At 41.4% G+C, this 72,089-nt stretch overlaps 1 pseudogene; it reads right to left on the minus strand.

Moving 5' to 3' along the window:
- Positions 1-41,977: 41,977 nt before the first annotated feature.
- Positions 41,978-45,391, minus strand: LOC118530394 (splicing factor 3B subunit 4 pseudogene; annotated as a pseudogene).
- Between the last annotated feature and the right edge of the window lie 26,698 nt (positions 45,392-72,089).

Genomic DNA, 72,089 nt, shown 5'->3' on the forward strand with positions numbered 1-72,089 from the left:
GCCCACCGCCCTGCAGTGCTCGAAGCCCTGCTGACTCCAGCAGGACCCGCCTTACTAGGATGCCCTTCGCCGGAAAGCCCCGGTCTCTCAGAGAGAGGACGTGGAGCCTACCCTACAAGACCAGAAATACGATGTTTTGTTCCCTGGTATATTATGCTGTTGTTTGATATTGATTTTTAACCTCTTTCATTATTTTAGTAGACGCTTTCAAAGAACAATTCCTTTGTTTGGTTCAAAAAATCAAACTGTATATAGTGGACTATGCAGTGACGCCTCTTCCTCCCACCTCCTACTCCTGGCAACCCAGCCCCTTTCTCACAGAAAACCAGTGTTACCTGTATCATTCAGATCTTTAGAGAGATGTAATGTGCTGCAAAAAGTAAGTGTAAGTTATTTCTGTCCCATGCAATATTTGAGATATACTTTTAACTCAAATCTTTTTCCCCTTTATCTAATTTTGCATTTAGCTGGGATTTTGTATTTTATCTGGCATCTCTACCAAAAAAGTGTAACATATTCAGTTCCTATTAGTCACTTACATGTGAGAAAGAGAACTTGGATATGGAGACTCAAGGGTGCTATCTTGGCTTCACCACAAAACTCATCTGTGTGCACACACACACACACACAGACACACACAGTGTCTGCAGGCCCTCTGAATGATTTGGAATTTGGAAGAGCTGTCACATATCACTGAGTGTCTAGGCTCAGTGGGAGTAAGGACAGAAAGAAGGGACAGGAAATCTTCCCCTTTCTTACATTAAAGCGGCATAGAAAGACCCTACAGCCATGGTTTTTCGAGGTGCTAAAATCACTACTCATGGGTCGCCTGGGTGGCTCAGATGGTTAAACGTCTGCCTTCGGCTCAGGTCATGATCCCAGAGTCCTGGGATCGAGCCCCACATCGCGCTCCTGGCTCAGCGGGGAGTCTGCTTCTCCCTCTCCCTCTGCCTCTCCCCGTGCTCATGCTCTCTCTCTATATATAGCTCCGTCTCAAATGAATAAATAAAATCTTAAAAAAAAAAATCACTACTCATGAAATGGATGTGCCCCTTGAGACAAAGCCAGGAATGTATCCATCGCTATCCATTCCTCACTCACAACCAGCTTCCTCTAAGTGCTAGCTGGCCAGTCTGAGCCTGGAAGCCCTGCTCATGGTTTGGTCTTATGACAGACCTTGGTTCTTTGGAATCCAGTCTCACACTGCATGTGGTCCCATGTGCATGGGAATCATGGTAGCACCCCTTTAAAAATCTCCTTGATTCTTACTTTCATGTTGCGCATCAGTGTCAGTTTATCAGGAACACAATGATATGAAGGAGCGTTGGTGTTTTGTGAGAAGGCAGGACTGTTAGGATGTGGGGCAAGGGTGATGAGCGGTGAGAACTTCAGGTTGCCACCAAATGTCTTGGGAGACAAGCCTCATTCCCGCGGTCGTGACAGCAGAGTTCCTGTGACAGCAGGGTGTTGGGGAAGGAAAGGGAGGTTCAGAAGGATGGCTCCACACTGAACATACACTGAACAAGACTCCTGTTTAGGCGCTGAAACGGTTCCTTGCCGCCTGCAAAGGAAAGTTGACTCCAAAGGCCACTGTTGTGTGAAAACGTATCAAGGGCCATATGGAAGGGGAAGGGCATGGACTTCTCCCCCTCCCCCCATGCTACAGTTGTGTAAGAAAGTCACTTCTCGATTTCCAATTTCCTCATGATTTTGTGTTCTCACAACTCACACCATGACACAGTCCAGGGAATACTTACATGGAATACTTCTGGAGCGTCCCATTGGCCACCTGAAGGGAGTGCGGCCCTTTGGGACACTTCCCAGGCCCTTCACTCTGTGCAGCCCACACGTGGCCCTCCACACGTACCCCTCTGTCTAGTCTCTCTGGCAGCTCCTCTACGCAGGCTTCCTTGACCTTACCTGGGGACATGAGCTGAGAGCAATTCAAGCAAATCACAGTGAACTTTATTTCAAAATCCCTGTTGGGAATTGAAAAAACAAACAACTTGGAGACATTTCTCAGGCCTTGAGCTTTTATCATGAGAAGCCTGAAATGATTTTCACCCCACAGCTTCCCACTAGAGAGATGCTGAGGCACACTGTTGGACTCAGGCACTCGAGAAAGCAGGTTCCTTCTTGCTTCCTCCCCTTGTTCCATCATTCCATCAAGTATTCACAAGATTCTCACTCATGGCTCAGATGTAGGATCTGAATGAGCCTTCCTGGGGCCACTGATATAAAAACGGCACTGTGGGAAAATTATCTGGTCTCAATTCTGCCATCATTTCTGTACTACTTCAAAATCCTAGAGCCCAGAAGCAGATGGAATCCCAAAGTAGCCCAAATGCAATTTGGGAAGACCGGTCATAGAAGGCAGTACTAGAAATCCTTTGCACCCTGATCTCTGAGCATTCCTGCAGTGACTGCTGAGATAGAACCATCTCTGGACAGGGCTCACAGGTCTGAGAAAGCGATGACCTTCCACCCAATCACAGAACATCGGCAGAAGGGGAGGAGGCAGACGTGCGTGCTGTGGAGTCTTCTTTCCGTGCGCCTGGAGGTGTGCCGTGGGAGGTTTCCGAGGTACGCCGTGCCGAGAAACAGCACTAATCTGGCAAAGGACCGGAAAGAGATGGGATGATTGAAGCTTCTCCCAAAAATAGTACAAAGTCAGGGCAATCAGTTGAATCCCTTTTTCATGCCCACTGCAATCCTTAGATATTCCAAAAGAGGAGGCAGGGGAGAGCAAAACTGTTGCCATATCGCCTGCTGGGGCACCTGAAATTGGCGCGTGCGGACCCAAGGTGTAAGACAAGCCTTGCAAGGAAAGCTCTGTGGACGCGCATTCATCGAAGGGCTCCAGCAAGAAGGCTACTGTGCAGAGGCCGTGCCTCGGGAGAAGTCTGGGGATGGAGTCGGGGAGGATCCCTTCGAGTGTTCCCCGGGTCTGAATTCTCCACCAGAACTGTGCTGCCATGGAACCTTCGGGCTCAGGGGCTCAGGCGGGCGCAGCGGCTGCGAAAAGGCGCGAATGAGCAGCAGGACTCGCGGTCCGGGCGGAGGGCGGCACTGGCCGCACGCGAGGCCCTCGGGCTTCGGGTGCACCTGTCCCAGACCGTTAGGAAGGTCGCCTCTGAGGCCAGGGAGTGCACGTCTGCGATGGCAGGACCGCGAGTGCCCACTCCACACGCGCTGGCTTGAAGGCGGGGCGGCCACAAAGAGTGCGGGCAGGTAGGTGTCCCCGGTGCAACCCTCGGCTCCCAGGCCCACCGCTTCCCGCCTGTCCTGCAGGGACCTCCGGGCCCGTTCCCAGCGTGCCCCGCGCGCGCACGCACGCGCACACCCGCAGGGGGCGGGGCTGAAAGTCGCCCGAACCCACCCCCCCTAACGGCTCCCAGCGTCCGTTGTGGCGGCCCGTGGGAGGGGGCGCGCATGCGCGAGCGCGCGGGCGGGGTCCCCAACGGTCCTCCGGCTGGGGGCGGGGCCGTGCGTGGCGGCCTCGTGCTTGGGTGTCGTCGGCTCGAGGTGAAGGGCGCGCGTTCCCTGGCTACCGGGTGTGGCCGCCGTCTGTGGCGTTCTCACTTCCGGATGTGTGCGCGCTTCAGGTGTGGCCTGAGGGGACTGGAGGTGTGGACGGCCGGTGCCTCGTCTCTGGCTGTAGGCTATGGGTGGTTCGCGTGCCCGCCTGGACCCCGGGGCGGTGAGGCCGGTTCTGGCGAGTTTGCTGCGAGGTCCCAGTGAGGCCGCGGGTCTGGGGTGTGGGCGGTCTGCCGGTCTGGGGCCCGCGCCTGGGGGTCTGGGGTACTGGGGGCCCGTGGGTCTGGCGTCCGCGTTCGGGGGTCTGGCGTCCGCGTTCGGGGATCTGGGGTCCGGGCAGTCCGTGGGTCTGGCGTCCGCGCTTGGGTCTCTGGGGTATGGGGTCCCGCGGGTCTGCAGTCCGCGCTCGGGGTTCTGGGGTACGGGGGGCCTGCGGGTCTGGGGTCCACGCTAGGGCGTTTGGGGTTTGCGCTTGGTGGTCTGGGTATCGGTGGCCCGCTGGTTTGGGGTCCGCGCTCAGGGGCCTGGGGTCTGGGATCCGCGCTCGCGGGTCTAGGGTCCTGGGGGCCCACAGGTCTGGGGTCCTGTTCGGGGGTCAGGGGTCCAGGTGTCCCTCCGGTCCCCTCCGTGTCCCGGTGCCTGGTGCGTGGGGCGGGCCGGCGGCGAGGAGCGGTCGTGGTTCCCGGTGTGACGGTGTGGATATGCGAGGGGAGTGGAGCGCCGGGGGGGCTGCTGCCCGAGCGAAGCAAAATCGAAGGACGGCAGTAGGTACCCGTTAGGTATATGGAATTTACAACGCAGTGTTGTAGTTGTGTAATCGTTGGTAAGTTATGTGCTGCACTTTGACAAGTGTGTGCGTTTGCGTCGTTAAACTTGTCTTGGGAGAGCTGGCTCTGATTGTTGAGCCTTTGCCAGCACACTACTGCGTGTTCACCTGGGACTTAGGGTTGTATTCTTTGGGAGTGAAAGGACCGTGTGGGTGTGTTTGTAGAGCCAGGTGTCTATCTGTGTGTTCGTGGGTTGTTGAGATTCAGTGTTTAAGGATGTTCAGGTTTGCGCCTGTTTTTGGAGATGGGGGGCTCGTGGGTAGTGGTATGTATCAGGAAATGTGTGGTTTATGCGTCTTTGCGGTCTCCCGTGGATTGTAGGACTTCACGGCAGTGGGTGGTTTTGTGCGCGTCGTATTTGAGAGTCTGCTCGGAATGTGTTTACGTGAATTCCTAGTTTGAGGTTTATTTGTGTTTTGTGTGTGTGTTTTTTTAAGATTTTTATTTATTTAATTGACAGACACAGAGGGAGAGGGGAACACAGCAGGGGGAGCGGGAGAGGGAGAAGCAGGCTCCCCGCGGAGCAGGGAGTCCGATGCGGGGCTCGATCCCAGGACCCCGGGACCATGACCTGAGCCGAAGGCAGATGCTTAACGACGGAGCCACCCAGGCGCCGTTTATTTGTACTTCTATAGAGTTGGTGGGAATCTGACTAGGATATCCTCATGTGTGAGTTGGTGAGGTCTTTGTGGATATTTGGGGCTAAGGGGACGTCCTGAGTGTGTTTCTGAGAGTAGGTGGGGTTAAGTTTACTTAGAGGGTTTGAGTTGTAATTCAGGCATACTCAAGGTGTTTGGGTAACGCGTTTGTGATTTAGGACTTTGGGAATGTTTATGCATAGATGTTATCCCCCTAAATGTTAGCAATTTGTGTGTAATGTCGGGTTTGGGAGGGGTAGCTGCTTGTTCATATTGGCAATGTTGGGGAGAGTGTGTGTATTATTTTTGGTGTAGGGTCTGTTTAAATATTTTCTATGAAAATGAATAAAGGAAACTCTATTTAATAGGGACCTGGTGAGCTCTCAGGCACTACCACTCACTCCCATTAGCAGACCCAGTAGGAAAAAGCATTCTTGACTAATCCAGCAGTAGATTTTCTCCTTGCGCACAGCAGCCCAGCGGATGAAAATCTGCCACCACCCTGAACTTTTGATTTTCTCCAGTGGAATTTGATTCAAAACCACTCCTCCCCGCTTACTCCTTTCCTCTATAAAAACAAGCCCCTCTCTTTTGTTCTCTGGACTTGCCTACAGTTTGCCATAGTTCGAATGTTCCAAATTGCACTTCCTCTGCTGTTCCTGAATAAAGTCATTCTGCTGGTAAAATGACTGGCTGTTTTATTTTTAAGGTTGACATTTTGAAATGTGGATGGATCCTCTGTGCATTCAGGGCACGCTGTCTAGTTACATGCATTTCTTTTGGTGATTTTCAGGAGTTGTGAGCACATATCTGGGGGTGTAAGGGCAGGTCTGTGACTATAGGATTGGTGGTATGTCACATATGTGCAGATGAATGGGTTGTATGGTGTGGGGGGGCTTAATCTGTATTCTGAAAGACTGGAGTTATTTCATTGAGTCTTTGAGAGTGATTATGTGTATCTGAGTAATGTGAAGCTTCATGTGTATTTGGGGGTATAAGGTGGTATGTTTTCATATTTGAAGCATGCTGGGTAATTTGGGGAATATTGGGGCTTGTGAGAAACGTGTTTATGTCTGTATTTGTGGAGCATGGCAGATTGGATGAATATTTTTATGGTATGTGCGTTTTTCAATAGGGTGTTACTAGTACATATCTGGGAGTACTTTTATATTGATACAGTAATGGGATTATTCAGGGGAGTTGGAGAATTGTATTTGCATTTACTGGGGGTGTGTAAAGATGGTTTTGTGATCATTTAGGAATGTGGAAGTTTGAGACCTTTTTAAATTGGGACTTGAAAGGTTTTACATGTATTTATATATGATGTGCTAGAGATGTTTCCTTGTGTTGGAGTGTATACTGGTTTATGTTTACATTTATCAGCACATGGGTGAACTATATAAGTTTATTCATAGGGTTTGGTGTTGTCAGGAATAGTCAAAGTGATTTCCTTTGGAGAATGCTAGGGATTTTGTACATTTTTGGGAATGTCTGGGGACTGTGGTGGTAATGTTGTAGTCTAGAAATGGGAGGATGATGTGTAGTGTTTTGGTATAGATGTATAATGTCTGTTTAGAGATTGGGAGTGTGTGTGTGTTCATGGGTGTGTGGGGGTCATGAGTGTAGGGTACAAGGATTGTTGGTGTTTTGTGTGTATCTGAGTTAGTTTGTGAGTGTGTATGTTAGTGAGTTCAGGGATCCACTTCTGTAACTTCTGGAATGTTTTGGTTGAAGAACTTGGTGGGGTTTCTTATATGCATGCTTTCAGTGTTTGTGGGGGTATTCTTCTATGAATTTGGTAAGTTAGGGTTTTTGTGGCTGTGTATGTATTTGGGTTCATCGGTGGCTTATGGGATGTGTATTCTACCAAGATGTGGATGGTTCAGTGTGTGTTTTTGGAAACAGTCTGTGTAGTTTGGGTATGTGTTCAGGAATTGTAGAGTATGTGCATTTTAGAGCTGTGAGATTGTGGGAATATTTTTGGGTGGTTCATGAAACACCTGTATATGTGGTATTTTTTGAGAGCCTGTCCTTTTAGGGTATTTATTGTAAACTTGTGGGTAGCATGTTAGTTATTTATGTTTGTATTTGGGCATGTGTGTATATAGTTGTAGGCGCAGCATGTGAGTATCTGAGGTATGTAGGATTTTGTCTGTAAAAATCTAGTTAGTAAGAGGAGGTTTATATGTGTATTCAGGGTGCAGGTAGCCACTGTATGTATGTGTTTAGGTTTATGAAAGATTGTACATTCTGAGATGTATTCTGGAGATATGTAGTGTGGTTCTGTTTGTATATGCAGGGTGAAAGTTCAGGGTATTACTTGGGGTACAAGTGGATTGTGTGCACATGTTCATATGAAAGGGGATAGAGTGCACTGGAACTGGCTTGTAGTAGCTTGGGCTAGTTAATTGTGCATATTTCTTCCCAGTTCTGTGACTTATGGTGGAATTAGTCATGCTGAGAATATTAACACCAGGTAAATTGTTAAATGCCACAAATTAATGCTTTACCACCTACCCCTAAAGAGCATTTTATGAAGCATTTACCAGGATTTACCACTGGTGTGTATGGGTGTGGTGTGTGTGAAGCAAGGATATTCAGGCATCAGTGGGTATGTGTATGGAGTCTACATGAATTGTGAGCAGGGCATCTGTGGCTGTAGGCCCTTGTGTGTGTGCCTGGTCATTCTGAATCATGGCATTGCTCCTAATTGGTTGGTCCATTCTTTAGGGCCAAAGAATATCCCCCATTAATGTTAGTGATTTTTGGCTTCTTATGCAGATGGCTTCAAGGGTGTGTGTGCGCTGTGCAGGTGGACACTCCTTCAACATTCATGTCACCCTGTAGCCCCAACTACCCCCTTTACCTGATTCTCACACACTAACCAGTACTCCTCCTGGCCTAAATCATCCCAGGGCTAGGCACCAGGCAATGAGAGACAACCCCTAGAGCCTAAAACCCACCAGAACTATTCAAACCAGGCAATCCTAAACTGTTTATTCTGCCCTGCCTTGCCTTTCCTATGGACACTCCAGTAAAGAATCTGGCATCGGCTTCCTCCTTACTCCTGTTTCTGCCTGCTGCCCAAACCTGGTGCTTCCCCAGGGCCACGCATGGTGTGCTGCGCCCTCCTGTTTGGGGAGATGCAAGTAATGAAGGCTGCTTTCAATGGCATTGGTGCTCCATAAATTATGGCACCTCCATAAATTAAATCCTGGGCATGATTTTAGAACAATTTGCACAACCAACAGCATGACTCAGTGTTCAGTGGAGGGGGCTTACCTCTGCATTGCTCTCAGCTTCCCAACGGATAATTACTACACAGCAGGTTCTGCCTGAGTTGTACTTGGGCTGCTACCACTTTGTGCTGTGTCCTCTGTATACTGCCCTGGCATTCCAACTAAAATTATTACAGCATCTTAAAGGTGGTATGGTGTAGGTCTGCAAGGGCTGTAATTCCCTACTTCATGCCTTCCTCAGGAGGGTTGATCTCATCTGTCTTTTTCCTGAGATCTACATGCCTAGCTTCTGGGCTGGGGACCCCAGGAGTTACTAGAATAACAGGCTAACATACAAGGCAGAGGTTTCCTCCACTAGACTGTGCTGGGAATGAATCTGATCATCTAAGGCGACAGTGCTGATTCAGAAGTAGGCTGCTGGTTTTTTCCATCTCTATTGAAGTATAATTGACATAACATTGTTTAAGATGTACAGTGTGATGATTCGGTACACTTATATATTGTAAAATGATTGTCACAAGAAGATTCATTAACACCTCCATCACTTCACATCATTTTTTAATAATTAAACTGTTTAAGATCTACTTCTTAGCCACATAATATCATTAATGATAGGCACTGTGCTGTAAATTAGATCCCCAGAACTTACTTGTCTTATAAATGAAAGGTTACATCTTTGGCCAACATTGTCCTGTTTTCCCCACTCTCTGGCTTCTGGCAACCACCACCATTCTGTCCTGTTTCCATGAGTTTAGCTTTTTTACATTCCATGTATAAGTGACGTCATATAGTATTTGTCTTTCTCTGACTTCACTTAGTATAGTGCCCTCAAAGTCTATCCATATTGTAAATGGCACGATTTCTTTCTCTTTCATGGCTGAATAATATTCGTGTGTGTGTGTGTGTGTATTTATTTTTCCATGTATCTGTTGATGGGCACTTAGGTTGTTTCCATATCTTGGCTATTGAGAATAATGCTGCAGTGAATATGAGAGTGGAGATATCTTTTTGATGAAGTGATTTCATTTTCTTTGGATATATATCCAGAAGTGGGATTGCTAGATCATATGTTAGTGCTATTTTAAAAAAATTTTGAGGAATATTCATATTATTCCCCATAGTGGCTGTACCAATGTACATTCCCACCAATAGTGCACAAGGGTTCCCTATTCTCCATTTGTTATCTTTTGTCTTTTTGATGATAGCCATTCTAACAGGTATGAGGTGATATCTCAGTGTGGTTTTTTTCTTCTTCAAATTTTTATTTAAATTCTAGTTAGCTAACATATAATGCAGTATTGGTTTCAGGAGTAGAATTTAGTGATTCATTATGTACATATAACACCCAGTGCTTATTATAACAAGTGCCCTCCTTAATACTCATCACTTTTCAGTATGTTTTTGATTTTCATTTCACTGATGATTATTGATGTTGAGCATCTTTTCATATACCCGTGAGTCATTCACATGTCGTTTTTTAAAAAACTGTGATGGGTATTAAGGAGGGCACATACTGCATGGAGCACTGGGTGTTATACGAAAACATTGGATCGTGGATCACTACATCAAAAACTAATGATGTATGGTGACTAACATAACATAATAAAATTAAAAAAATAAATAAAAACTATGTATTTGGGTCCTTTGATCATTTTTAATTTGATTGTTTGGGGGGGTTGTTACTTAGTTGTATGAATTTCTTATATATTTTGGGTACTAACTCATCACTGTAGGTTCTCTTTTCATTTAGTTGAATGTTTCTTTGCTAATGCAGAAACATTTAGTTTGATGTCCATTTTTTAACTTATGATTTTGTTGCTGGTTTTGGTGTCATATTCAAAAACTTGTTGCCAAAACTAATGTCAAGATTATTTTTCCCTGTGGTTTCTGCTAGGAACTTTACAGTTTCAGATCTTACGTTTATTTTTTTTTTTTTTAAAGATTTTGTTTATTTATTTGACAGAGAGAGATACACAGCGAGAGAGAGAACACAAGCAGGGGGAGTGGGAGAGGGAGAAGCAGGCTTCCCGCAGAGCAGGGAGCCCGATGCGGGGCTCGATCCCAGGACTCCGGGATCATGACCTGAGCCAAAGGCAGACGCTTAACGACTGAGCCACCCAGGCGCCACCAGATCTTACGTTTAAATCTTTAATCTATTTCTAGTTAATTTTTGTGATTGGTGTAAAGTAGGGATCCCCACTTGATTCTTCTGCATGTGATTATCCAGTTTTTCCAACACTATTTATTGAAGAGACTATCCTTCCCCCATTGAGTAATCTTGGCTCCCTTATCAAATATTAGTTGACTGTATATTCATGGATTTATTTCTGGGATGTCTACTCTGTTCTGTTAGTCTGTGTGTCTTTTTTATGCCAGTACCATACTGTTTTGATTATTGTAGCTTTGTAATAAAGCTGGAAATGAGGAAGTTTGATACCTCCAGCTTTGTTCTTTGTCCATATTGCATTGGCTATTTGTGGTCTTTTCTGACTTCATACAAATTTTAGGATTTTTTTTTTCTATTTCTGTGAAAAATGCCATTGGGATTTTGATAGAGTTTGTATTGAAAATACAATGGCCTTGGGTAGTGTGGATATTTTAATAATGTTAATTCTCTTGATCCGTGAACATTGGGTATCTTTCCATTTGTTTGTCTCTTCAAATTCTTTCATCAAAATCTTACTGTCTTAAGTGTATAGATCTTTCACTTCTTTGGTTAAATTTATTCTTAAGCATTTTATTGTTTTTGATGCTATTGCAAGTGAAATTCTTTTTAAATTTCTTTTTCAGATATTTGGTTGCTAGTGTATAGAAGCATAACTATTTCTGAATGTTGATTTTTGTATCCTGCAACTTTACTGAATTTATTTATCAATACAGTTTGTTGGTGGGGTCTTTAGGATTATCTGTATATAAGATCATATTATCTACAAACATAGACACTTTTACTTCTCCCTTCTGATTTGCATGCCTTTTATTTCTTATTTTGCCTAATCACTTTGGCTAGGATTTCCAATACTATATTGAATAGAAGTGGGGAGAGTAGACATTCTTGTCTTCTTGATCTTGGAGGAAAGCTTTCAATATTCATCATTGAGTATGATGTTAGCTATGGGTTTGTCATAAATGGCCTTTATTCCTTCTATACCCAATTCGTGAGTAGTTTTTTTTAAAGATTTTATTTGAGAGCGAGAGAGCGAGAGAGAAGATGAGTGGGGTGGAGGGGCAGAGGGTGAGGGAGGAGCAAGCCTCCTGCTGAGCAGGGAGCCTGATGGTGGGACTCAATACCAGGACCCTGAGATCATGACCTGAGCCGAAGGCAGACGCTTAATGACTGAGCTACCCAGGCGCCTTTGTGAATAGTTTTTAACATAAAAGGATGTTTTGTCAGTGCTTTTTCTGCATCTGTTGAGATGATCATATGATTTTATCAATGTGGTGTATTGCCTTTATTGATTTTCATATGTTGAGCCAGCCTTGCATCCCAGGGATAAATCCCCTTTGATCGTGGTATGACCCTTGTAATATGCTGTTGAATTTGGTTTGCTAGTATTTTGTTGAGAAATTTTCACCTATATCCATCAGAGATAATTGGTCTGAAATCTTTTCTTGTAGTGTTTTAATCTGGTTTGGGTATCAGGGTAATGCTGGTCTTATAAAATGAGTTTGGGAGTATTCCCTCCTCTTCAGTTTTTTGGAAGAGTTTGAGAAGAATTCACATTTAATTCTTTTTTTTTAATTTAATTTTATTATGTTAGTCACCATACAATACATCATTAGTTTTTGATGTGGTGATCCACAGTTCATTGTTTATGTTATGTTAGTCACCATTAATTCTTATTTAAATGTTTGGTAGAATTCACCTGGGAAACCCTTTGTCCTGGGCTTTTCTTTTTTGGGACGTTTTATATTACTGGTTCAATCTCCTTACTTGTTATTAGTCTGTTCAGATTTTCTGTGTCTTTATGATTCAGTCTTGGGTGGTTGTATGTTTGTAGGAATTTATCTGTTTCTTCTAGGATATACAATTTGTTGGTGTATAGTAGTTCATAGTAGTCTCTTGTGATCCTTTGTATTTCTATGGTATCAGTTGTAATATCTCCTCTTTAATTTCTGATTTTTGAGTTTTCTCTCCTTTTTTCTTAGTCTACTAAAGCGTTTTCAATTTTGTTCATCCTTTCAAAAATCAGCTCTTACTTTCCCTGGGCTTTTTTATTGTTTTTCTGGACTCTATTTATTGTTGTTCTGGTCATTGCTTTTTCCTTCCTTTTTCTAACTTTGGGCATAGTTTTTCTAGTTTCTTGAGGTGTGAAATTAGGTTATTTGGGATCTTTGTTCTTAATGTAGACATTTTATCATTATAAGCTTTCCTCTTAGAACTACTTCTGCTGTATCCTTTAAGTTTTTGTATGTTGTGTTTCCATTTTCATATGTTTCAAGATATTTTAGTTTCCTTTTGATTTCTTCTTTGACCCATTGGTTTTTCAGGAGTGTGTTGTTTAATTTCCACACATTTGTGAGTTTTCCAGTTTTCCTCCTGTTACTGATTTCTAGTTTCATAACATTGTAGTCAGAAAAGATGCTTAGTATGAGTTCAGTCTTTATCAGTTTATTAAGTAAGACCTCTTTTGTGAACCAGCATATGTCTATCCTTGAAAATATTCCATGTGCACTTTAGAAGAATGTGTATTCTTTCTTTCTTTCTTTTTTCCATTATGTTCGGTTAGCCAATATATAGTACATCATAAGTTTTTGTTGTAGTGTTCAGTGATTCATTAGTTGCATGTAACCCCCAGTGCTCATCCCAACACGTGTTCTGCAGCTGTTGAATGGAATATTCTGTATACATCTGTTAGGTCCATTTGGTCTAAAGTATGGTTTAAGTTCAGTGTCTCCTTATTGATTTTTTTTTTTTTTTTTGGTCTAACTGATTTATCCATTGTTGAAAGGGGTATTGAAGTCCTGTGCTATTATTGTATTGTGGTCTATTTCTCCCTTCCAATATGTTAGTATTTGCTTAATATATTTAGGTGTTCTGATGTTGGGTGTATGTAAATTTATGATTGTTATATCCTCTTGATGAATTGACTCCTTATCAGTATAGAATGATCTTCTTAGTCTTTTATTACAGTGTTTGAGTTAAAGTCTGTATATCTAAGTATAGCTATTCATGTTCTCATTTGCACGGATTATTTTTTTCCATCTCTCCACTTTCAGTCTTTGTGTGTCCTTGAAGCTGAAATGAATCTCCTGTAGGCAGCATATTGTTGGGTCTTGGGGGGGGGGGTGTCTTTTTTTTTTTTTAAATCATCTGCTATGCCTTTTTTTTTTTTTTTAAAGATTTTATTTATTTGACACAGAGACAGCAAGAGAGGGAACACAAGCAGGGGGAGTGGGAGAGGGAGAAGCAGGCTTCCCGCGGAGCAGGGAGCCTGATGCGGGGCTCAATCCCAGGACCCTGGGACCATGACCTGAGCTGAAGTCAGACGCTTAACTGACTGAGCCACCCAGGCGCCCCATCTGCTATGCCTTTTGATTGAAGAAGTTGATCCATTTATATTTAGAGTAGCTACTGATAGGTAAGGAATTACTAATGCCATCTTATTAATTGCATTCTGGCTGTTTTACAGCTCCGTGTTCATCTCTTGCTGTCTTTTCTTGTAAACTGATGATTTTCCATAATGGTATACTTTAATGCTCTTCTCCTCGTTTTTTGTGTATCTACAGATTTTTCTTTTTGGTTACCATGAGGTTTACCTAAAACATCTTAGAGATATAACAGTCTATTTTAAGCTGATAACAACTTAATTTCAATTGCGTACAAAAACTCTACCTTTTACTCACCTCACCACATCTTATGTTTTTGGTGTCAAAAATTGCATCTTTTTGTATTAGATATTCATTAACAAATCATTTTAGCTATTGTTATTTTTAATAGTTTTATTCTTTAGTGGCACCTGGGTGGCTTAGTTAAGTGTCTGCCTTTGGCTCAGGTCATGATCCCAGTGTCCTGGGATCAAGCACCACATCAGGCTCCCTGATCAGTGGGGAAGTCTGCTCTCCCTCTCTCTCTGCCCCCCACATTCATTCTCTCTCTCACTCTGCTCTCTCTCTCAAATAAAATCTTTTAAGAAATAGGTTTATTCTTTAACCTTTGTATTAGAGTTATTTCCACAACACCATACTACATTATTACTCTATTCTAAATTTGTCTGTATACTTACCTTTACCAGCATGTTTTATATTTTTATACATTTTCATTTTATCAATTAGTACCATTTCCTTTCAACTTTAAGAACTTTTTGGGGCGCCTGGGTGGTGCAGTTGGTTAAGCGTCCGACTCTTGGTTTTGGCTCAGGTCATGATCTCAGGGTCATGGGATTGAGCCCCATGTCAGTCTCCATGCTCAGCATGGAATCTGCTTGAGATTCTCTCTCTCCCTCTGCCCTTCTCACTCATGCTCTCTCCCTCTCTCCCTCCCTCCCTCCCTCCCTTCCTCTCTCTCTCCTCTCTCTCACTCACTCAAAATACATACATACATACGTACATCTTTTAAAAAAAGAACTTTCAGCATTTCTTGTGAAACAGGTCCAGTTTAGATCAATGCCCTCAGCTTTTGATTTTTGGAGAAAATATCTCTTCTTCACTTCTGAAAGACATCTTTGCTGGGTAAAGTATTCTTGTTTGGCAGGTTTTTTTCTTTCTGCACTTTGAATTTATCATCCCACTCTCTCCTGGCCTGTAAGGTTTCTGTTGGAAATCCACTGATATCACTTTATGGGGTTCCTTTATATGTGAGGGTTCTTTTTCTCTTAATGCTTTTAAAATTCTTTCCCTTTGATTTTAGACAGTTTCGTTATAATGCATCTTTGAGATCATTTTGGATTGATATTTTGGTATGACCTATTAGCTTCATGAACTTGTATGTCCAAATCTCTCCTTAGGTTGGAAAGTTCTCAGACTTTCCATTTTTTCTTTTTCTTTCTTTGGCTTAAAACAGAAATTTTTAAATTATCTTATACAGTGTTGTATTCATTTCAGGTGTACAATATAGTGATTCACAAGTTCCACATATTACTTGGTACTCATCAAGGTAAGTGTACTCCAAATCCCCATCACCTATTTCACCCATGCTCCCACCCACCATCAGTTTGTTCTCTATAGTTAAGAGTCTGTTTATTGGCTTATCTCTTTTACCCCATTTATTCATTCGTTTTGTTTCTTAAATTTCACATATGAGTGAAATCATGTGGTGTTAGTCTTTCTCTGACTTATTTCACTTAGCATTATACACTCTAGATCAGCCATGTTGTTTCAAATGGCAAGATTTCATTCTTTTTTATGGCTGTGTAATATTACATTATATGTATATACATCTTCTTTCTGTTCATCTATCAATGGACACTGGCTGCTTCCATAATTTGGCTATTGTAGATAGTGCTGCTATAAACATTGGGGTGCATGTATCCCTTTGAATTAGTATTTTTGTATTTTGTGGGTAAATACCCAGTAGTGGAATTACTGCATCATAGGGTAGTTCAATTTTTTCCTCATTTTTTCTTATTTTGTGTTCTGGAAACCATTTTCTCAGATTTAGGGTTACTGTTAGGATTATAATTCAAATATGTGCCTGTTATTTTTCAGTTCAGAGACTTCTCCAGAGGTCAGGGTTAGGTTTAGGGTTAGGGTTATGTTTAGGGTTAAAGTTAAGTTTAGGGTTAGGGTTACAGTATGAGCCTGGTATTTTGCTGTTCAGAGATCTCTACAGAGAATAAAACCCCAGAATTCTGCTTGGGTGAGAATAGACAAGGCAGCCATCTACAAAGCTGAGGCAAGGAGGGGATTAGGGACCCTAAGTATTCTTTAAATAAATATTGAATTGGTCGTTCTGTTTTTATCTCTACTTTCACATGCATTTCCAGAAATACTACCAATTCTTAAATGTTTGGGGTCTTCTCCAGGATAATTAGGCTGATTCTCAGCTTTCCTTATCATGTGTTCCAAAAGTCACTTTCTCATATCTAGGATTAGAGTTAGGACTAGGGTTAAGGTATGTGCCTGGTATTCTGCAGGTCAGAGACTTCTCTAGAGAATAAAACCCCAGAGTTCTGCTGAGGTGATGGTTAGGGTTTCAGTCAGGGTTAGCCATTAGGGGTTATTGGTTAGGGGTTAGGAGTTACGGTATGTGCCTGGTATCTTGAAGTTCAGAGTCCTCTCCAGAGTGTTAGGCTTAGTGTTTAAGTTAGGGTTTAGTATTAGGGATTAGGGATTAGGGGTTATGGGTTAGGATTAGGGTTAGGATTAGCTTTTGTGGATTAGGATTAGTGTTAGGATATGTGTCTTGTATTTTGCAGTTCAGAGACCTCTCCAGATGGTTAGGGTTAGGGTATGTGCCTGGTATCCTGCAGTACAGAAACCTCTTCAGAATAAAACCCCAGACTTCTGCTGGGGTGAGAATAGACATGGCAGCCATTTAGGGTAGTTCTATTTTTAATTTTTTGAGGAACCTCGCTACTGTCTTCCACAGTGGCTGTACCAGTTTGCATTTCTTCCAACAGTACATGAGGGTTCCTTTTTCTCCACATCACTGCCAATGCTTGTTTTGTCTTTTGGTTTTGATTTTAGCCATTTCTGACAGGTGTGAAATGATATGTCATTGTGCTTTTGATTTGCATTTGATGATGAGTGATGTTGAGTGTCTTTTCATGTGTCTGTTGGCCATCTGTATGTCTTTAGAGAGATGTCTGTTCATGTCTTCTTCCCATTTTTAATTTGGATTATTTGTTTTTTTGGTGTTGAGCTGTATAAATCCTTTATGTATTTTGGATACTAAGCCCTTACCAGATATGTCATTTGCAGATATCTTTTTTCATTCAGTAGGTTGTCTTTTAGTTTTGTTGATTGTTTCCTTTGCTGCACACAAGATTTTTATTTTGATGTAGTCCCAATAGTTTTTTTAAAAAAGATTTTTGTTTATTTGACAGAGAGACAGCGAGAGAGGGAACACAAGCAGGGGGAGTGGGAGAGGGAGAAGCAGGCTTCCTGCTGAGCAGGGAGCCTGATGCAGGGCTCGATCCCAGGACCCTGGGATCATAACCCGAGCCAAAGGCAGATGCCCAAGGACTGAGCCACCCAGGCACCCCGATGTAGTCCCAGTAGTTTATTTTTGCTTTTATTTCCCTTGCCTCAGTGATATATATAGAAAAATGTTATGGCCAGTGTCAAAGAAATTACTGCCTGTGCTCTTCCCTATGACTTTTATGGTTTCAGGTCTCATATTTAGGTCTTTTAGTCCATTTTGAGTTTATTTTTGTGTATGATGTAAGAAAATAGTCCAGTTTCATTCTTTTGCATGTAGCCGTCCAGTTTTACCACACCATTTATTGAAGATCTTTTCATAGTTTAAATCCAAAAATCTATTCCTGTTAACTTCTCATTCTCTTCTTTCCCCCACACCTGGCAACCATTATTATTTCTGTCTGTGATTTTTGACTACTCTGGGTATATATTATGTAAGTGGAATTTCACAGTATTTCTCTATATTTTATGACTGGCTTATTTCATTTAGCGTAATGTCCTCAAGGTTTATCCATGTTGTAGTACATTAGAGAATTTTCTTCCTTTTTAAGGCTAAATAATATTTTGTTTTATATATATATGGCACATTTTGCCTATCCATTCATTGGTTGGTGGACACTTGGGTGGTTTTAGATAATGTGACCAATGCTGCTATGAACATGAGTGTACAAATATCTCTTCAGTACCCTGCTTTCATTTGTTTTGGGTATGTTCCCAGAAATGCAAGTGCTGGGTCCTATGGTAATTTTATTTTTGATTTATTGAGGAACATTCATACTGTTTTCCACAGTAGCCATACCCTTTTACATTCCCAACAGTGCACAAGGGTTCCAGTTTCTCCAAGTCCTTACCAACACTTTTTTTTCTTACAGTAACCATCCTGATAGATGTGAGGTGGTATCTCATTGGAGTTTTGCTTAGCATCTCCCTAATGGTAGATGATGTTGAGCATCTTTTCATGTGCTTCTTTGGAGAAATTCTATTCAAGTTGTTTGCCCGTTGTTGAATCAGTTTTTTGTTGTTGTTGAGCTTTAGGAACTCTATTCTGGATAGTGATCCCTTATCAGTTTTATATGATGTACATATGTTTTCTCCCATTCTGTATGTTGCCTTTTTACTTTGTGGATATTGTCTCTTGATGTCAAAATTTGATTTCACTCATATGTGGAGTTTAAGAAACAAAACAGATGAACGTAGGTGAAGGGAAGGAAAAATAAAATAAGAAAACAGAGGGAGGCAAACCATAAGAGACTCTTAACTATAGGAAATAAACTTAGAGTTGCTGGGAGGGGGGAGGGGGGATGGGGCAATCGGGTGATGGGCATTAAGGAGGGCACTTGATGGAATGAGCACTGGGTGTTGTATGCAACTGATGAATCACTAAATTCTACCTCTGAAATTAATAATACAGCGTATGTTAATTAAATTGAATTTAAATTTAAAAAAATTTTAAACTTTTAATAATTTTTTTTTCTTTTTTCTTTTTATTATGTTAGTCACCACACAATACATCATTAGTTTTTGATGTAGTGATCCACGATCCATTGTTTTCGTATAACACCCAGTGCTCCATGCAGTACGTGCCCTCCTTAATACCTATCACCGGGCTAACAAATCCCCCCTCCCCCTCCCCTCTAAAACCCTGTCTGTTTCTCAGGTCCATAGTCTCTCATGGTTCATCTCTCCCTCCAATTCCCCCCGCCCATTTTTCCCTTCCTTCTCCTAATGTCCTCCATGTTATTCCTTATGTTCCACAAATAAGTGAAACCATATGATAATTGACTTTCTCTGCTTGACTTATTTCACTTAGCATAATCTCCTCCAGTCCCATCCATGTTGATGTAAAAGTTGGGTATTCATCCTTTCTGATGGCTGCTGAGTAATATTCCATTGTATATATGGACCACATCTTCTTTATCCATTCATCTGTTGAAGGGCATCTCGGCTCTTTCCACAGTTTGGCTATATAAAATTTTTATAATGTCCAATTGTTTATTTTTTGTTGTTACCTGTGCCTTTGGTATCATATTAAGGAGGGCACATGTTGAGATGAGCACTGGGTGTTATACACAAGTAATGAATCGTTGAACACTACATCAAAAACTAATGATAAAGAAGATGTGGTCCATATATACAATGGAATATTACTCAGCCATCAGAAAGGATGAATACCCAACTTTTATATCAACATGGATGGGACTGGAGGAGATTATGCTAAGTGAAGTAAGTCAAGCAGAGAAAGTCAGTTATCATATGGTTTCACTTATTTGTAGAACATAAAGAATAACATGGAGGACATTAGGAGAAAGAAGGGAAAAATGAAGGGGGGGAATTGGAGGGAGAGATGAACCATGAGAGACTATGGACTCTGAGAAACAAACCGAGGGTTTTAGAGGGGAGGGGGGTGGGGGGATGGGTTAGCCTGGTGATGGGTATTAAGGAGGGCACGTACTGCATGGAGCACTGGGTGTTATACGAAAACAATATGGGATCACTACATCAAAAACTAATGTATGGTGACTAACATAAAATTAAATTGAAAAAACAAAAAACTAATGATGTACTATATGCTGGCTAACTGAACATAATAAAAAGAAAGAAAGAAAGAGAAAAATTGTTGCCAAATCCTGTGGCATGAAGCTTTAGTCCTATGTTTTCTTCTAAGAGCTTTATGTTTTAGGTCTCACATTTAAATTTAAGTTCTTGATCCATTTTAAGTTAATTTTAGTTCTGTGGTGTTAGGTAAGGGTCCAGCTTCATTATTTTGCACATGCATATCCAGTTCTATTGAAAAGGCTGTCCTTTCTCCATTGAATAGTCTGGGCACTCTTGGCAAAAGTCACTTGACTGTATGCAGAGGTTTACTTGTGGGCTCTCTGTTCTATTCCATTGGTCCATATGTGGTTTCTTTATGCCAGTACCACACTCTATGGATTACTGTAGCTTTGTAGTAGGTTTTGAAATCAGTAAGTGTAAGTTTTGTTCTTTTTCAAGATTGTTTTGGCTCTTCAGGGTCACTTGAGATTCCATATAAATTTTAGAGTAGGTTTTTCTGTTTCAGCAAAAATACCATTGAGACTTTGGTAGGTATTGCATTGAATCTGTAAATCACTTTGGGTAGTATTGACATTTAACAATATTGTCTTCTAATCCATGAGTATGGGATATGTTTCCATTTATTTTTGTCTTTTAATTTCTTTCAGTTTCACCTCCTTGATTAATTCCTAAGTATTTTATTCTTTATGATGCTATTGTAAATGGAATTGTTTTTGTAATTTCCTTTCCAAATTGTTCATTTTTATGTATAGAAATGAAACTGAGTTTTGTGTGATAACTTTATATCCTGTTATGTTGCTGAATTCATTTATTCTAACAATTTTTGTGGAATCTTTAAGGTTTTCTACATATATCATTTGCAAACAAAGATAATTTTATTTCTTTTTCTTGCCTAATTACTCTGGCTAGGACCTCCAGTTCTGTGTTGAATAGTAGTTGTGAAAATGAGGATCCTTGCCTTGTTTCTTTTCTTTTTTCTTCTTTTTTTTTTTTTTTTTTTTGAGAGAGCGTGAGAGCACATGTGTGAGCATGAGCCAGGGAAGGGGGCAGAGGGAGAGAGAAAATCTTAAGCAGGCTACATGCCCAGTATGGAGCCTGACTTGGGGTTTGATCTTAGGATCCTGAGATCATAACCTGAGCCGAAATCAAGAGTTGGACGCTTAACTGACTGAGCCACCCAGGCACCCCAGCCTTGTTTCTGATCTTAGAGGAAAAGTTTTCAGTCTTTCCCCTTTGAGGATTGTGTTTCCTGTGGGTTTTTCCTATATGGCTTTTATTACGTGGAATTAATTTCCTTTATTCCTGTCTTGTTACGTGTTTTTATTATGAAAGAATGTTGAATGTGGTTAAATGCATTTTCTGCATCAATTCAGATGATCATGTGGGTTTTTTCCCTTCATTCTGTTAATGTGGTATAGTGATTGATTTTTCTTTGTTGAGCCATCCTTGCATTCTAGGAATCCCATTTGGTCATGCTGTATAATCCTTTTAATATATTGCTAAATTCTGTTTGCTATTATGTTGAGGATTTTTGCATAAGTGTTTACGAAGGCTATTAGTCCCTAGTTTTTTTCTGCTGTCTTTGTCTGGCTTTGGTATCAAGGTTATGTTGACCTCATAGAATGAATTAGGAACTATTCCCTCCTCTTCAGTTATTATGGAAAAGTATGAGAGGGATTGCTTTGTTCTTTAAATGTCTGGTAGAATTCACCATTGAAGCCATCAGGTCCAGGGTTTTCTTTTTTGGGCAATTTTTAATTACTGATTCAATTTCCTTACTAATTATAGATCTATTCAGATTGTTTGCTTCATGATTTCAATGTTGATAGGTTTTGTGCTTCTAGGAATTTGTCTATTTCATGTAGGTTAACCAATTTTTTGGTGTACAGTTGTTTCTGTTACTCTCTTATAATCCTTTTTATTTCTGTAAGATCAGTAGTATTGTCCCCACTTTCATTTCTGATATCAATTTGAGTCTTCCCTTTTCCTTAATCCATCTAGCTAAAAGTTTGTCAACTTTGTTGATCTTTTCAAAGAACTAGTTTTTCATTGGTTATCTCTTATTTTTCTGTTCTCTATTTCACTTAACTCTTCTCTTTTCCTTATTATTTCCTTCCTTCTGCTGGTTTGGGTTTAGTTTGTTGTTCTTTTTCTGGTTCCTTAGTTGTAAATTTAGGTTGTTTATTTGAGATCTTTATTGTTTTTTAGTGTTTTATAGTTACAGATTTACCCCTTAGCACTGTTTTCATTGTGTGGCATAAGTTTTGGTATATCTTCATTTAATTCACAGCTAAGTATTATCTAATTTTTCTTGTGATTTCTTCTTTTATCCCCTGGTTGTTTAAAACTTGTTTAATTTCCACAATGTTGTGAATTTTCCTTTTTTCTTTTTTATGTTACTGATTTCTGCCTTCATCCCACCATGGTTAGAGTAGATACTATGTATAATGTCTATCTTTTTAATTAAAAACTTAATTTCTTTCCTAACATAGGGCCTATACCAGAGGAAAAATGTGCACTTGAGGAAAAATGTGTATGCATTTGTTGTTGGATGGAGTGCTCTGTATGTGACAATTAGATCCAGTTGGTTTATTATGTTAAGTCCTCTATGTCCTTATGTTCTACCTAGTGGTTTTATACTTTATTGCAAGAGGGGTATTAAAGTCTCCAACTGTTACTTACTTATTTATATTTTTTTTCTTTAAAATTTTTAATTTAAATTCAATTAGCCAAGGTATAGTATATCATTGGTTTTTGATAAAATGTTCAGTGATTCATTAGTTCAGTTCAGTGCTCATATCACGTGCCCTCTTTAATGGCCATCACCCAGTTACCCCATCCCCACACACACCTCCCTTTCCGCAACCCTCAGTTTGCTTCCCAGAGTCAAGAGTCTCTCGTGGTTTTTCTCCATCTCTGATTTCTTCCCTTTTACTTCCCCCCCACAGCCCTATTGTCCTCTGCACTATTCCTTATATTCCACATATGAAGGAAACCATATAATAATTGTGTTTCTCTGACTTATTTCACTTAGCATGATATTCTCCCATTCCATCCATGTTGATATAAATGGTAGATATTCATCATTTCTGATGGCTGAGTAATACTCTGTTATATATGTGAACCACATCTTCTTTATCCATTCATCTGTTGAAGGACAGCTCGGCTCCTTCCACAGTTTGGCTGTTGTGGACATTGCTGCTGTGAACATTGGGGTACACGTACCCCTTCTTTTCACTACCTCTGTATCCTTGGGGTAAATACCCAGTAGTGCAATTGCTGGGTCATGGGTAGCTCTATTTTTAACTTTCTGAGGAACCTCCATACTGTTTTCCAGAGTGACTGTACCAGCTTGCATTCCCACCAACAGTAAGAGGGTTCCCCTTTCTCCACATCCTCGCCAACATCTGTTTTTTCCTGAGTTGTTAATTTTAGCCATTCTGACTGGTGTAAGGTGGTATCTCATTGTAGTTTTGATTTGTATTTCCCTGATGGCTAATGATGTGGAGCACTTTTTCATGTGTCTGTTGGCATTTGTATGTCTTCTTTGGAGAAGTGTCTGTTTATGTCTTCTCCCCATTTCTTGACTGGATTATTTGTTTTATGGGTGTTGAGTTTGAGAAGTTGTTTATATATCTTGGATACCAGCCTTTTAATCTGGTTTTTTTTTTTTGCTCTCTGAATTAAATCTCATATTTCTTTTATTTTGCTCATCTTTTTTTTTAAATTTTTTATTGTTATGTTAATCCCCATACATTACATCATTAGTTTTAGATATAGTGTTCCATGATTCATTGTTTGTGCATAACACCCAGTGCTCCATGCAGAACGTGCCCTCCTCAATACCCATCACCAGGCTAACCCATCCTCCCACCCCCCTCCCCTCTAGAACCCTCAGTTTGTTTTTCAGAGTCCATCGTCTCTCATGGTTCTTCTCCCCCTCCGATTTCCCCCCCTTCATTCTTCCCCTCCTGCTACATTCTTCTTCTTCTTTTTTTCTTTCTTAACATATATTGCATTATTTGTTTCAGAGGTACAGATCTGAGATTCAACAGTCTTGCACAATTCACAGCGCTTACCAGAACACATACCCTCCCCAGTGTCCATCACCCAGTCACCCCATCCCTCCCACCCCACCCCCCACTCCAGCAACCCTCAGTTTGTTTCCTGAGATTAAGAATTCCTCATATCAGTGAGGTCATATGATACATGTCTTTCTCTGTTTGACTTATTTCGCTCAGCATAATACCCTCCAGTTCCATCCACGTCGTTGCAAATGGCAAGATCTCATTCCTTTTGATGGCTGCATAATATTCCATTGTATATATATACCACATCTTCTTTATCCATTCATCTGTTGATGGACATCTTGGCTCTTTCCACAGTTTGCCAGCCTTTTAATCTGTTATGTCATTTGCAAATATCTTCTCCCATTTCCATAGGTTGCCTCTTAGTTTTGTTGATTGTTTCCTTTGCTGTGCAGAAGCTTTTTATCTTGATGAAGTCCCAGTAGTTCATTTTTGCTTTAAGAAGTTGCTTTGTCCTAGGTTGACGAAGTTGCTGCCTGTGTTTTCTAGGATTTTGATGGATTCTTGTCTCACATTGAGGTCTTTTATCCATTTTGAGTTTATCTTTGTGAATGGTGTAAGGGAATGGTCCAGTTTCATTCTTCTATATGTAGCTGTCCAATTTTCCCAGCACCACTTATTGAAGAGACTGTCTTTTTTCCATTGGATATTCTTTCCTGCTTTGTCAGAGATTAATTGACCATAGAGTTGAGGTTCCATTTCTGAGCTCTCTATTCTGTTCCATTGATCTGTGTGTCTGTTTTTGTGCCAGTCTCATACTGTCTTGATGATCACAGCTTTGTACTATAGCTTGAAGTCTGGCATTGTGATGCCCCCAGCTTTTGTTTTCTTTTTCAACATTCCCCTGGCAATTCGGGGTCTTTTCTGTTTCCATACAAATTTTAGGATTATTTGTTTCAGCTCTGTGAAAAATGTCGATGATATTTTGATAGGGATTGCATTCAATGTGTAGATTGCTCTGGGCAGAATAGACATTTTAACAATGTTTATTCTTCCAATCCATGAGCATGGAACATTTTTTCATCTTTTTTTGTCTTCCTCAATTTTTCATAAATGTTCTGTAGTTTCTAGAGTATAGATCCTTTACCTCTTTGGTTAGGGTTATTCCTAGCTATCTTATGGTTTTGGTGCAATTGTAAATGGGATTGACTCCTTAATTTCTCTTTCTTCTGTTTCATTCTTAGTGTATAGAAATGCAGTGGATTTCTATGTATTGATGATGTATCCTGCCACGTTGCTGAACTGTTATATGAGTTCTAACAATTTTGGGGTGGAGTCTTTTGGGTTTTCCACATGAAATATCATGTCATCTGTGAAGAGAGAGAGTTTGACTTCTTCTTTGCCAATTTGAATGCCTTTTATTTATTTTTGTTGTCTGATTGCTGAGGCTAGGACTTCTAGTACTGTGTTCAACAATAGTGGTGAGAGTGGGCATCCCTCTCATGTCCTGATCTTAAGGGAAAAGCTCTCAGTTTTTCTCCATTTAGAATGATTGTCGCTGTGGGCTTTTCATAGATGGCTTTTATGATGTTGAGGTACGTTTCCTCTATCCTTGTACTTTGAAGAGTTTTAATCAAGAAAGGATGATGTATTTTGTTGAATGCTTTCTCTGCATCATTTGAGAGGACCGTATGGTTCCTGTCTTGTCTTTTCTTAATGTACTCTGTAATGTTGATTGATTTGCAAATGTCGAACCACCCTTGCATCCCAGGAATAAATCCCACCTGGTCGTGGTGAATAATCCTTTTAATGGACTGTTGGATCTGATTGGCTAGGATCTTGTTGAGTATTTTGGCATCCATGTTCATCAGGGATATTGATCTGTAATTCTCCTTTTTAGTGGGGTCTTTGTCTGGTTTGGGGATCAAGGTAATGCTGGCCTCATAGAAAGAGTTTGGAAGTTTTGCTTCCATTTCTGTTTTTTGAAACAGCTTCAGTAGAATAGGTGTTATTTCTTCTTTAAATATTTGGTAGGATTCCCCTGGGAAGCCGTCTATTCCCCAGACTCTTGTATTTTTGGGAGGTTTTTGGTTGCTGCTTCAATTTCCTTGATGGTTATGGGTCTGTTCAGGTTTTCTGTTTCTTCCTGTACAGTTTTGGTAGTTCATAAGTTTCCAGGAGTGTATCCATTTCTTCCAAATTGCCTAATTTGTTGGCATATAGTTGCTCATAATATGTTCTTCTAATTGTTTGTATTTCTTTAGTGTTGGTTGTGATGTTTATTTGGGTCTTTTTTTCTTTTCTTTTTAAAGATTTTATTTATTTATTTGACAAAGAGAGACACAGCAAGAGAGGGAACACAAGCAGGGGGAGAGGGAGAGGGAGAAGCAGGCCCCCCGCGGAGCAGGGAGCCCGATGCAGGGCTTGATCCCAGGACCCTGGGATCATGACCTGAGCTGAAGGCAGACACTTAACGACTGAGCCACGCAGGCGCCCCTTTTTTTTCTTTTTGATAAGTCTGGCTAGGGGTTTGTCAATCTTATTCTTTCAAAGAGCCAGCTCCTGGTTTCATTGATCTGTTCTGGTTTCTATTTCATTGATTTCTGCTCTAATCTTTATTAATTCTCTTCTCCTGCTGGGTTTAGGCTTTATTTGCTGTTCTTTCTCCTGCTCCTTTAGGTGTAAGGTTAGCTTGTGCATTTAGGATTTTTCTAATTTTTTTAGAGAGGCTTGGATGGCTATGTACTTCCCTCTTAGGACCGCCTTTGCAGTATCCCATGTTTTAAACTGACGTGTTTTCATTCTCATTAGTTTCCATGCATTGTTTCAGGTCTTCTTTAATTTCCTGGTTGACCCAAACATTCTTTAGCAGGATGCTCTTTAACCTCCAGGTGTTTGAGTTCCTTACAAATTTCTTCTTGTGATTGAGTTCCAGTTTCAAAGCATTGTGGTCTGATAATATGCAGGGAACAATCTCAGTCTTTTGGTATCAGTTGAGACCTGATTTGTGACCCGGTATGTGATCAATTCTGGAGAAAGTTCCCTGTCCACTCAAGAAGAATGAGTATTCTGTTTTTTTAGGATGGAATGTTCTGTATATGTTTGTGAAGTCCATCTAGTCCAGTGTGTCATTCAAAGCCCTTTGTTGATCTGCTTAGATCTGTTCATTGCTGTGAGTGGAGTGTTGATGTCTCGTACTATTAATCTATTATTATTGATCTGTTTCTTTACTTTGGTTATTCACTGGTTTCTATAATTGACTGCTCCCATGTTGGGGGCATAGATATTTACAATTGTTAGATCATCTTGTTGGATAGACCCTTTAAGTATGATATAGTGTCTCTCTGCATTTCTTACTACAGTCTTTCGTTTAAAAATCTAATTTGTTTGATATGAGGATTGCTACCCCAACTTTCTTTTGAGTTCCGTTGGCATAGTAAATAGTTCTCCATGCCCTTACTTTCAATATGGAGGTGTCTTTAGGTTCAAAATGAGTCTCTTAGGGTGCCTGGGTGGCTCAGTCATTAAGCGTCTGCCTTCGGCTCAGGTCATGATCCCAGGGTCCTGGGATCGAGCCCCGCATTGGGCTGCCTGCTCAGCGGGAAACCTGCTTCTCCCTCTCCCACTCCCTCTGCTTGGTGTTCCCTCTCTTGCTATATCTCTCTGTGTCAAATAAATAAATAAAATCTTTAAAAACACACACACACACACACACACACACAATGAGTCTCTTGTAGCCAGCATATGGATGGGTCCTGCTTTTTTATCCAATCTGATACCCTTTGTCTTTTTATTGGATCATTCAGCCCATTTACATTTAGAGTAACTATTGAAAGATACGAATTTAGTGCGATTGTATTGCTTGTAAACTCCCTGTTTCTGTAGATTGTCTCTGTTACTTTCTGGTCTCTGTTACCCTTGGGGTCTCTCTTCGCTTACAGGATCCCCCTTAATATTTCTTGCAGAGCTGGCTTGGTGGTCACATGTTCTTTCAGTTTCTGTCTGTCCTAGAAACTCTCTCTCTTTCCATTCTGAATGATAGCCTTGCTGGATAAAGTATTCTTGGCTGCATTTTCTTCTCATTTAGTACCCTGAATATATCATGCCAGCCCTTTCTCGCCTGCCAGGTTTCTGTTGACAGGTCTGATGTCATTGTGATGTTCCTTTCTCTGTACATAAGAAATCTCTTACTCCTAGCTGCTCTCAGGATAGCTTCCTTGGCTCTAAGATTTGCAAGCTTCACTCTTACGTGTCAGGTTGGTGATCTATTTTTATTGATTTTGGGAGGGGTCCTCCCTGCCTCTTGAATGTGAATGCTTGTTTCCTTCCCCAGATTAGGGAAGTTCTCAGCCATGATTTGCTCACATATACCTTCTAGCCCTCTCTCTCTCTCTCCACCCACTCTGGTATCCCGCTGATCCTGATATTGGTTCTTTTCAATGTATTATTAAATTCTCTAAGTTTCTCTTCATGTGCTATGAGTTGTTTTTCTCTTTTTTTCAGTTTCCTTCCTTTCCATCAGCCTGTCTTCTAGATCACTTATTCTCTCTTCTGCCTCATTTACCCTAGCTGTTAGAGCATCCAATTTAGACTGCATCATATCATTTTTAAGTTCAGCCTGATTAGATCTCATTTTTGCCCTTGGAGATTCTGCATTGTCATGTATGCTTTTTTCAAGCCTGGCTATTAGTTTTATCATTGCTATCCTGAATTCTATCTTTGACTTCTTGCTTATATCCATATCCATTAGTTCTGTGGCAGAGAACATTGCCTCTGGTTCTTTTCTTTGTTGTGAGTTCCTCCTCCTAGTCATTCTGCCGAAGGATGGTTGAGCAAATTAAGAGTCCAAAATACCAACCATGACCCAAGCAAAATGCACCCTAGAAAAAATCCAAAGTGGTCGGAAGCTACTACAGATACATTAACAAAGCCAAGATGATCCAAAACAATAAACGGGGGGGGGGAGGGGAGACTATAATCTCTCAGGGTGGACAGAGTAGGGTAATCTGCCTGTTCCTGATTGATTTTTGGTTACAGAAGACGCTATATCCCAAAATTGCAAAGAAATCAGAACTTACATATATATATATATGTATATATCAAGATAAAGTTGAATAGAGTGAAAAGCAGACTAGTATGGGGCATAAATCTATAAAACGTAGATGTGAAAAAAAATGAAAGTTAAAAAGTGACTTAAAAACATTAAGTTGGGGGTGCCTGGGTGGCTCAGTTGGTTAAGCGACTGCCTTCGGCTCAGGTCATGATCCCAGAGTCCTGGGATCGAGTCCTGCATCAGGCTCCCTGCTCAGCAGGGAGTCTGCTTCTCCCTCTGACCGTACCCCCTCTTGTGCTCGCTTGCTCTCTCTCAAATAAATAAATTAAATAAAACCTTTAAAAAAAAATAAACATAAGTTGGGAAATAAGAACCTATTTGAAATGGGAACAGGGTGAAAAAAAAAAAGAAACAAAAAAGAAATGTGAAATTTTAGCCTGGAATATAAACGAGTCAGGAGGGAACACCTGGAGCTCAATATATTATTTTTCCCTGGCGCTGGAGTTTTATAGTCCTGTGGGAAATAAGCTTGTCATTCACCTGTTCTTCTAGTCTGCCTTCTGGGGGAGGGGCTTGCTGCTCGGCTTCTCAGGCATCTTTGCCTGGGTGGAGTTGCCCCCCTCCTTGTCAGGAGGATGGGCTTAATGTGGGCTTAATGTGACCTGGTCATCTATATGGCTTTTGTTCCCTGGTGGCTTTCCATGCCTCTTTAGAAGGTCAGAGCAAATATGGCCATGCGATAATCTCTGGCCCAGAGCTGCAAGGTTGCAGTGCCGTTCTTCAGTAATCCTTCCAGGTCAAACCATCTCCACTTCTATATGTACCAAACTCCACAGACTCAATGCTGTTTGTGCCCACTGCAACTCTCCCAGGGCAGTTCCAGGGACACCCCCCCCCCCAGCATCTCTGTGCCTTTTGCCTTTGCAGTTGTGAGCAGCCGTGGGCTCACATGTGCACCCTCTTCCGGGGCTCCCAGGTCATGGCTGGTCCTTTTGGGGGCCACACTGACCTGAGAGCTGTTTTCCATTTGTGGGTGCAGGCTCTGTGTGCGCCAAACCACCAAATCCCGAGGTTTGCGCCCACTGCAACTCTCCCTGGGGGAGTTCTGGGGACCCTCAAGCGTCTCTGTGCTTTGTGTCTTTGCGACCGCTCACGCACACACCCAGTTCCACTGTTCCCAGGTCACAGCTGGGTGCTGCCCTAGTGTCCTTCCTGGGGTCACTGCCACCCTCAGAGTTGCCGAGTTATGGGCGCAGCTGTTTTGTATCTCCCCTGGGATGTTGAACAGCCCATACCTTTTAGTCCTTTTCGGGGTGCTCAGGCAGAGAGCAGTCTCCCTACTGGTCTGGCTCGGGGTTTATGGCAACCAGAGCTGGGAGTCCCTTTTGGGCTCGCTGACCATAACCAGTCTTCCCACTCCACTGCTCGGGCACTCTCTTCAGGCTCCCCTGTTCTTTCTGAGTCTCTTGGGATCCTGGGACTACAATGATCACCTAGAATTCTGCCCTACTCATCCCCTGTGCTCTTTTCAGAAAGGGATGTCTCTCACTGGAGCAGATTTCTAAGGGTCCCAATTTTCCCTCCAGTGTTTTATCACTTTCCGGTGGCCGGCTTGTGGAGGCTCCCTCCCCACTCCATTTATCTTTTGATATTTCCCCTGAAGGTTCAAGATTCCACACCTCCTACCTTGCAAAAAGTAGTTGTTTTTCTGCTTGTAGAGATCCAGATAAATTTTCTTACATCTCGGATTGAATTCGTGTGTGTTCAGAATGGTTTGATAGATATCCAGCTAAATTCAAGGGACCAGATGAAATGAGGTCACCTACTCTGCTGCCATCTTACCCGCAAATATTTATATTTATTTTTTAATAATGTGCAAGGCTTGAACTCATGACCCTGAGATCAAGACCTGAACTGAGATTAAGAGTCAGATGCTTCACCAACTGAGCCACCCAGGTGCCCCTAAGCCTCCAAGTATTATTATAGAACTATTTCTCTTTTCAACTCAGTCAGTTTTTGCTTCATATACTCTGATGGTCTGTCATTAGGTGCATAAATGTTTATAATTGTTTTATCTTGCTATAGTGAACTTTTTATTAACATATAAATGTCCTTCGTTGTCTCTTGTAACTTTTTTTTATTTAAGCTCTTATTTTTGTCTGAGAAATAACAAGTGTTGGCGAGGATGTGGAGAAAAGGGAACCCTTGTGCACTGTTAGTAGGATTGTAGCCACTGTGGAAAACAGTGTGGAGGCACACTCCAGCTCTCACTACCACTCAGCTGCTGGCAGGTGGCATGGAGATAACATAAACATGTCTGTCACTCATCTCCAGGGAAGATGTGAGGATCCTACCTGGGAAGTGTTGTCATCATTCATTGTTTGTAAACATTAAAGTGGCAAGAGGGAAATGTTATAAAATGATTCAACAGACCCAATTATCATAAAAGTGATAGGCCAGTCATCCATGAAACTCAAGAAAGGTTCATTAGATTAACTAGACTTTGTGGAGTGGAATGTGCATTTCTAACTGCAGTTCCCTAATTATCACTTAAAATTTTACCATTTTGTATATTTGACCTATATTTTTGTTTGGGTCTTAGATACCTGATAATTAATTTTTTATTGCTTTAGAATTTATATTACCTTTTTTATGTTCTATAGATAATTATAGATATTCCTGGAAAATTATACAGATTTAAAAATTGAAAACAATTTTGGACAAAGAAAATTATCAGTTTTAGTTTTTCCACTTATCTGTCAACTGAGTAATTTTGGAGAACAGAGAATTGTAAACATTGTATGAATATCCTCAACACAAACAGAAGGCCATCTTAAGGTGAAAATCCTCTTTTATAACTGATAAACCAGAGACTCTCTCAAATCTGAGAGATCTCAGGAGTTCTGGCAGAGCTATGCCTTGGGTGCCTTAATTATCTCAGTCACTCCTGAGATTAACAATGCAGTGATGTCCTGCCATAGCATTCATCTCTTCAGGTCCAAATCCCAGAGTGACCCAGCTGAGCATAGGCCTGTGGTAGGTTTTTCCAACATTCATTGTTCTTTTTATAAACAAAATCTTTTATAATGGCCTGTAACTCTAGGTGTGTAGGATTTTTCTCTTTTTTTCATTTTTACTTCTTCTCTGTCCCCAACTGCCCCTCTTTCTTCTTTCTTTGGGTATTCACCTATTAGCTGCTGGTGGCCCTGAGTGGCCTTTGCTGTGCGTGTTGACCACCCTTTCTGGGGCATCCCGGTCAGCCTCAGACGGGCTGGGGTCAGCATCCAGGAGGCAGTGGTGGCAGCATCCTGATTTTCCAATGGTGGTTTTGAGGAGGAAACCTTAGTATGCTAGTGGACACTGGCTTGAGGAGTGCCCAGACACATCAACCAGGAGATTTGTGATCTTAAGTCTGTTGAGAAACCTCCTTGGGTATCTTGGGGGATGAGAATGAAGTGACCCTTCCCCTTGACAAAAATTCTGTCCTGGGAAGATTCTACTCAGGGTTCTCTGAACTTTCCAACTGGCATTCTTCTGAGTTCTCTGCATTGTCCAGTTTTAGTAAGAGTCCTGCTAAATCATTTCAGCCAGAGTCCCCACCCTCAGTATCTGGTCAGGTTCCTTATCATCCTCCACCGTCCCCCAGGGAGGGTGTCTGATCACCCTGGCCTGCCTCCAGCAAGAATCCTGTGAGGTCCATTTAGCCCTGGTCAAAGACAGGCTAGGATCATACACATGCTTCTGATGTCCATTCTTACCAGACCTCTTGGTGACTCCTGGAGCTTTGTATGATCTGCCCCCCCCCCCCCATTCTCTACATCTGGACTTTGACGTCTATGATAGCAGCTTTGAGTGACATAGGGCTTAGTGGTCAGAAGGAGGACTGTGGAATGTGGGATGAGTAGGGGGGCAAGGGGAGCACAAACAAACACAGAAAAGTTTAGTGGTCAGCAGACATGCAGGACTGTGCACAGGCCAGAGAGGTACTGGGACATGCTGGGGTACAGCACTCCTTCACTGTTGGCAGCAGTAAAGCCTGTGGATTTTAGGTCCTGCTTAATGGGCACACATCACAAGGGAGATACTGGGTTTGAGGAGCCTGTGAGGACTACAGAAAATGCCAGCTCAGTGCAAGTGACGGATGGTCAGTGCACAGTTGTTGGAAAGGACATCTCCCCTTAGCTTGCACAGAACAACTTCTAAAGCAGACACTTGCCCTGCAAGCGCTTTCACATCTCTCTTCTAGTCCAAGACAATCCTGCAGGAATGCATGTCTTAGGGTGGCCATGCCTCCTCCACCCTCAAGGGGAGTGGTCTAGCTTCCAGTGAAGGGGTGCTGGCGCTGTCTCTGCCCATGTTTGCACTGTGAGTGCACACGTATTCCCCTGTGTGCACACCTGAGGGATTGAGGGGTGGAAGAGTGCAGTATGTCTGGTTGGTTGTAACTGTGTGCCTGAAGGCACAAGGGCTTCTGCTGTGCCTGTCTTTAGCATGGTATGGTCCTAAGGACATGCACATATGTCACCATCTGTAAGTCTGGACCACAGGCCACATGTAGCTATTTGAATTAAAAAAATTTTTTTTTAGATTTTTACTTATTTGAGAGAGAAAGAGAGTGCACAAGTTGGGAGGAGAGGCAGAGGGAGAGGGAGAAGCAGACTCCCCACTGATCGGGAAGCCCGATATGGGACTCAGTCCCAGGATACTGGGATCCTAACAGGAGCCAAAGGCATAAGCTTAACCAACTGAGCCACCCAGGCACCCCTGAATTTAAATTTAAATAAAACTAAACAAAATTTAAAATTCAGCTCCTTGGTCACACCAGCCACATTTCAGAGTGCTCAATCCATATATGGTAGTGGCTGCTGTATTGGACAGCACAGATCTAGAACATTTTCATTATCACAGAAACTTCTACAGGACATCCCTGCTCTAGAGTATGTGTTTGTGCACCCACGTGTTTGTACATGTCCTAGTTCATGAATGTATCCTTGGGTCAATCCCCATTTGTGCATGAGGGTCAGGTTTCTCCATGTGCTGCTTGCATGTGTGTATCCAGGAGTGCTTTCATGAGTTCACATGGTTGTGTGTGTTCCTGGCTCTGCAGGTAGGATAATGGCAACAAGGAGTCACATAGGGTTAGATGTCAGTTTGGGACAGAGTTCAACTTTGCTGAGCTTCAGTTTCCTCACATATAAGACAGCAGTAGTAATCCTTTCCTGCCACTGTGTTGTTGTAAATGATGGAGTGCCGATCATTATCATCCTTAATTCAGCTATAGCAGAGATCTTAGAGATATATTCCAAAATACAACGTAAGTGGTTACTGTGTACGACACCCCTATGATGATTGTTCCTGAACATCTCTGGTGACAGTGTTATTAGTGAGCGCCTCCACATACTGCGAGAGATGCTCATTACCCTGAGCTATAATCTGTCATCTCTACCAGCTAACACTAGTCCTTCTGTCAGGGTACACACAGTCTTTACCCAATGATAGTCCTTGAGTTATTTGAAGGTAGTATCTTGTCTTGTCCAAATCTTTTTTTTTTTTTTTGTCTTGTCCAAATCTTCTTTACCAAAAGTTCACTTCCACACTTCTTGCCAATCTGATCATGTCTTCTAATATGTCATGTTTGTAAAGATCCCTTTGCTCCTTACTCCCAAATGTATGGACTCGTCAGACTCTCTTGGAGTGCGGTCTGATTGGGCTATCGGTATTTGTACTCATTAGTAGTTAGTTGATAATACAAATAAGTTTTGCTAAATCTTGATGGTTTCCAAAGGCCACAGTTCAAAGTAAAAAATTAGTAAAATTCTCTTATTAGAAGAAAAAAATGTGCTTTCCTGTTAATCAGAAACATTCCACATTGCTCAGGTTTTCTGCTCCTGATTAAAGAGGACTGGAACAAACATACATGTGTCTGCTACTAATGAGGTTAAAAGGAATAAAGTAATGTTATCAAATCTTATAGAAAGTCGTAGTTACAATCTAAAAACAGAACCATAAAATCTGTTATCTTCCCTTCCCAGAGGGAATTTTGAGTTCAGGAATAAATGGGCCTCAGACCATGTTGAGGGAGAGTTCAGAGTCATCTTTGGAGACCAGAGTTTCTAATGGTCCACGCTTCACAAGAATTCATACTGATTCATAGAACCACAGATCCACACTGATTCACAGAACCATGTCATACTGATATCGCCCATTCCAGTCCAGCACCACAGAGTACATTATAGCCTTCCTCCTTTACTTTTTCTGTAGTTTCTTTCTCCAACAGAGAGAACCTGGCTGTCGTTATCCATAATATATTTACTTCTTTCTTAATCCTAGAGTATACATATGATGTGGGGTACACAACCCCAATCCTTTTTGATTTTAATGATTTCTGAGGACATGGAAACCAAACATATTTATAAATGTAAGGACAATTAAAAGGTATACCCAGTGTTCCTCTTTCTGTTCCTTCAGCCCTATTCCCATTTCCCCATCCTCACCCCTTGTCCATTCCCATCTCTATCATCTCATTAGTTTTTAGTTTATATTTCCTGTGGGGTTTTTTTTGCACATGTGATAGATATATGTATATTTGCCTGTTTCCTTTACTTTCTTGTATAAAAAGTAGATACTTCATGAGAAAGTTCTTACCTTTAAGTCCAATCCAATACCTAGACAAATGGCATAATCTCAAACATTTAGCAACTTCAAGTGAATACATAAGGAATGAAGAAAAGCTTCTAAAACTAATCTGAATTATGTACTCTACTTTCTATTTTTCTCTGTCTGTAAATATTCTTGTCCTGCGTATGAGTGTCCAAAGGCACTTAACCATTCAACAAACGTGTGACCACAAAACAGCGGCAGGCATCCTGTTTGCCACTCTGGTCTGTTGAAACACTCATCTCTGTTTCTAAACTAAGAGTATATGCAAGCTTAGAAACTTCTGATGGGCAAATGCAAGAGTTCAGGCTAAGTGGATGGATCTCTGATGCCACTCAGCCCCAAGATTCTGCGGGGCTCTGTTCCCATGGTGTCATGGTTCTAATATTCCAAACTGCAGGAGAATCATTTTGCTGAGACATTTACGGGAAGCCTCACTCCTCTTTTGACCTTCCTCTGCCAAAGTTTGACCATGGGTGGAATGGGCTACACAGTGAAGAAGCGCACCTTGACAATAGGAGATCCCATATACCTGCGGAAGGCCCTTGTGAACAATGCTGGAGAGGAGAAGAGGACTAGGCTCCACATTCAAAAACTCCAGAAGGCTTTAGATACCCGGTTCAGGGAAATTGATAAAGAAAAAGCAGCCCTGAGGAAGTTTTTGGGAAAGCTTCACAAGACAACTGGCTATTTCACTCGACTGCCCTTCTGGTGACCAGTGCCACAATGGGTGAGGAATTCATGGAAAAGGCTCAATACAAAACACATCTGCGTCCCCTGCTATCTCTGTGTGACCCAAGAAAGCAGTATAAGGAACCACTGAGACAAGCTGAAAAAGAAAAAAGACTATACACTGAAGATCCAAGTAGAATGTCTGTAAGGGAGTCAACAGATATCTCCTACAAAAGAGAGAATAAGGCCTTGCTGTTTCCAGATGATCCCATACTGTTACAACTTCAAGTGGTAACAGGCAGTGCGTACACTATTTCCATTCAAACGTTCCTTAAGACAAGAATAAAGCTTAGCTATTATAGAGGTCGTTCTGATATTGATCATGGAATACATCATATATTTGCCCTCTTTTCTCATTGATAACAATTATTTTCCTATACTTTAATAGCACGAATAAAATTTGAGGAAAAATTAGGAAAAGCATAGAATCTTGAGTTTATAAAAGAACTTGACTCAAATCTAGGCTTTGCCATGTGTTACCTGTGTGATCCTGGACTTAGAAACTCCTTTCTCTCATTCAAGATGGAGATGATAACACCTCTATTAAAAGATTGCTTTAAGGGTTAAATAAGATACTGTACATACAGGGCATATTGCAGATAGCCCAACATGGTAATAGCTAGTATTGTAATTGATTCTGTTTTATTTTTATTACTGTGTAATGGAGCTGTGGTTCTATTCCTAGCTCTCTAATATCTTAGGTCTCTAGGCAAGTCTGTTTCCATCCCTGGGCCTTTGATTTTGCATGGCTGTAATGTGAGACCTGGACTGGACCATCTCCAAAACCCCTTCCAGCTGTGAGCTTGTTAACACAGTACTACTTCAGAAGGTGTCTGCAGCACGGAGAAAGGATCCAGCAATCAGAATGCATACCTAGGTGACTAGGGGCTTGGATACATTTTCTTTTTCTTTTTTTAAAGATTTTATTTATTTGACAGAGAGACAGCGAGAGAGGGAACACAAGCAGGGGGAACGGGAGAGGGAGAAGCAGGCTTCCCGCCGAGCAGGGAGCCCGATGTGGGGCTCGATCCCAGGACCCTGGATCATGACCCGAGCTGAAGGCAGACGCTTAACAACTGAGCCACCCAGGTGCCCCTTGGATACATTTTCTATTTAGCCATGACTTACTTAGCAACCACATGTTTAAAGATACACGTTATTCAAGTATGTATATTCTTAGCAGCCTCTTGTGATTTATTTTCTGGGTGACTGCAGAGCAAGTGCAGTCTAGTTCTTGAAAGCCTTTGGGATTAAGTCACATGTCTTTATTACTTCTTTAGGCTCTGCCATCCAGCAGACATGGATTCTGCCAGATACTGCTGTATGATACTAGGCAAGTTAGCTAATACTTAAAATACCCTCCCTGTACCGTAAATTGCCTAGATTTTTCAACTGTACAATGGGAATAATAGTACTTCACTCAGAAGACTGTTGTGATGTCTTCCTATGATAGCACGTATATGTCTTAGCACAACATCTGACACATTGCTGGAATTCATTATGTAGAATTGCTGTGGTCATTTCTGGGAATAGGCAACAACTGGAGCTTCTGGGCTAAGAAATGGCATTATGGATTCTGTCAGCACTCATAGTGTGAGTCATTACTCTTGGATCTCAGATAAGACAACTTGCTTAGCTAGATCTCAATCACCTGCAACAGAAGTGTGTATACATGTATTTAAAAAAAAAGATGAGAGAGATCTAAAGATAGAATGTAGTGAGTTTGAGGATTTCAAGAAAAAGACATGACCACAGACAGCAGAAGTACACAGTAAGTTTTATTTGGATGGTGTTTGATGGGTTGCATGAGGGGCAAAGCCCTTTACAGGAGGAGACCTTCCAGAGGCAGCAGCACAGGACTACTGCCCAGAAGGGGAACAGGGCATAGGAACTCCTAGGAGAGCGGGGGTTTCGGATGGGGGCCTAGGTGTCTAGGCAGTGTTGCTCAGCAGCAAGATGGAAAGTGCATTGGTCTGCTCAGGCTGCTGTAGCAAGGTACCACAAACGAAGTGACTTAAATACAAATTGATTCTCTCAGTTCTGGAGGCTAGAAATCTAGGGTCAAGGTGTCAGGGCAGGTTTCTCTGGAGGTCTCACCTTGGCTTGTAGGTGGCTGCCTTCTCCCTGCATCCTCACAGGGTTGGCCACGTGCATGTTTGTCTCCTGATCTCCTCTTCTTGTAAGGACACAGTTACATCGGATTAAGGCTGACCTTAACGATCTCATTTTATTTTAGCTCTTTAAAGACCCTATCTCCAAATAAAATCACATTCTGAGGTACTGGGGGTTAGGGTGACAACATATGCATTTGGGCATGTTCATATGTTCTGAAAGGCAGCAGCAGTGGAGGGTCTTTCACGGCCCCAATGTTTGCCTTACCTGTGGCTAGCAGATGTTGGGTGCAGTTTCACAGGGTATGCAAAGCAGCTGGGCTTTAAATGGGCTTATTTGGACTGTATTTAAAGCACATATGTAAAAATATATAAAAAATTGAATTTGGTACCAGTATGCTTTGAACTAGAAGTCTCAGCCTGCTGTGAAGAAATAAACAGCATAGGGGCCAATATATGGGGCATTTTTGGCTCATTTACATAACAGTCCATCTGCTGGCTCCATGTTTGTTTTATAATTGAAATTGTGTGTTACTTTATATTGCCTGAGTCTGGAGCCAGTAATAAAGCATTCTAAAGACCCCATATCCTACAAGGCACAAAGCAGGATTTCAAAGCCCACTTACAGCTAGCTGGGGGGAAGGTCAGGAGAATAGGTCAGAAAAGGAGATTTTTACTTGTTCGATCTGTTTTCGTCAGTAAAGTGACATTATGGCCCCACTGATACATGTCCCTGGCTATCTGTTAAAGCTTGATGAGTATGACCAACCCACAAGCAGCAAGATATGTGAGCAAGTGTACAGACCTCCCTCCTTTAACAGCTCATAAGAAATCTAAGGCTTTGCAATTATCTAACACCATGGTCCTAAAGTACACCAACATTCAGCCAAGAGTTCCAGTCCCTGAGCCATTTAGTTTCTGTGGATAATTCCTTGGACACAGCTGTTTTCTTTTAATTGTTGTAAACCTGTATACCTATTGTCCTCAGATTGGTGATTGTAGAGTGGTTAGCACCAGGGAGACTGCTGGGAGAACTTGTTTGTGGCATTGGAGAGGTTCAGCTAGCATGTGGACACAAGTACTTGGGGGATTCCCTTGCTGAGTAAAAATCCACTGGAATTTTGAGCCATATCCAAGTACAGAAAGTACTTTGCAGGGTTGGAGGAAAGCTGTGACACGGAGGCCATTTGATTTTCTTTCAGGTCCACCAGGCTCCCTCTGCTCCCTGTATGTTCTGTGTTCCTGAGAAAGGTCAGTTTGTGTGGCTTAGTGCAATTCCAAGTGGTGTTATAGTCTAATGGGCATGGGTGTTAACTTCACACTCAGCACCTGGGTCAACTAAGTGGGTTTTGTGCTTAGCCTACCACTGCCTACACATTTCTGTGTCTAGCCTCACACAGATTCATTGGATGTCAGTGCTGCTGTTGAATGTTGTTGAGGGGAGTAGGTGCGTGTTGATGAGTGAGGTTTACAGGAGACTTTGGCAAGGGGATTATGTGCACCAAAATCAAGTTGTTAGAATCAAGCCCAGCATGCGAGTACGTCTGTTTAGGTATAGATCACTATGGCTAAGGCCATATGCAGGTTTGGTTTGGTGAGCAGTTGTATGTTCTTTCTAGCTCAGATTGTTGTGCAGTAGTGATTGAGCTTCCCACAGATTGCCAGTAGTAAGAAGCATCAGTGTGCTTTCGTGGGTGTGGAATGAGCTTCACAGGTGCTCTTGGTGGTTTGAACAAAAGTTAATTTAGCTGTGTACCAAATTAGATCTTCTGCCATGGGGCACTCACACACAGGATCCTCACAGATGGGCCAAGTTATTTCAAAAATAGACATCAGTTGTATTACACATTTGGCCCATTTCTGCCCGTTTGAGAATGTTGCTGTGTTTCACTGTAGGACCACCTGCTCCATTGTCATTGTCTAGGGCAGATGTTTTACAACTTTTGTAGCTACAGGGGTGGTACCTTGAGAGGTAGTGGGGTGATCACATCAGTAAAGCTCCTCCCAGGTTGGCTGTTATCTCCAATGGCTGCACTAGTTTGCATTCCCACCCCCAGTGTAAGAGAGTTCCTTTTTCTCCACATCCTCGTCAACACTTGTTCTTGGGTTGTTTTTGCCATTCTCACAGGTGTGAGGTGATATCTCATTGTAGTTTTGATTTGCATTTTTCGGGAGATGACTCATGTTGAGCATCTTTTCATGTCTGTTCACCATCTGGATGCCCTTTGGAGAAATGTCTGTTCATGTCTGATGCCCATTTTTTAATTGGGTTATTTATTTTTTGGGTGTTGATTTGTATCAGTTCTTTATATATTTTGCATACAAACTCTTTATTGGATATATCATTTGCAAATATCTTCTACTCAGTAGGTTGCTGCTTAGTTTTGTTCTCTCCTGCACTGTATACAAGTTTTTATTTTTTTAATTTAAATGCAATTAGCCAACATATCATCAGTTTCAGATGTAGTGTTCAATGATTCATCAGTTGCTTATAACACCCAGTGCTCATCACATCATGTGCCCTAATTAATGCCCATCACCCAGTTACCCCATTCCCCACCCACCTCCCCTCCTACAACCCTGTTTCTTTCCCAGAGTCAAAAGTCTCTCATGGTTTCTCTCCCTCTTTGTTTCTTCCCATTCAGTTTTCCTTCCGTTCCCATATTGTCCTCTGCACTACTTCTTATATTCCACATATGAGTGAAACCGTATGCTAATTATCTTTCTCTGATTGACTTATTTCACTTAGCATATTACCCTCCAGTTCCATCCATGTCAATGCAAATGGTAGGTATTCATCCTTTCTGATGGCTGAGTAATATTCCATTATATATATGAACCGCATCTGTTTATCCATTCATCTGTTGAAGGACATCTTGGCTCCTTCCATAGTTTGGCTATTGTGGACATTGTTGCTATGAACGTTGGGGTGCGTGTGCCCCTTCTTTTCACTACATCTGTATCTTTGGGGTAAATACCCAGTAGTGCAATTGCTGAGTCATAGGGTAGCTCTAGTTTCAACTTTGTGAGGAACCTCCATACTGTTTTCCAGAGTGACTGTACCAGCTTGCATTCCCACCAACAGTGTAAGAGGGTTCCCCTTTCTCCACATCCTCGCCAACATTTGTTGTTCCCTGTCTTGTTAATTTTAGCCATTCTGACTGGTGTAAGGTGGTATTTCATTGTGGTTTTGATTGGTATTTTTCTGATGGCAAGTGATGTGGAGCATTTTTTCATGTGTCTATTGGCCATTTTATGTCTTCTTTGGAGAAGTATCTGTTCAAGTCGTCTGCCCATTTCTTATTTTTTATTTTTTAATTATGTTTAGTTAGCCACTGTATAGTATGTCATTAGTTTTTGATGTAGTGTTCAGTGATTCATTAGTTGCATATAATAGCCAGTGCACATCACAACACGTGCCCTCCTTAATACCCATCACCCTGTTACCCCCCCAACCCCCTCCCCTCTGAAACCCTCGGGTTGTTTCCCAGAGTCCATGGTCTCTCATGGTTCGTCTCCCACTGATTTCTCCCCCTTCAGATTTCCCTCCCTTCCCCTGTCGTCCTCTGTGCTATTGCTTATGTTCCACATATGAGTGAAACCACATGATAATTGTCTTTCTCTGCTTGACTTACTTCACTTAGGATAATCCCCTCCAGTTCCATCCATGCCGATGCAAATGGTGGGTATTCATCCTTTCTGATGGCTGAATAATATTCCACTGTATATATGTACCACATCTTCTTTATCCATTCATCTGTTGAAGGGCATCCCAGCTCCTTCCACAGTTTGGCTATTGTGGACATGGCTGCTGTGAACATTGGGGTGCATGTGTCCCTTCTTTTCACTACATCTGTATCTTTGGGGTAAATACCTAGTAGTGAAATTGCTGGGTTGTAAGATAGCTCTATTTTTAACTTCTTGAGAAACCGGAACCTCCATACTGTTTCCCAGAGTGGCTGTACTAGCTTGCATTCCCACCAACAGTGTAAGAGGGTTCCCCTTTCTCCACATCCTCACCAACATTTGTTGTTTCCTGTTTTGTTAATTTTTGCCATTCTAATTAGTGTAAGGTGGTATCTCATTGTGGTTTTGATTTGTATTTCCCTGATGGCTAATGATGTTGAGCATTTTTTCATGTGTCTGTTAGCCATTGTATGTCTTTTTTTTTTTTTTAAGATTTTATTTATTTATTTGACAGAGAGAGAGAGCGAGAGAGGGAACACAAGCAGGGGGAGTGGGAGAGGGAGAAGTAGGCTTCCCGCGGAGCAGGGAGCCCGATGCGGGGCTCAATCCCACGACCCTGGGATCATGACCTGAGCCGAAGGCAGATGCTTAACGACTGAGCCACCCAGGCGCCCCCATTGTATGTCTTCTTTAGAGAAGTGTCTGTTCATGTCTTCTGCCCATTTTTTGAGTATTAAGTTTGAGAAGTTCCCTTTATAGATCTTGGTTATCAGCTTTTTATCTGTAATGTCATTTGTAAATATCTTCTTCCATTCCATGGTTTGCCTCTTAGTTTTGTTGACGGTTTCCTTTGCCATGAAGAAGCTTTTTATCTTGATGAAGTCCCAAAAGATCATACTTGCTTTTGTTTCCCTTGCCTTTGCAGACTTGTCTTGAAAGAAGTTCCCGATATCGAGTTTACTGCCTATGTTCTCCTCTAGGATTTTGATGGATTCCTGTCTCACATTGAGGTCTTTTATCCATTTTGAGTTTATCTTTTTTTTTTTTTTTAAACAATGAGTTTAGTTTTTCTCTGTGCATTTGCAAAACACTTAGGACCAACACAGAAAAAAAATAAAACCTCCTGTGAAAAACATTACACTCAAGGAAAAAAAAAAAAAAAGGCCTGAGAGGGATTAGTGCCTTAGCCATAGGGAGCTACAGGAACTCTGATTGGTCCAAGGAATTGAAAAGATAATTGGGAAGATAGAACAGGAGGCAAGAGAACGAGAAATTACTGAGGAAGAGGGCCTCGAAGTGGGCCACGAGGGGGAACTGGAGGCTGGGGGGTGGGCCGGGATGGAGGGAGGGGCCCCCGCTGGTAGCCATAGGGTGGGGGTCACGGAGGCCCAGTGTATCCATGAGGAGGCATTAGTGGAGGAGGTCCATACATCCCATGTGGAGGCAGAGGACCTGGGTGACCCATGGGAGATCCAAATGGAGGCCCTCAAGGGGGATGCCCATTGGAGGAGGTCTAGGATGAGGCATTCCAGGTGGCGGTCGGGGTGGTGGCTGCCCCCCCGAGCCTGGGGGCCCAGCATGGGGGTGTCATAAGCCATGAGGCCCATGGTGGGCCAGCTGCATCTAAGACATCTCTGGATGGGGCATCCCACCCGGTGGGAATGGGTGAGGATGTGAGTGTCCATGTCCAGGATGTCCAGCCCCTGGGGTTCCTGCTGATGGTGGGCCATGTTCTCCAACCCCAGGAGGCAGAGGTGGTGGGGGCATGGCTGGGGGTATCCCAGGTGGAAGGGCTCCAGGAGGCAGCACTGGGTGTGGGAAGGACCTAGGAGGAGGCATGCCTGGTGGAGGAAGCCCAGACACCAAAGATGATACCACAGAATTGGGGGCTGAGGGTGGAGGGGGTGCATCTGCAAACAGCTGACGAGGGTGGTCAGCCTGGGAGAGTGGGTTCTGGGCTGCCAGAAGTTGTTCAGCTGCTGAGCCATGGCGCTTACCCTTGGAGTCCTTCTTGAAGGCATAGGACACAGTGATAGGGCCGTTACAGAGATACTGCCCATTCATGGCCTCAGTAGCTGCATCTGGAGCATCAAACGAAGCGAAATTAATAAAGGCATAACCTTTGGAGTTGCCTCTGTCAGGGTCCTGCATAATCTTCGGGGTTTGTAAGATGACCCCAAAGGCGCCGAAAGTATCATAAAGCAGCTTCTCATCAATCTCCGGGTCTAGATTGCCAATGAAAATGTTGGCCCCCACATCCAGGTTCTTGTTGTGAGCTGATGCTTTGTTCACCTGTATTGGTTTCCCATAGAGTTTGATCATGTTCATGACCTTAATGGCATAGTCAGCATCTTCCTCACTCAAGAATTCCACAAAGCCATAGCCTTGGTGCTTACCTGTGACTCTATCCTTTGGCATGTGGGTGTTGACTACTGGCCCTGCCTGAAGAGATAGCTCCCACAGCAATGGTTCACTAACCTTCTCATCCAGGCCCCTGACGTGAACAGTGGCATCCTGTTTCTGCTCGGAGATCGGCCTGGCCGCCATGGCGAAAGAGCTCCCGCAGTCTCCAGGCAGCTATCCCGCTCCCTGACCGCAGTCACTACTTCCACTTCCGGGGCCATTTTGAGTTTATCTTTGTGTACAGTGTAAGGGAATGGTCCAGTTTCATTCTTCTATATGTAGCTGTCCAGTTTTCCCAGCACCACTATTGAAAAGACTTTTTTCCATTGGATATTTTTTCCTGATTTGTCAAAGATTAGTTAACCACAGAGTTGGCGGTCCATATCTGGGCTCTCTATTCTGTTCCATTGATCTATGTGTCTGTTTTTGTGCCAGTACCATACTGTCTTGGTGATCACAGCTTTGTAATATAGCTTGAAATCGGGCAATGTGATGCCCCCAACTATGTTTTTCTTTTTCATCATTCCGTTGGCAATTCAGGATCTTTTCTGGTTCCACATAAATTTTAGGATTGTTTGTTCCAGCTCTTTGAAAAATGCCAATGGTATTTTAATAGGGATAGCATTGAAAGTGTAAATTGCTCTGGGCAGGATAGACATTTTAACAATGTTTATTCTTCCAATCCATGAGCATGGAATATTTCTCCCATCTTTTTGTGTCTTCCTCAATTTCTTTCATAAATGTTCCGTAGTTTCTAGGGTATAGATCCTTTACCTCTTTGGTTACAGTTATTCCTAGGTAGCTTATGGTTTTTGGTGCAATTGTAAATGGGAGCGATTCCTTAATTTCTCTTTCTTTAGTCACATTGTTAGTGTATAGAAATGCAACTGATTTCTGTGCATTGATTTTGTATCCTGCACAAAAGGATGAATTGCTGAATTCCTGTATGAGTTCTAGCAATTTTGGGGTGGAATCTTTTGTGTTTTCCATATAAAGTATCATGTTATCGGTGAAGAAAGAGAGTTTGACTTCTTCTTTGCCAAACTGGATGCCTTTTATTTCTTTTTGTTGTCTGATTGCTGAGGCTAGGGATTTCTAGCACTATGTTAAACAACCGTGGTGAGAGTAGGCATCCCTGTGGTATTTCTGACCTTAAGGGAAAAGCTCTCAGCTTTTCCCCATTGATAATGATATTCGCTGTGGGCTTTTTCATAGATATTTTTATGATATTGAGGAATGTTCCCTCTATCCCTATACTGTTCAGAGTTTTAATCAGGAACGGATGTTGTATATTGTCAAATGCTTTTTCTGCGTCAATTGAGAGGATCATATGGTTCTTCTCCTTTCTTTTATTAATGTGCTCTATCACATTGATTATCTTCTGATATCTGCCTGCAGAATCACAGCTCTGTCCTTCAGCAATCAGACAACAAAAAGAAATGATAGGTATCCGAATCAGCAAAGAAGTGAAACTCTCTTCAAAGAGGACATAATACTCTGGAAAATCCAAAAGACTCCACCCTAAAATTGCTAGAACTCATACAGGAATTCAGCAGCATGGCAGGCTATCAAATCAATGCACAGAAATCAGTTGCATTTCTATACACTAACAATGTGACTGGAAAAAGAGAACTTAAGGAGTGGATCCTATTTACAGTGTGCCAAAACCATAAGCTATCTAGGAACAAACCTAACCAAAGAGGCAAAGGATTTTTACTCAGAAAACTCTAGAATCCTCATGATTTTCTGGATTTTCTGCTTGTGGAGATCCAGATATATATTCTTACATCTCAAGCTGATGTTGTGGGTGTTCAGAATGGTTTGGTAGATATCCAGCTAAATTCAGGGGACCAGTTGAATGAGTCCCCTACTCCTCTGCCATCTTGCCCCCTTGTCTTCTGCCCATTTCTTGACTAGATTATTTGTTTTTGGGGTGTGGATTTTGATAAGCTCTTTATAGATCTTGGATACCAGCCCTTTATCTGATATGTCATTTGCAAATATCTTCTCCCATTCCATAGGTCGCCTTTTAGTTGTGTTGACTGTTTCCTTTGCTCTGCAGAAGGTTTTATCTTCATGAGGTCCCAGTAGTTCATTTTTTATTTTCTTTCCCTTGCCCTTAGAGACGTGTCTGGTAAGAAGCTGTTGTATCTGAGGTCAAAGAGGTTGCTGCCTGTGTTCTCCTATAGGATTTTGATGAATTCCTGTCTCACATTTAGGTCTTTCATCCATTTGATGTGTGTGTGTGTGTGGTGTAATGAAATAGTCCAGTTTCATCTGCATGTGGCTGTCCCAATTTTCTCAACACCATTTGTTGAAGAGACTTTTTTTCCATTGGATATTTTTTTTTCTTTTTTTTTTTTTAAAGATTTTATTTATTTGACCGGGAGAGACAGCCAGAGAGCGAACACAAGCAGGGGGAGTGGGAGAGAGAAAAGCAGGCTTCCCGCCGAGCAGGGAGCCCGATGTGGGGCTCGATCCCAGTACCCTGGGATCATGACCCGAGCCGAAGGCAGACGCTTAACGACTGAGCCACCCAGGCGCCCCTTTCCATTGGATATTCTTTCCTGCTTTGTTGAAGATTAGTTGACTATAGAGTTGAGGGTCCATTTCTGGGTTCTCTATTCTGTTCATTGATCTGGTGTCTGTTTTTGTGCCAGTACCATACTGTCTTGATGATTACAGCTTTATAATAGAGCTTGAAGTCCAGAATTGTGATGCCACCAGCTTTGGTTTTCTTTTTTCAACACTCCTTTGGCTATTCAGGGTCTTTCCTGGTTCCATACAAATTTTAGGATTATTTGTTCCAGCTCTGTGAAAAAAGTTGATGGTATTTTGATAGGGATTGCATTGAATGTATAGATTGCTTTGGGTAGCATAGACATTTTAACAATATTTATTCTTGCAATCCATGAGCATGGAACATTTTTCCATTTCTTTGTGTCTTCCTCAATTTCTTTCATGAGAGTTTTCTGAGTACAAATCCTTTGCCTCTTTGGTTAGGTTTGTTCCTAGATAGCTTATGGTTTTGGCACACTGTAAATAGGATCCACTCCTTAAGTTCTCTTTCTCCAGTCACATTGTTAGTGTATAGAAATGCAACTGATTTCTGTGTATTGGTTTGATAGCCTGCCATGTTGCTGAATTCCTGTATGAGTTCTAGCAATTTTAGGGTGGAGTCTTTTGGATTTTTCCAGAGTATCATGTCCTCTTTGAAGAGAGTTTCACTTCTTCTTTGCTGATTTGGATACCTATCATTTCTTTTTGTTGTCTGATTGCTGAAGCTGGGACTTCTAGTACTATGTGGAACAACAGTGGTGAGAGTGGACATCCTTGTCATGTTCCTGACCTTAGGGGAAAAGCTTTCAGTTCTTCCCCATTGAGAATATTCACTGTGGGCTTTTCATAGATGGGTTTTATGATATTGACATATGTTCCCTCTCTCCCTACACTGTTAAGAGTTTTAATCAAGAAAGGATGCTGGGGGCCCCTAGGTGGCTCAGTTGTTAAGCATCTGCCTTCAGCTCACGTCATGATCCCGGCGTCCTGGGATTGAGCCCCACATCAGACTTCCTGCTCCACGGGAAGCCTGCTTCTCCCTCTCCCACTCCCTGTGCTTGTGTTCCCTCTCTCGCTGTGTCTCTCTGTCAAATAAATAAATAAAATCTTAAAAAAAAAAAAAAAAAAAAAGGAAGCTGTACTTTGTCAAATGCTTTTTCTGCATCTATTGAGAGGATCACATGGTTCTTGTCCATTCCTTTATTTACATAGTGTATCACATTGATTTGCAATTGTTGAACCACCTTGACAGCCCAGGAATGAATCCCACTTGGTCACGCCGAATAATCCTTTTAATGTACTGTTGGATCCTCAACAGGATACTAGCATCTTGTTGAGACTATTTGTATCCATGTTCATCAGGGATATTAGTCTATAATTCTCCTTTTTGGTAGGGTCTTTGCCTGGTTTGGGGATCAAGGTAATGCTGGCCTCATAGGATGAGTTATAAGTTTTCCTTCCATTTCTAATTTTTGAAACAGCTTCAGAAGAATACATATTCTTCTTTAAATAGTTGGTAGAATTCCCCCTGGGAAGCCTTCTATCCCTGGACTCTTGTATTTTGGGGAGGTTTTTGATTAATGCTTCAGTTTCCTTGCTGGTTATGGGTCTGTTCAGATTTTCTCTTTCTTCCTGTTTCAGTTTTGGTAGTTCCTAAGTTTTCAGGAATGTATCCATTTCTTCCAAATTGCCTAATTTGTTGGTATACAGTTGCTCATAATATGTTCTTATAATTGTTTGTATTTCTTCGGTGTTGGTTGTGATGGCTCCTCTTTCGTGATTTTATTTGGGTCTTTTTTTCTTTTTGATAAGTCTGGCTAGGGGTTTGTCAATCTTACTAATTCTTTCGAAGAACCAGTTCCTAGTTTCATTGATCTGTTCTTCTGGTTTCTATTTCACTGATTTCTGCTCTAATCTTTATTCTCTTCTCCTGCTGGGTTTAGGCTTTATTTGCTGTTCTTTCTCCCACTCTTTTAGGTGTATGGTTAGCTTGTGTATTTGAGACCTTTTTTTTTTTTTTAAGATTTATTTACTTGACGGAGAGAGAGAGCACAAGTAGGCAGAGAGGCAGGCAGAGGGAGGAGAAGCAGGCTCCCTGCTGAGCAGAAAGCCCAACACGAGGCTCGATCCCAGGACCCTGAGACCATGACCTGAGCTGAAGGCAGACATTTAACCGACTGAGCAACCCAAGCGCCCCACCTTTCTTGTTTCTTGAGAAAGGCTTGTATTGCTATGTACTTCCCTTAACTTAGGACTGCCTTTGCTGCATCCCAAATGTTTTGGAGAGTTGTGTTTTCATTTTCATTTGTTTCCATGAGTTTTTAAAATTCTTCTCTAATTTCCTGGTTAACCCATTATTCTTTAGTAGGATGCTCTTTAGCCTCCATGTATTTGAGTTTTCCAAATTTCCTCTTGTGATTGAGTTCCAGTTTCAAGCACTGTGGTCTGAAAATATGCAGGGAATAATCCCAATCTTTTGATACCAGTTGAGACCTGATTTTGTGACCCAGTACGTGATCTATTTGGGAGAATGTTCCGTGTGCACTTGAGAAGAATGTGTATTCTGTTGCCTTAGGATGGAATGCCCTGTTTATATCAAGTCCATACGGGCCAGTGTCATTCAAAGGCCTTGTTTCCTTGCTGATCTTCTGATTAGATGATCTTCCGCTGCTGTGACTGGGGGGTGTTAAAGTCCACTACAATTACTGTATGATTATCAGTGCTTTAATTTTGTTATTGGTTTATATAATTGGCTGCTCCCAAGTTAGGAGCATAAATATTTATAGTTGTTAGATCTCCTTGTTGGGTAGACCTTTTAAGTATGATACAGTGTCCTTCCTCATCTCAGTATATTCTTTTGCTTAAAATCTTATTTGTCTGATATAAGGATTGCTACCCCAGCTTTCTTTTGATGTCCATTAGTGTGGTAAATGGTTTTCCACCCCCTATCAGTCTGGAGGTGTCTTTGGGTCTAAAATGAGTCTCTTACAGACAGCATATCGATGGGTCTTGCTTTTTTATCCAATCTGATACCTTTTGTCTTTTGATTGAGGTGTTTAGCCCATTCACATTCAGAGTGAGTATTGAAAGATAGGAATTTAGTACTATTGTATTACCTGTAAAGTCAATGTTTCTGTATATTGTCTCTGTTCCTTTCTGGTCTATGTTAATTTTGGGCTCTCTCTTACTTAAAGGATCCCATTTCATATTTCCTACAGGGCTGGTTTAGTGATCACAAATTCTTTTAGTTTCTGTTTGTACTGGAAGCTTTTTATCTCTCCTTCCATTTTGAATGACAGCCTAGCTGGATATAGTATTCTTGGCTGCTCATTTTTCTCATTTAGCACCCTGTTTATATCATGCCAGCCCTTTCTGGCCTGCCAGGTCTCTGTGGATAGGTCTACTGCCAGTCTAACGCTTCTAGCCTTGTAGGTTATGGACCCCGTATCCCACTTTCAGGATTTTCTCTCTCTCTGAGACTTGCAAGTTTCAGTATGTTGAGGTGCTGACCTGTTTTCACTAATATTGAGGGGAGCTTCTCTGTGCTTCCTGGACTTGAATACGTGTCCTTCCCCAGATAAGGGAAGTTGTCCACTATAATTTGCTCCAATACACCTTCTGCCCCCCTCCCCCATGCCCCAGTCTTTCCTCTCCCTCTGGGATCCCAATTATTTTAATATTGTTGTGCTTTATGGTATCACTTATTTCTTGAATTCTCCCCTCATGATCCAGTAGTTTGAGAGTGAGCGAGTGCACAAGTAGGCAGAGTGGCAGGCAGAGGGAGAAGGAGAAGCAGGCTCCCCGCTGAGCAAAGAGCCCGACACGGGACTTGATCCCAGGACCCTGGAATCATGACCTGAGCTGAAGGCAGATGCCTGAATGAGCCACCCAGATGTCCCCCAGTAGTTTATCTTTTTCTCAGCTTCATCTCCATCATTTTGTCTTATCAATCACTAATTCTCTCTTCTGCTTCTTTTATTGTAGCACTTAGAGCCTCCCATTAATAGCTTTTGTGATTTTGACTTGGTTAGATTTTAGTTTATTTCTCCAGAAGTGCTTCTCTAGTGTCTTCTATGCTTTTTTCAAGCTCAGCTAGTATCTTTATAATCATTATTCTGAACTCTGGTTCCGACATCTTATATCATACTGATAGGTCCCTGACAGTCAGTACTGCCTTTTGTTCTCTTTTCTGAGGTACATTTTTCTTTGTCATTCTATCCAGAGAAGAATAGATGAATAAGAACAAAATACTAAACTGGCAACAATGACCCCAGAGAAATATACACTAAACAAATCAGAAGAGACCCGAAACTGGAAAAAAAAAAAAAAAAAATATATATATATATATATATATAATCAGACAATTAACAGAACAGAGCAACACACTGGATCCTGTGTGCATTTTGGTCCATTTGTTACAAAACTAGATCCCAAAAATCATAAAGAAAGAAAAACTTATATATTGTCAAAAATAAATACAATGAAAGGATAGAATGTAACAGTAAAAATGAAAATTAAAAGACAAAAAAAAAAAAGGAATATAAACAGGCGAACAGAACAGAGCAATACACTGTATCCTGAGTGCAGTTTGGCCTGTTAGAAGAAACTGCATTCCAAAACTGTAAAGAGGAAAAACATATATATACACACAAAAAAGTATATATATATATATATATAAATATATACACATATATATACACTAAAAATATATATATATACAAAAAAGTATATATACATACAAAAATATATATAATCATATATATACATATATATACTTATATATATACAAAAACAAATACAGTGAAAGAATAGACTAAGTGTAAAGATGAAAATTAAAGATTTTTTTAAAAGTTGCTAAATTGGTTGAAAAAAATTAAAATTGAATGACTAAAGAATCATGGGGGGAAAAACATGAATTCTATATACTATTTTCTCCTAGTGCTAGAGTTTGCAGTTCAATGTAGTGGTAAACTTGCTCTTGGCTCGATGTTCCTGCTGATCTTCTGGGTGAGGGTCCTGTTGTGCTGATTCTCAGGTGTCTGCCCTGGGTGGAACTGCACCACCCCTGCCAGATGGCCAGGCTAAGTAAGTTGCTCCAGATTGCCCTCTATGGCTTTTGTTCCCTGTAGGCTTTCCACACTGCTTATAGGATAAGTGAAAATGGTGATCTCCTGGGGTGTCTGGGTGGCTCAATCAGTTAAGCCTCTGCCTTTGGCTCAGGTCGTGATCCCAGGGTCCCAAGATCGAGCCCCATGTCAGGCTCCCTGCTCAGTGGGGAGTCTGCTTCTCCCTGTGCCCCTCAACCCGCTTGTGCTTTCTCTCTCTCAAACAAGTAGATAAAAGTCTTTTAAAAAGGGGGGGGGGGCAGCTTCCCAATCTCCAGCCCCAGAGCTGAAAGCTTGAAGCCCCAATTTTCAGTGCACCCTCAGAGAAAAGCAGTCAATCACTCCTGTCTCCCTAGTCTCCATCTGCACTCTGTGCTCACCCAGCCTGTGACTGAGCGTTTGTCATGTGATCCCATCTTAAATCTCCAAACCCTGCAAACTCCTGCAGCACGCACACACAGTTCTTCCCGGGGGAGAAGGGGGGGTGTCTTGCAACGGTTCTGCTGCTTGCTTGGCCCCTGCTCAGAGAGCAGTGGCCCGATCATGCTGAGCTTCACGGTTTATGGCAACCCCGAGCTGAAAGCCCACTCTTGGGCAACCTGATTGCAGCTGGCTTTCCCCACTCTGATGCCTGGGAGCTCTGCCACACTCAGACACCCCCTGCTCCTTCTGTGACCCTGAGGATCCTGAGACCACACTGTCCCACCTAGGATTCCACCCCACTTCACCACCAGAGCACCTTTCAAGCAGGGATGTCCCTCACTGGAGCAGACTATTAGTAAAGTTCTGATTTTGTGCTACGCTGCTGTAACACTTTCCGGTAGTTGGCTGACAGAGGCTCCCTCCCACAATGGTTTATCTTCCCATATGTTGCCTTGGATTCACTTCTCCGCATTGCCTACCTTGCAGAAAGTGGTCGCTTTTCTATTAGAGTTGCAGCTATTTTCTTAGATCTCCAGTTGAGTTCACAGGTGTTTAGAATGATTTGCTAGCTATCTAGCTGAGTTCCTGGGAACAGACAAAACTAAGATCTCCTACTCCTCCACCACCTTGGACTATCTCCTGTGTTTTGGTATCTTAACATTAAATCCTGTAGTCCATGAACACAGTATTTCTTTTCATTTACTTGTCTTTTTTCCTTCAACATTTTGTAGTTTTCAGCATACAAATCCTTTACCTTCTTGTTTATAATTTTGTTTTCTTGTTAAGTTTGATTTTTTTCCTGTAACATTTATCATTATTATCACTATGATTAGTTTCAGGGGTAGAATTTAATGATTCATCAATTGCAGATAACACCTAGTGTTCAGTCATCAACAAGAATGAAATCTTGCTATTTGTGATGCTGTTTTAAGTGGAATTAATTCAAATGGTTCATTTTTAGTGTATAAAAATGCAACAGGTTTTTATGTTGATTGTGTAGCCTGAAACTTTCTTGAATTTTATTCATTCTAAACACATTTTATGGTATTTTTAGGTTTCATGACTATATCATATCTTCTTGTGTACAAAGAAAATTTTACCTCTTTCTTTCCAAATTGGATACCTTTTATTTCTTTTTCTTGCTTAACTGCTGTGGCTAGAACTTCCAATATTATGTTGAATAGAAGTGACAAGAGTGGGGCATCCTTGTCCATATTCTTGGAGACAAACCACTCAATCTTCTGCCATTGAGTATGTTTCATATATGGCCTTTATTATGTTGAGGAAGTTTGTGTTCCTACTCTATTGTTTTTTTTTTGTTTTTTTTTTTTTTTTTAAAGATTTTATTTATTTATTTGACAGAGAGAGAGAGACAGCGAGAGAGGGAACACAAGCAGGGGGAGTGGGAAAGGGAGAAGCAGGCTTCCCGCTGAGCAGGGAGCCCGATGCGGGGCTCGATCCCAGGACCCTGAGATCATGACCTGAGCCGAAGGCAGTCGCTTAACCAACTGAGCCACCCAGGTGCCCCCTACTCTATTGTTTTTAATATGAAACTGTTAAATACATTTTCTGCATACATTGAGATGATCATATATTTTTCGCTTTCATTCTCTTAATATGGTATACTATATTGCTTTTTAAGTATTATTAGTTTCAGAGGTATAGTGATTCATCAGTTGCATATAACACCCAGTGCTCATTACATCAAGTGCCCTCAATGCCTATCACCCACTTACCCCATTCCCCCAACTACCTCCCTTCCAGCAAGCCTCAGTTTGTTGCCTATAGTTAAAAGTCTCTGATGCTTTGCCTCCCTTTCAGATTTTGTCTTTTCCCCTCCCTTCCCCTATGATTGTTTTGTTTCTTAAATTCCACATGAGTGAAACCATATGATAATTCTTTCTTTGACTGACTTATTGTGCTTAGCATAATACCTTCCAGTTCCATCCACGTTGATGTAAATGGCAAGTATTCATCCTTTCTGATAGCTGAGTAGTAATCCATTGTGTGTGTGTGTGTATATATATATATATATATATATATATATATATATACACCCCATCTTCTTTATCCATTCATCTGTCAGTGGATATATGGGCTCTTTCCATAGTTTCGCTATTGTGGACACTGCTGCTATAAACATTGTGGTGCATGTGCCCCTTTGGATCACTACATTTGTATCTTTGGGGTAAATACCCAGTAGTGCAATTGCTGGGTCATAGGGTAACTCTATTTTTAACTGGAGGAACCTCCATACTGTTTTCCAGAGTGGCTGTACTAGCTTGCATTCCAACATCCTCACCAACATTTGTTGTTCCCTGTCTTGTTAATTTTAGCCATTCTGAGTGGTGTGAGGTGGTATCTCATTTTTGTTGACTGGATTATCAAGCAGAGAAAGACACTTATCATATGGTTTCACTCATATGTGGAACATAAGGAATAGCATGAGGGACCATAGGGTCAAGACAGTAAAAACCGAACGGGAAGAAATCAGAGAGGGAGACAACCATGAGAGACTCTGGACTCCAGGAAACAGAGGGTTACACAAGGGAGTGCGGGGTGGGGGGTAGCCGGGTGATGGATATTAAGGAGAGCAGGTGGTGTGATGAGCACTGGGTGTTATACATAACTACGGAATCATTGAACACTACATCATCAAAAACTACTGATGTACTATATGTTGGCTAACTGAACATAATAGAAAGAAACTGAATCAGTAATCAAAGAACTTCTCAAACTCAATGCCCATAAAACAAATAATCCAGTCAAGAAATGGGCAGAAGACATACAAATGGCCAACAGACACATGAAAAAGTGCTCCACATCATTAGCCATCAGGGAAATAAAAATCAAAACCACAATGAGACACCACCTCACACCAGAATGGCTAAGATTAACAAGTCAGGAAACAACAGGGGTTGGCAAGGATGTGGAGAAGGGGGAACCCTCTTACACTGTTGGTGGGAATGCAAGCTGGTACAGCCACTCTGGAAAACAGTATGAAGTTTCCTCAACAAGTTAAAAATAGAGCTACCCTATGACCCAGCAATTTCACTACTGAGTATTTACTCCAAAGATAAAGATTTAGTAAAAAGAAGGGGCACATGCACTCCATTGTTTATAGCAGCAATGTCCACAATAACCAACTGTGGAAGGAGCTGAGATGCCCTTCAACAGATGAATGGATAAAGCTGTGGTATACATATACAATGGAGTATTATTCAGCTGTCAAAAAGAATGAAATCTTGCCATTTGCAATGATGTGAATGGTACTAGAGGGTATTATGCTAAGCGAAATAAGTCAGAAAGACAAATATCGTGATTTCACTCGTGGAGTTTAAGAAACAAAACAGATGAACATAGGGGAAGGGAAGGAAAAATAAGACGAAAACAGGGAGGCAAACCATAAGAGACTCTTAACTATAGGAAATATAAACTGAGAGTTGCTGGAGGAGAGATGGGTGGGAGGATGGAGTAATTGGGTGATAAGCATTAAGAAGGGCATGTGAAGTAATGAGCACTGCATGTTGTATGTAACTGATGAATCAGTAAATTCTACCTCTGAAACTAGTAATACACTATGTTAATTAAAATGAATTTAAATGAAAAATTTTTTTTTTTTTTTTTTTTTTTTTAAGATTTTATTTATTTATTTGACAGAGACAGAGACAGCGAGAGCGGGAACACAACAGGGGGAGTGGCAGAGGGAGAAGCAGGCTTCCCGCTGAGCAGGAAGCCCTGATGTGGGGCTCGATCCCAGGACCCTGGGATCATGACCTGAGCCGAAGGCAGCCGCTTAACGACTGAGCCACCCAGGCGCCCCCCTAAATGAAAAATTTTTTAAAAAGAAAAGCTGAAAGTATCACAATTCCAGGCTTAAAGCAATATTATAAAGCTGTAGTGATCAAAAAAGTATGGTACTGGCACAAAAATAGACACAGGTAAATGGAACAGAATAGAAAACCCAGATATACACCAACAATTATATGGCCAGTTAATCTTTGACCAAGCAGAAAGAATATCCAATGGGGAAAAAAGTCTCTTCAATAAGGGGCGCCTGGGTGGCTCAGTCGTTAAGCGTCTGCCTTCAGCTCAGGTCATGATCCCAGGGTCCTGGGATCGAGCCCCACATCAGGCTCCCTGCTCCGCGGGAAGCTTGCTTCTCCCTCTCCACTCCCCCAGCTTGTGTTCCCTCTCTCGCTGTGTCTCTCTCTGTCAAAAAATAAATAAAAATCTTTAAAAAAAATAAAAAATAAAAAATAAATGGTGTTGGGAAAACTAGGCAGCTACATGCAAAAAAAATGAAACTGGACCACTTTCTTACACTATAGACAAAAGTAAATTCAGAATGTATTGGAGACCTAAATGTGAAACATGAACCCATAAAAATCCTAGAAGAGAACTCAGGCAGTGATTTCCTCGACATCAGCTGTAGGAACTTCTTTCTAGATATGTGTCCTGAAACAAGGAAAATAAAAGCAAAAATAAACTATTGGGACTACATTATTCCTGGGATGCAAGGGTGGTTCAGCATTCACAAATCAATAAATGTGATAGATCACGTTAATAAAAGAAAGGACAAAAACCGTATGATCCTCTCAGTTGATGCAGAAAAAGCATTTGACAAAATACAGCATCTTTTCTTGATTAAAACTCTTCAGAGTTTTGGGATAGAGGGAACATACCTCAAGTTCCTAAAGCCATTTATGAAAAACCCACAGTGAATATCATTCTCAATGGGGAAGAACTGAGAGCTTTTCCCCTAAGGGTCAGGAACATGACAGGGATGTCCACTCTCACCACTGTTGTTCCACATAGTACTAGAAGTCCCAGCTTCAGCAATCAGACAACAAAAAGAAATGATAGGTATCCGAATCAGCAAAGAAGTGAAACTCTCTTCAAAGAGGACATGATACTCTGTGGAAAATCCAAAAGACTCCACCCCAAAATTGCTAGAACTCATACAGGAATTCAGCAACATGGCAGGCTATCAAATCAATGCACAGAAATCAGTTGCATTTCTATACACTAACAATGTGACTGGAGAAAGAGAACTTAAGGAGTGGATCCTATTTACAGTGTGCCAAAACCATAAGCTATCTAGGAACAACCCTAACCAAAGAGGCAAAGGATTTGTACTCAGAAAACTCTAGAACCCTCATGAAAGAAATTGAGGAAGACACAAAGAAATGGAAAAATGTTCCATGCTCATGGATTGCAAGAATAAATATTGTTAAAATGTCTATGCTACCCAAAGCAATCTATACATTCAATGCAATCCCTATCAAAATACCATCAACTTTTTTCACAGAGCTGGAACAAATAATCCTAAAATTTGTATGGAACCAGGAAAGACCCTGAATAGCCAAAGGAGTGTTGAAAAAAGAAAACCAAAGCTGGTGGCATCACAATTCTGGACTTCAAGCTCTATTATAAAGCTGTAATCATCAAGACAGTATGGTACTGGCACAAAAACAGACACCAGATCAATGAACAGAATAGAGAACCCAGAAATGGACCCTCAACTCTATAGTCAACTAACCTTCAACAAAGCAGGAAAGAATATCCAATGGAAAAAAAGTCTCTTCAACAAATGGTGTTGGGAAAATTGGACAGCCACATGCAGAAAAATGAAACTGGACTATTTCCTTACACCATACACACACACACACAAACCCTCAAATGGATGAAAGACCCAAATGTGAGACAGGAATTCATCAAAATCCTATAGGAGAACACAGGCAGCAACCTCTGTGACCTTGGCTGCAGCAACTTCTTGCTAGACACGTCTCTAAGGGCAAGGGAACAAAAGCAAAAATGAACTATTTGGACTTCATCAAGATAAAAAGCTTTTGCACGGCAAAGGAAACAGTCGACAGAAGCAAAAGAGAATTGACAGAACGGAAGAAGCTACTTGCAAATGTATTATGAGATAGAGGGCTGGGATCCAAAATCTATAAAAATTTACCAAACTCAATACCCAAAGAATAAATAATCAAGAAATGGGCAGAATACATGAACAGACATTTCTCCAAAGAAGACATCCAGATGGCCAACAGACACATGAAAAGATGCTCAATATCACTCAGCATCAGGGAAATACAAATCAAAACCACAATGAGATACCACCTCATACCAGTCAGAATAGCTAAAACTAACAAGTCAGGAAACATAGATGTTGGGGAGGATGTGGAGAAAGGGAAACCCTCTTACACTGTTGGTGAGAATGCAGGCTGGTACAGCCACTGTGGAAAACAGTTTGGAGGTTCCTCAAAATGTTGAAAATAGCTACCCTACAACCCAGCAATTGCACTACTTGGTATTTACCCCAGAGATACATATGTAGTGATCTGAAGGGACACCTGCACCCCAGTGTTTATAGCAGCAATGTCCACAACAGCCAAACTATGGAAAGGGTTCTGATGTCTATTGACAGATGAATGAATAAAGAAGATGTGATGTGTGTGTATATATATATATATACATACGTACATACACACATAGTGAAATACTACTCAGCCATCAAAAAACGGAATCTTGACATTTGGAACAATGTAGTTGGAACTAGAGGGTATTATGCTAAGCAAAATAAGTCGATCAGAAAGAATTATTATATCACTCACGTGGAATTTAAGAAACAAAACAGATGATCATAGGGGAAGAGAGGGGAAAAGAAAAGACGAAATTAGGGAGACAAACCATGAGAGACTCTTAATCATAGGGAAAAAACTGAGTGTTGCTGGAGGGGAGGGGAGTGGAGGAATGGGGTAACCAGGTGACGGACATTAAGGAGGGCACGTGATGTAATTAGCACTGGGTATTATATAAGACTGATGAATCACTGACCTCTACCTCTACATTATATGTTAATTAAACAAATTTAAAAATAGAGCACAAATAAAAAGATGTGAAACCATAAATCTATAGATTCAGTGCAATAACTACTGAAACCCTAGTAATGTTTTTGCAGAAATGGAAAAACCAATCCTAAAATTCATATGGAATTTCAAGGGACACTGAATAGCCAAAACGATCTTGAACAAAACTGGAGGGCTCACACTTCCTGATTTCAAAACTTATTGTCAGGCCACAGTAATGAAAACAGTATGGTACTGGCATGAAGACATATATAGGGACAAATGCAGTAGAATAGAGAACCAAGAAGTAAACCTTCACATATATGGTCAAATGGTTTTTAACAAGGGTGCCAAAACTATTCAATGAGGAAAGGATAGTGTAACAAAAGAATCAAGTTAGATCCTTCCCTAACTAACACCATCTATAAAAATTAATGTGGACCAAAGACCTAAACATAAGAGCTAAAACTATAAAACTCTTAGAAGAAAACCTAGAAAAAAAAGCATTATGACATTGCATTTGACAATAATTTCTTGGATATGACACCAAAAGGACAAGTAACAAAACATAAGTTGGCCTTCATCAGACTTAAAAATTTATACGTAAGAGGACACGACAGTGCAAAGGCAACCGAACAAATGGGAGAAATATTTGTAAATTGTTTATCTGATAAGGGATTAATATCCAGAGTTCTGTAAAGAACACCTACAACTCAACAACAAAAAAACAAGCTGATTAAAGAGTGAGCAAAAATGCTGGGTAGAGTGTTTTCCAAAGAAGATCTACAAATGGCCCATAAGTTCATGAAAAGATGCTAAACATCAGTAATCACTGGAGATATGCAGTTCAGAACTACAATGAGATACTACTTCATACCCATTAAGATGGCTAAAAATATATCATGCTGGCAAAAATGTGGAGAAATTGGAACTTGTGCATTGCTGGTAGGAATGTAAGATGATGCAGCTTCTATGAAAAACAGTATGGTGGTTCCTCAAAAAAACATAGAACTGTCATAATCCACCAATTCCACTTCTAGTGTGTATGCCCCAAAGAATTGAAAGCAGAGACTGAAGCAGATATTTATTTTTTAAGATTTTTTGAGAGGGAGGGGACTGAGGGAGAGGGACAGAGAGAATCTTAAGCAGGCTCCACACCTAGCGCACCATACCCAGCACAGAGTCTGATGCAGGGCTGGATCTCACAACCCTGAGATCATGAACTGAGCCAAAATCAAATGTGAGACACTTAACCAACTGAGCTACCTAGGCGCCCCTGAAGCAGATATTTGCACAGATACCTGTAATGTTCTTAGCAGCACTATTCACAATTGCCAAAATTTGGAAACAACCCAAGAGTCCATTGATAGATGAGTGGATAAACAAAATGTGATATATACATATGATGGTATATTTTTCAGCATTAAAAAGGAATGAAATTCTGATACATTCTACAACATGATGAACTTTGAAAACATTATGCTAAGTAGAATAAGCCGGATGTAAAGGGATATATATTGTATAATTGCAATAATTACGAGGTAACTAGAATAGTTAAATTCACAGAATTAGAAAGTAAAACAAGTTATTACCAGAGGCTGGAGGGAGGAGGGACATAGTGATTGTTGTTCAGTGGGTACAGAGTTTCAATTTGGGATGACTGAAAAGTTCTAGAGATGTATAGTGGTGACTGCATAACAGTGTGAATGCACTTAATGCCATTGGACTGTACATAAGAGCCTCCTAACTCTGGGAAACAAAATTGAGGGTTGCTGGAGGGGAGGTGGGTGGAGGGATGGGGTCACTGGGTGATGGGCATTAGGAGGGCCCTTGATGGAATGGGCACTGGGTGTTATATGCAACTGATGAATCACTAAACTCTACGTCCGAAACTAATAATATACTTTGTTAAATTTAAATTAAAAAGAAAAATTCCATTATGTATGTTTTGTCACAATAAAAAAATTCCTACAAAGAAAAGCCAAGAACCAAGAACCAAATGGCTTCACTTGTGAGTTCTGCCAAACATTTAAAAGAATAGTTAACAGCAATTATTCACAAATTCTTAAAGAGGGTGGGACACTTCCCAACTGATTCTAATGAGGCCAGCATTATCTTGATACCAAAACCACACAAAGGGGGGAGTTTGGTCCAAGATGACAGTGTAGGAAGACTCCGAACTCACCACCTTCACAGGACACACTAGAATACAGTATTCATAGAACAGTTCCTCCTGAAGAACTAAGAGCTGACTGAACAGCTTCTATACAACAAAAGATAAAATGGCCAAAGAGAACTGTAAGAGATGGAGACATAGTAACAAAGGGAATACCCATCCTTGATGCTGTGGACTGCAGTGGGAGGAACAGTACGGAGGGACTGGAGACCGATCCCTCTGTCCTTGGGCACGGAAAGAAAGCTGCAGCTTAAAAGAGCAACTAACATGTAAAAGGGAAAACACTTGAACTCCGCCAAATGGCAGAGAGGCTGCAGAAATTCTCTCTGGGTTGGAGGGACTGGAGAGTGACATGATTTACACTCCCCCTCAACCCTAAAAGCCAGACTACAGCAGGTCTGGATGGCACAGCTGGCTTGCCACCTCAGTGAGCCCCAGGTCCACAAGTCCATACCAGACCCAGTTGTGCTATGGCACAAAATGAAAGAAAAGCTGTGGTTTCATAGAGCAGCTGGCATATACAGCAGCCCTAGAACTCCACCAAATGCTGGGGAGAGCTGCTGAAACACTCTCCAGGTAGGAGGGGCTGACAGGCATGGTCTACACTCCCCTCCCCCTTAAAAGAACAGACCAGAGCCGTCTGGGTGCCCTAACCAGCCTGCTGCCTCAGTAAGTACAGCATCTCTAGCCCACACCAACCCCAGCTGTCCCACCAAAGTGGCCACAAAACATTGCACACCAGGACACTTCTGGCTTGCACCCAGTTCAGCTTCAGCTGTCTTGCCAGGTCACCCTCAACGTGGACAGACCCAAGGTAATCTGGCTTGCAACCATTTCATCTTTTGCTATCCTGCCTGCCAGGGCATATTTTGCCTCCTGTGCAAAGCACCCCAGGACCGCCTGGCCTGTACCCCACCTCGGCTCCAGCTGCCCGTTCATCGCACCCTCTGTGCAGAGAGTCCCAGAACACCCATTTACAGCCAGTTCACCTTTATCCTGCCAAGGTGTCCTCTGTGCATAGACCCCCAGGTCTCCCCAGCTTGGATCCACTTTAATTTCAGCTATCCTACAAGTGCATCCTCTGCACAGAGCGCTCAGGGACCTCTTGGCCCCTCACACCAGCTCAGCTCTAGCCACCCCACCAGGACACCCCCTGCACAGTGCCTTGGGACGCCCAAGCTTGCACCCATTTCAGCTCCAGCTATCCTGCTTGGGTGCCCTGAGTGCAAGGCATGCTGGGACCCCCTAGCCTGCATTCACTTCAGCTTTTGCTACCTGATAGGTGCCTAGTGCACAGGTAGAGCCACGGGATCCCCTGGCTTATACTCAATTCAGCTTTACCTGTCCTGCAGGGTACCCTGTGCATGGAGAGCCACAGGACCTCCTGCCTTGCACACCACCTCAGCTCCAGTTCTACCAGGGCACTGCTAACATGGAGAACCTCGAGACTGCCTGATGTGCAGCAGCTTCAGTTTCACTGCTCTTGCCAGGGTGCCCTCATTGCTTAGAACCTCAGGACCCTGCAGTCTTCACCTACTTAAGCTTTAGCTATTTCGCCAGGGCATCCACTGCATGGGACTCTAAAGCCCTGAGATATCCTGGCCAATACCATTTTTCAGCACCAAGCACCCTACCAGGTCACCTTCTGCATGAAGAGCCCTGGGACACCGCGTGTAACACCCACTTCAGCTTCAGCTATTCTGCCGAAGTGCCCTCTGTGTGTAGAGCTTCAAGCCTCCTGAGCTTGCACCCACTTCAGACCTAGCTATTCTGAGGGCACCTGCTGCATGGAGGGCCCCCCCCCCACACACACACACCCCTCACTGATGGGCATCCAGTTCAGCTAAAGCTGATAGCAGGACAGGGTTCCAACTATGTGGCCAATGCCAGCCACAGCTTCACCCAGCAAAAGTCACACACATTCTACATAGGGGACAACCAGACACAGGATTACCATTCAGATTTGCAGGAGAGAGAGAGTTTCCCAAACAAAAGATAATGGAGTTTATCACCATTGAACCAGCCTTATAAGAAATCCTACTGGGGTCTTGAGATGGCTACAGATTAGGGGGACCCTAGGCTCACCTCATCCCACAAGCACTGCTAGATAACTATCAAATCATCCTAAATACCCCAGAAAATGACTGAAAACTGAAAGAACAAACCACACAACAAAAGTGAGAGAAAAGCCCACATCAAAGAAGGTAGGAAGTTTGGAGACATCGTTTAGGGGAGAAAGGGATCACAGGGAGGGAGGAAGGGAGGCAGCTGTGATTGGAGAGAAGGGCAAGAGAGAGAGGAGCACACTGTGGAATGCACAAGGAGAACATTTCCCCAAAGCCACTGGCTTGGAATATGAGAGGGGCTGAACTTTGTGAGTTCTTGCAACCAGTGGGACTTAAAGCCTGGAATTTTAAAGGTCAGTAGGTTTGGCTGGGATAGAGCCTGGGTAGAGGGTGGGGGGCACTGCACTGCTCCTGGAGAGAAGGCAGACAAACAACCTGGAGGCAGACAGCATGGAAACAGAGATCTGAAAAACACCTGGGGCACACTGGGGATAGATGTGCTTTTCTTGGGAGTGCCTTCCTGAGAGGCAGCATTCACGAAGATGCCTCTGTGGCAATCCCTCTGCCACACCTCAGCATAAACACCAAGCCACCTGCGGAAAGCAGCACAGCATCAACAGTAGCTTGATTACACCAAGTTCCATCCTTTGTTGCCCTGGTGTGATTGCCCTTCTAAGTCAAGCTTGCCTCAGTCCCAGCACAGCAGGCCCCTCCCCCAGGAGACCAATGCAGGCCTCTGCCAACACCATGTCTCTAAAGCCTAGAGTTTTAAAGATCAGCAGGTGGCTGGGATAGAGCCCAGAGGGCACTGCACTGCTCCAGGAGAGAAGGCAGGCAAACATTCTGGGGGAAGACAGCACAGAAACAGCTATTTGAAGAACACTTGGGGCACAGAAGGAAGAGACTATTTGCTCTTCTTGGAGGTGCCTTCTGAGAAGCAGCATTCATGGAGATACCTCTGTGGGAACAATGGAGCTGGCTAGCACCATTTCTCTCTCTCTCTCTCTCTCTCTCACACACACACACACACACACACACACACACACAAACACACACCCCTCAGCATAAACACAGAGCCACCCTTGGGAAGCAGTGCCACACTGACGCTGGCTGCCCAACTTGCTTACACCAAGCACTACCCCCCTGTTCTCTAGGGGGCCTGCCCTTCTCAGTCACACTTACCTCAGTCCCCATGTGATGGTCCCCTCCCCAAAGACCAGCACGAACCCCTGCCCACACCACATCTTCCAACCAAAGAGTTCTGCAAGGCTTCAGTTCTGGTGGAGATGGTGTCAGGTCTCATTTCCACAAGCACATCAGAGCACACCTAGTTAAAACTTGACACATTCAGGCATGGGGCCAAACACAGCCCACAGCAGGGAAGGAGAGCCTCTGCAGACAACTGGCCTGAAGGACAGAGCGGCAAAAACTCAACAGCAGAATGCACACAAGCACATACAACATTCCCTGAAGCACCAGGTCCCAGGCACTACATGACCTCTTCTTCATAAGGCCCTTACTTCCAGAAGCAGGAGACATAACTGGCTTTTATAACAGAGAGGAAGGCAGAGACTTAGACAAAATGCCAAGATGGAAGAATTTATCTAAATGAAAGAACAAGTTAAGACCACAGCCAGAAATCTAAGTGAAACATATAAATAATATACCTGATGGAGAATTTAAAGCAGCAATCATAAAGACACTCACTGGGCTTGAGAAAAGAAAAGAAGGCATCAGGGAGACCCTTACCACAGAGCTAAAGAGTGAAAAAAGAATCAGAGATGAAGAACACAATAAACAAGATTGGAAACAGGTTTGATGCAATGAGCAGCAGGCTGGAAGAAGCAGAGGAACGAATTAGTGACAAAGAAGACAAAATAATGAAAGTAATGAAGCTGAACAAAAGAGAGAAAGAATTATGCAACACAATAGACTTAGGGAACTCCGTGACTCCATCAAACATAATAGCATTCATATAATAGGAGTCCCAGAAGAAGCAGAGAGAGAAAAGGGGACAGAAAATTTATTTGAAGAAATAATAGCTGAAAATTTCCCTAATCTGAGTAAGGAAACAGACATCCAGGAGGCACACAGAACTCCCATCAGAGTCAACAAAAGTAGGCCAACACCAAGATATATTGTAATTCAATTTGCAAAATATAGTGATAAAGAAAAAAATCTTAAAAGTAGCAAGACAAAAGAAGTCCTTAACTTGCAAGAGAAAACCCATAAGGCTAACTGGCGGTTTTTCAATAGAGACTTGGCAAACCAGAAGAAAGTAGCATGATACATTCAACGTGCTGAATGCAAAAAATCTGCAACCAAGAATACTCTATCCAGCAAGGTTATCATTCAGAATAGAAGGAGAAAGAATTTCCCAAACAAAAACTAAAGGAGTTCATGACCACTAAACCAGCCCTGCAAAAAATGTTAAAGGGAACTCTGAGTGGAAAGAAGAGACCAAAAGTGATAAAGACAAAGGATCAGAGAAAATCTGCAGAAACAAGGAGAAAATAAAAAATGGCAATAAATACATATATATCAATAATTACTCTGAATGACAATGAACTAAATACTCCAATCAAAAGACATAGGGTGTCAGAATGAATAAATAAAAAAGACCTGTCTATATGCTGCCTACAAGAGACTCATTTTAGACCTAAAGACACCTGCAGATTGAAAGTGAGGGGATGGAGAAATATTTATCACAGAAATGGATGACAAATGAAAGGCAGAGTACTAACACTTATATTGGACAAACTATATTTTAAAACAAAGTCTGTAACTAGAGACAAAGGCACTATATTACAATAAAGGGGACAATGCAACAAGAATATGTAAGAATTGCAAATATTTATGCACCCAACATGGGAGTACCCGAATATATAAAACAGTAACAAACATAAAGGAACTCATTGGTAATAATACAGTACTAGTAGGGGATTTTAACACCCCACTTACATTGCTGGATAGATCATCTAAACAGAAAATAATGGTTTTTAGTGACACACTGGACCAGATAGACTTAACAGATGTATTCAGAACACTGCATCCTAAAACAGCAGAATACATATTCTTTTCAAGTGCACACAGAACATTCTGCAGAACAGATAAAATTAAGTCACAAAACAGAGCTCAACAAAGAGAAAGATTGCAGTCATACCATGCAACTTTTCTGACCACAACGCTACGGAAGTAGAAGTCAACCACAAGAAAAAATCTGGAAAGACCACAAAATACACAGAGGGTAAACAACATGCTACTAAACAATGAGTGGGTCAACCAGATATCAAAGAAGAAATTTAAAAATACATGAAAACAAATGGAAATAAAAACACAATGGCCCCAAACCTTTGGAATGCAGCTAAAGCAGTCTTAGGAGGGAAGTTTACAGCAATACAGGCCTACCTTAAGAAGAAAAATCTCAAATAAACAACCTAATCTTACACCTAAAGGAGCTAGAAAAAGAACAAATGAAGGCCAAAGCCAACATAAGGAAGGAAATAATAAAGATTAGAGCAAAAATAAATGATATAGAAACTAGAAAACCAGTGAGAGATCAATGAAACCAGGAGCTGGTTCTTTGAAAAAATTAATAAATTTGAGAAAACTCTAGCCAGACTTATTAAAAAGAGAAAGGGCTCAAAATCACAAATGAGAGAAAAAGAAATCACAACCAACACCACAGAAATACAAACAATTTTAAGAGAATATTATGAAAAACTATATGCCAACAAATTGGAAAACCTGAAAGAAATGGATAAACCCCTAGAAACATATAAATTAACCAAAACTGAAACAGGAAGAAATAGAAAAATTGAACACACTGATAACCAGCAAAGAAATTGAAACAGTAATAAAAAAAATTCAACAAACAAAAGTCCAGGGCCAGATGGCTTCAAAGTGAAGTCTACCAAACATTTAAAGATGAGTTAATAACTATTCTTCTCAAAGTAGTCCAAAAAAGAAAAGGAAGGAAGACTTCCAAATTCATTCTCTGCAGCCAGCATTACCCTGATACCAGAATCAGATAAAGACTCCACTAAAAAAGAAAACTACAGGCCAATATCCCTGGTGAACATTGATGCAAAAATTCTCAATAAAATACTAAGAAACTGAATCCAACAACACACTTTTTAAAACAATCATTCACCATGATCAAATGGGGTCTATTCCTGGATTTTAGGGCAGTTCAATATTTGCAAATCAACAGTGTGATACACCACATTAATAAAAGAAAGGATAAGAACCATATGATCCTCTCGATACAGAAAAAGCATTTGACGAAGTACATCCATTCATGATAAAAAAACAAACAAAAAAAACACTTAACAAAGTAGGTTTAGAAGGAACATACCTCAACATAATAGAGGCCACAGAGGGAATAACCCACAGCTATTATCATCCTCAATGGGGAACAAATGGGAGCCTTTCCTCTATGGTCAGAAACAAGAAAAGGATGTCCACTCTCAACACTGTTATTTAATATAGTATTGGAAGTCCAAACCACATCAATCAGACAACAATAAAAATAAAAGGCATCTAAATCAAAAAGGAAGAAGTAAAACTTTCACTATTTGCAGATGACATAACTATATAGAAACCTGAATGCCTCCACCAAAAAACCTCTAGAATTGATAATAAATTCAGTAGAATACAAAATCAACATACAAAAATCTGTTGCATTTCTATACACCAGTAATGAAACAGTATAAGGAGAAATCAAGGTATCAATCCCATTTACAACTTCACCAAAAAACCGTAAGATACCTATAAATAAACCTAACTAAAGAAGTGAAAGTCCTGTACTCTGAAAACTATAAAACACTGATGAAAGGAATTGAAGATGACACAAAGAAATGGAAAGGGATTCCATGCTCATGGATTAGAAGAACAAATATTGTTAAAATGTCTATACTACCCAAAGCAATCTAGACATTTAATGCAATCCCTATCAAAATACCACCAGCATTTTTCACAGAGCTAGAACATCATAAAATTTGTATGGAACCACAAAAGACCCCGAATAGCCAAAGCAACCTTGAAAAAGAAAAGCAAAGCTGGACACATCACAATTCTGGACTATACGTTATGTTACAAGGAAGCCTGCTTCTCCCTCTCCCACTCCCCGTGCTTGTGTTCCCTCTCTTGCTGTGTCTCTGTCAAATAACTAACCAAAGTTGTAGTAATCAAAACAGTATGGTACTAGCACAAAAATAGACACACAGATCAGTGGAACAGAATAGAAAACGCAGAAATGAACCCACAAGTATATGGCCAATTAATCTTTAACAAAGCAGGAAAGAATATTCAATGGAAAAAAAGACAGTCTCTTCAACAAATGATGTTGGGAAAACTGGACAGCTACATGCAAAAGAATGAAACTGGATCACTTTCTCACATCATACACAAAAATAAATTCAAAATGGATGAAAGACCTAAATACGAGATCTGAAGCCATAAAAATCCTAGAAGGGAGCACAGGCAGCAATGTCTGTGACACTGGCTGTAGCAACATTTTTCTAGACACATCTCCTGGGGCAAGGGAAATAAAAGCAAAAATGAACTATTGGGACTTCATCAAGATAAAAAGCTTCTACACAGGGGCGCCTGGGTGGCTCAGTCATTAAGCGTCTGCCTTCAGCTCAGGTCATGATCCCAGGGTCCTGGGATCGAGCCCCGCATTGGGCTCCCTGCTCTGCCGGAAGCCTGCTTCTCCCTCTCCCACTCACCCTACTTGTGTTCCTGCTCTCACTGTGTCTCTAATAAATAAATAAAATATTAAAAAAAAAAAAAAGCTTCTACACAGTCAAGGAAACAATCAACAAAACTAAAAGTCAGCCTGCGAAAACAGGAGAAGATATTTGCCAATGATATATCCGATAAGGGGTAGTATCCAAAATCTATAAAGAACTTATCAAACTCAACACCCAAAGAATAATCCAGTCAAATGGGCAGAAGACATGAATGGACATTTTTTCCAAAGAAGACATCAAGATGGTCAACATCACTCATCATCCAGGAAATACAGATACATTACAATGATGCAATTTTAAATGGGATCAATTCCTTGATTTCTCTTTCTTCTGCCTCATTGTTAGTCTATAGAAATGCAACTGATTCCTGTGCATTGATTGTCTATCCTGTGAATTTGCTGAATTCCTGTATCAGTTCTAACAACTTTGGGGTGGAGTCCTTTGCATTTTCCACATACGGTATCATGTCATCTGTGAAGAGTGAAAGTTTGACTTCTTTGCCTAATGTGTGTGCCTTTTATTTATTTATTTTTTTTGTCTGACTGCTGAGGCTAGGACTTCCAGTACTATGTTGAACAACAGTGGTGAGAGTGGACCTACCTGTTGTGTTCCTAACCTTAGGGGAAAAGCTCTGTTTTTCCCTGTTGAGGATGATATTCACTGTGGGTTTTTTGTATATGGCTTTTATGATATTGAGGTATGTTCCTTCTATCCCTACACTGCGGAGAATTTTTATCAAGAAAGGATGTTTTATTTTGTCAAATGCTTTTTCTGCATCAGTTGAGAGGATCATATGGTTCTTGTCTTTATTAACGTGCTCTATCACGTTACTGATTTGTGAATGTTGAACCACCCTTGCATCCCAGGAATAAATCCCACCTGGTCATGATGGATAATCTTTTTAATGTACTGTTGGATCCGATTGGGTAGGATCTTGTTGAGTATTTTGGCATCCATGTTCATCAGGGATATTAGTCTATAATTCTTTTTGGTGGGGTCTTTGGTTTGGGATCAAGGTAATGCTGGCCTCATAGAACGAGTTATAAGTTTTCCTTCCATTCCTAATTTTTGAAACAGCTTCAGAAGAATAGGTATTAATTCCTCTTTAAATGTTTGGTAGAATTCCCCCTGGGAAGCCATCTGGCCCTGGACTCTTGTTTTTTGGGAGGTTTTTGATTACTGCTTCAATTTCCTTGCTGGTTATGGGTCTGTTCATATTGTCTATTTCTTCCTGTTTCAGTTTTGGTAGTTTATCAGTTTCCAGGAATGCATCCATTTCTTCCAGATTGCCTAATTTGTTGGCATATAGTTGCTCATAATATGTTCTTAAAATTGTTTGTATTTCTTCATTGTTGGTCGTGATCTCTCCCCTTTCATTCATGATTTTATTAATTTGGGTCCTTTCTCTTTCCTTTTGGTAAGTCTGGCTAGAGGTTTATCAATCTTATTCTTTTAAAGAACCAGCTTCTAGTTTTGTTGATCTGTTCTACTGTTATTCTGGTTTCTATTTCACTGATTTCTTCTCTTTATTATTTCTCTTCTCCTGCTTGGTTTAGGCTTCATTTGCTGTTCTTTCTTCAGCTCCTTCAGGTGTAAGGTTGGCTTGTATATTTGAGATTTTTCTAATTTTTTGAGAGAGGCTTGAATTGCAAATGTACTTCCTTCTTAGGACTGCCTTTGCTGTATCCGAAATGGTTTGGAGAGTTGTGTTTTCATTTTCATTAGTTTCCATTTTAAATTCTTTAATTTCCTGGTTGGCCCATTCATTCTTTAGTAGGATGCTCTTTAATCTCCATGTGTTTGAGTTCCTTACAAATTTCCTCTTGTGATTGAGTTCAAGTTTCAAAGCATTGTGGTCTGAAAATATGCAGGGAATAATCCCAATCTTTTGGTATCAGTTGAGACCTGATATGTGACCCAGTATGTGATCTATTCTGGAGAATGTTCCATGTGCACTCAAGAAGAATGTGTATTCTGTTGCTTTAGGATGGAATATTCTGTATATATCTGTGAGTCCATCTGTCATTCAAAGCTTTTGTTTCCTTGTTGATCTTCTGCCTATATGATCTGTCCATTGCTCTGAGTGGAGTGTTGAAGTCTCCTACTATTATTGTATTATTATCAATGTGTTTCTTAACTTTGGTTATTAATTGGTTGATATAATTTGCTGCTCCCAAGTTAGGAGCATAAATATTTATAATTGTTAGATCTTCTTGTTGGATAGACCCTTTAAGTATGATATAGTGTCCCTCTTCATCCCTCATTACAGTCTCTGGTTTAACATCTAATTATTTGATAAGAGGATTGTTACCCCAGCTTTCTTTTCATGTCCATTAGCATGATAAATGGTTCTCCACCCCTCACATTGAATCTGGAGGTGTCTTTGGGTTTAAATGAATCTCTTGTACACAGCATATGGATGGGTCTTGCTTTTTTATCCAAACTGATACCCTGTCTTTTGATTGGAGCATTTAGCCCATTTACATTCAGAGTAACTATTGAAGGATATGAATTTAGTGCCATTGTTATTACCTGTAAAGTCCCTGTTTCTGTAGACTGTCTCTGTTTATTTCTGGTCTGTGTTACTCTTGGGCTCTCTTT

Source organism: Halichoerus grypus, chromosome 14 (assembly GCF_964656455.1).
Source record: "Halichoerus grypus chromosome 14, mHalGry1.hap1.1, whole genome shotgun sequence".
NCBI classification, from domain to species: Eukaryota; Metazoa; Chordata; class Mammalia; order Carnivora; family Phocidae; genus Halichoerus; species Halichoerus grypus.